This window comes from Arvicola amphibius, chromosome 4 (assembly GCF_903992535.2).
Source record: "Arvicola amphibius chromosome 4, mArvAmp1.2, whole genome shotgun sequence".
Lineage (NCBI taxonomy): Eukaryota > Metazoa > Chordata > Mammalia > Rodentia > Cricetidae > Arvicola > Arvicola amphibius.
Window position 1 is genome coordinate 156,178,027 of NC_052050.1, and position 71,357 is coordinate 156,249,383.

The following is a 71,357-nucleotide window of genomic DNA, read 5'->3' on the forward strand; positions in this document are numbered from 1 at the left end:
CAGTGGCGGCGTGGGCCCCGAGTGTCCGGACGCAGCCCGGCGTCGCGCAGTGCAGAACGGCGGCAGCAGGCCGACCGCGCGCGTCCTAAGCTCGGCCCCGCGAATCGGGGACCCCGACTCTCGGCCCAGCCAGCCAGTCCCCGGGCGCCGCCCGAGAGCCCGGGAGGCAGCCGCCGCAGACAGTCGGAGTGAGGGGCGGCGACCGCCCGCGCAGAGCATCCTTCGGAGCGGCGGAGGGCCCTGCGCCACCGAGCCGCGCGCGCCTCCTAGCCCACCGCTTGGGCCCGGGGGACGCGCGCGCGTGGCCAGGCGGCCGGGCGACGGGTGGCGGGGAGCCGCCCCCGCCCGCGCCCCTCGGCCCTCGCCATCCCCCTCCGTGCCTAGCAGAGAGGTGCGGCCTGAACCGGCGGCGATGGCTAGCGCGCCCCTACCCGGGGCCTCCGCGCCGGCGGGTGGGGACGGCCCGAACCTCAATAACAACAACAACAACAACAACCACAGCGTGCGCAAGTGCGGCTACCTGCGCAAGCAGAAGCACGGCCACAAACGCTTCTTCGTGCTGCGCGGCCCCGGCACGGGCGGCGACGATGCAGCCGCGGCTGGGGGGTCGCCGCCGCTGCCACCGAGGCTGGAGTACTACGAGAGCGAGAAGAAGTGGAGGAGCAAGGCGGGCGCGCCGAAGCGAGTGATCGCGCTCGACTGCTGCCTGAACATCAACAAGCGCGCGGACGCCAAGCACAAGTACCTGATCGCCCTCTACACCAAGGACGAGTACTTTGCCGTGGCGGCGGAGAACGAGCAGGAGCAAGAGGGCTGGTACCGCGCGCTCACCGACTTGGTCAGCGAGGGTCGCTCTGGCGATGGGGGCTCGGGCACCGCGGCCAGCGGCGGGTCCTGCAGCGCCTCTCTCCCGGGCGTCCTGGGCGGCTCGGCGGGTGCCGCTGGATCCGATGACAACTACGGGCTCGTGACACCCGCCACGGCAGTCTACCGCGAGGTGTGGCAGGTGAACCTGAAGCCCAAGGGCCTGGGTCAGAGCAAAAACCTGACGGGTGTATACCGTCTATGTCTGTCTGCGCGCACCATCGGCTTCGTGAAGCTCAATTGCGAACAGCCGTCGGTGACGCTGCAGCTTATGAACATTCGCCGCTGCGGCCACTCAGACAGCTTCTTCTTCATCGAAGTGGGCCGCTCGGCCGTCACCGGCCCCGGCGAGCTGTGGATGCAAGCCGACGACTCGGTGGTGGCGCAGAACATCCACGAGACCATCCTGGAGGCCATGAAGGCGCTCAAGGAGCTCTTTGAGTTCCGGCCTCGCAGCAAGAGTCAGTCGTCCGGGTCGTCGGCCACGCACCCCATCAGTGTGCCGGGCGCGCGCCGCCACCACCACCTGGTCAACCTGCCCCCTAGCCAGACTGGCCTGGTGCGCCGCTCACGCACCGACAGCCTGGCGGCCACCCCGCCAGCAGCTAAGTGCACCTCGTGTCGGGTCCGTACGGCCAGCGAGGGCGACGGTGGCGCGGCAGCCGGGGCCGGGACAGCGGGAGGCAGGCCGATGTCGGTGGCCGGGAGCCCCCTGAGTCCTGGGCCGGTGCGCGCGCCCCTGAGTCGCTCGCACACCCTGAGCGGCGGCTGCGGAGGCCGCCCGAGCAAAGTGACGCTGGCGCCGGCAGGGGGCGCCCTGCAACACAGCCGTTCCATGTCCATGCCCGTGGCGCACTCACCGCCCGCTGCCACCAGCCCCGGCAGCCTATCCTCCAGCAGTGGGCACGGCTCGGGATCCTACCCGCTGCCTCCAGGCCCCCACCCGCACCTGCCTCATCAGCTGCACCACCCCCAAGGCCAGCGTCCGTCCAGCGGCAGTGCCTCTGCCTCCGGCTCCCCCAGTGACCCAGGTTTTATGTCCCTTGATGAGTATGGCTCCAGCCCTGGCGACCTGAGAGCCTTCAGTAGCCACAGGAGCAACACTCCCGAGTCAATCGCGGAGACCCCGCCAGCCAGGGACGGCAGTGGGGGCGAGCTCTATGGGTACATGAGCATGGATAGACCCCTGAGCCACTGTGGCCGCCCTTACCGTAGGGTCTCCGGGGATGGGGCCCAGGACCTGGACAGAGGGCTGAGGAAGAGGACTTATTCCTTGACCACACCTGCCCGACAGCGGCCAGTACCCCAGCCTTCCTCTGCCTCTCTTGATGAGTATACTCTCATGCGGGCCACCTTCTCTGGCAGTTCAGGTCGCCTCTGCCCATCCTTCCCGGTGTCTTCTCCCAAAGTGGCCTATCACCCTTACCCAGAGGACTATGGAGACATTGAGATTGGCTCCCACAAGAGTTCCAGCAGTAACCTGGGGGCAGATGATGGTTACATGCCCATGACCCCTGGGGCTGCCCTCAGGAGTGTTGGCCCCAGTAGCTGCAAGAGTGACGACTACATGCCCATGAGCCCCACCAGCGTGTCTGCCCCCAAGCAGATCCTGCAGCCGAGGTCGGTGGCGGCAGCCGCCTTGCCACCCTCAGGAGCTGCAGTGCCAGCACCCCCTTCAGGGGCCGGCAGGACCTTCCCCGTGAACGGAGGCAGCTACAAAGCCAGCTCCCCAGCTGAGAGCTCTCCGGAGGATAGCGGGTACATGCGAATGTGGTGTGGCTCCAAGCTGTCCATGGAGAACACAGACCCAAAGCTGCTCCCCAACGGGGACTACCTCAACATGTCCCCCAGCGAGGCTGGCAACGCGGGCACGCCACCCGACTTCTTCTCAGCAGCTTTGCGTGGAGGGGGAGAGGGCCTCAAGGGTGTCCCTGGACACTGCTACAGCTCTCTGCCCCGCTCTTACAAAGCCCCCTATTGCAGTGGGGACAGTGACCAGTATGTGCTCATGAGCTCTCCTGTGGGGCGAATCTTGGAAGAGGAGAGGCTGGAGCCCCAGGCCTCCTCTGGAACCTCCCAGTTGGCTGGCACCTTTGGGGCAGCTGGGGGTGGCCATACCCAGCCTCACCACTCAGCAGTGCCTTCCTCCATGAGGCCGAGTGGCGGCAGTGGCCGCCCTGAGGGCTTCCTGGGCCAGCGCTGTCGGGCAGTGCGACCCACGCGCTTGTCGCTGGAGGGACTGCAGACCCTTCCCAGCATGCAAGAGTACCCTTTACCCTCAGAGCCCAAGAGCCCTGGCGAGTATATCAACATTGACTTTGGTGAGGCGGGTACCCGTCTGTCCCCGCCTGCCCCCCCACTGCTGGCATCAGCGGCTTCATCCTCTTCGTTGCTTTCAGCCAGTAGTCCTGCTTCATCCCTGGGTTCAGGTACCCCAGGCACCAGCAGTGACAGCCGGCAGCGCTCCCCGCTCTCTGACTATATGAACTTGGACTTCAGTTCTCCCAAGTCCCCTAAACCTGTCACCCATAGTGGAGACACAGTAGGCTCCATGGATGGCCTTCTCTCCCCAGAGGTCACATCTCCATACCCACCTCTGCCCCCGCGTCCTTCTGCCTCCCCCTCTTCCCTGCAGCAGCCTCTGCCACCTGCCCCAGGAGAGCTCTATCGCCTGCCTCCAGCATCAATTGCCACTTCCCAGGGCCCCACTGCTGGCTCCTCAACGTCCTCAGAGCCTGGGGATAATGGTGACTATACCGAGATGGCCTTTGGTGTGGCTGCTACCCCGCCACAACCTATCGCAGCACCCCCAAAGCCAGAAGGTGCCCGTGTGACCAGCCCCACATCTGGCTTGAAGCGCCTAAGTCTCATGGATCAGGTGTCTGGGGTGGAGGCCTTTCTTCAAGTCAGCCAGCCCCCTGATCCCCACCGGGGTGCCAAGGTCATCCGTGCAGACCCACAGGGGGGACGACGTCGCCACAGCTCAGAGACCTTCTCCTCCACCACCACAGTCACCCCAGTGTCCCCCTCCTTCGCCCACAACTCTAAGCGCCACAATTCGGCCTCTGTGGAAAACGTCTCCCTCAGGAAAAGCAGCGAAGGTAGTTGCATCCTGGGAGGAAGTGATGAGCCACCCACATCCCCAGGACAGGCACAGCCATCGCCGGCTGTGCCATCAGCCCCACAGGCTAGGCCATGGAACCCAGGTCAACCTGGAGCTTTGATTGGCTGTCCTGGAGGCGGCAGTTCTCCCATGCGCAGAGAGACCTCTGTGGGTTTCCAGAACGGCCTCAACTACATCGCCATTGACGTGAGGGATGAGCAGGGGTCCCTGTCGCAATCTCAGCCACAGCATCCACAGCCTGGAGACAAGAGTTCCTGGGGCCGGACCCGTAGCCTTGGGGGACTTCTCGGCACCGTGGGAAGCACTGGCACCAGCGGGGTGTGTGGGGGCCCAGGCCCCGGAGCCTTGCCCTCTGCCAGCACCTACGCAAGCATTGACTTCTTGTCCCACCACTTGAAGGAAGCCACAGTCGTGAAAGGTGAGGTCCTCTGACCTTGAGGCCGGGAAGGGGGTGGGGAGTATTGGGTGGCTTTGGATGTCACGCTTCTCTAGAGGTTCCTTGGCTGCCATGTCGTTGACTCTCTCCAAAGAGCTTGTCATGAGCGTTGGCTTGGCTTATGAGTAGAGTTAATACCTTCCCCATGGGCGGGAGACTTTGACCTTGTTTTAGTTCCAACCATCTCCTGCCTGGGTCCTTGGGGTCCTGTCCTTCCCATCTGCAGACAGGGAAGGTTGTTTAGCTCATCACAGTTGAGCATGCGGACACTGGCTCTGTGTCCTAGGTCACCTCTGCCCAGATAATAGTTTGTTGACCCTCGGGAAGCGATCATGAGTCTTGGTGCCTGCTGGTAGGAGCAGCTCCTGTCGCTTCAAGTTCGTATGTAGACTGACAGGCCTGTCCATCAGAGGCTCCATAGTTCCCATAAGGGAAACGGTAGTAGTGTGGCTTGGCTCACATAGCCTGATGGCAGCTGTTCTCACCTGAGCGTAACTCCTGTCTGTGGGTACCAGGCAAGTCAGCCTCCCAGGATTCCTGGTGCTGAACGTCCAGGACCTGGCAAAATGACATTGTTAATGAGTCCCCAGGTAATGCTGGGGCTGTTGACGTAAATCCCTGAGGAGCTGTGGGAGCTCAGGAGCCACTGGAAGGCCCTCGTGGGCTGGGTGGAACAAGGAGTTGGGGTTGGCATAGGAACAGGATGGGCTGGGCTTCTCAGAGCACCCCAGGCAATAGCACTCAGCCATGTTTCAGGATCAAGATTTGAAGCGCGGTTCTTTTACAGGAACAGTGGGACTGGAGGGCAGCTGGGGCTGTCTCCTCTCCAATTATCAAATATCCACCAGCATGGAGAAGGGCTTGCTGTGCACCTGGCAAAGCCTTCTGTGTCTCAGAAATGACTGGGGTGTAAGAGGAGTCCGGTCTGGAGTGCCGAGTTCTGCTGTTCTTCCGTCTTGTCGATGTTTCTGTATGGGTTTGCTAGCAGGACAGGCTGGGTGCCGCAGTGGAGCCCATGATGGGATGTGGAAGCCATGTGGTTGGTGGTCTGTGTTTCACAGAACCTGTACAATTTTGGTTCTTAAGCTGAGCAGTTGAGTGCTATCCAGTTAGAATGTGTGATCTAGTGTATTTGGGACTGTTAATTCATAGGCTTCAGGCTTCTAGCTTGGGGCAAATACTGTTATTCTAGGGTAATGGATGAAAATCTGATTCTTTTATTATAATTAAAACGGGAGCGGAGAAAGGAGCCTCCAGGAACTACCAAGAGTACTGCAGTACCTCAGCATCTAATTAAGTCAACTAGAAGTTGGCCAAGTGTCTCCTCCATGTTCAATATCTCAAATGAAGGTCATTTTGTCAAAGTTTTACACAGTACACAATTTCTAATACTAGGGAGTTGAGGACAGCTAAGCCACAGGTCATGGAAACACAGCAGGATGTGACCCAGTGGGGAAACTCTGCTAGGCCCTATTCTCCACAGGCCACACATTGATTTCCACGTCCCTGTGGTAGAGGGGTGAGGAAACAGGCAGAGTTGGGGCTGTGTGGGTGGTCTCCTTCTTTGGAAACCCCAGATTGAAGTCATCCACACTTTGAAGTCTGAGGCCCTTGGTACAGTCACTACATCAGAAAGAGGATTCACTGGCAGATTAGAAAGAATGCTGACCCACAGGGCGTAAGTTTGTTTAGACACCTGGTTTATCTAGTCCTGCTTAAGGTTTCCCACCAGGATAAAATTCCTGTCAGCCTGCAGGATTTCACTCGTGTGAAATCCAAATAGTTCTTCCTACAAGCTGACAGGAAGGCATCTTACAGTTGTTCTGAGTTCCGTGGATATTATGCTAAACTCTTCTCTAAAGGGGGTATTTTTAAAGGAAAAACCGATAACTACGATTTATCTATTGTGCCAGAGCCACATGTTCAAAGGGAGGCATACATGCCAAATTAGATTTCTAGCAAATTGACTTGAGCAGAGTGCAGCATCAGAGTGGGGGAGGGAGAAAATGCAGACTTTGCTCACAGAGCTGTAGGGGCCCTTGATGTCCGTGGAGGCACAAAGGACCACTGAGAACCCTAGGATGGACCTCTTTGTGTGCAGCTCACATCCAGGTAGAAATTGGTGGTGTGCCCAGATGAGAAGTTCTCTGTAGAGCCACCTGCTCAGAGAGGGTGGTTTGTCGAAGCCAGGCTGGAAGCATGAGTTTGAGACTGAAATGCAGAATGTCCTCACTACTTAGCAAGCTCTGCCCAGGCTCCTAGCAGTGCCCTGTGCTGCCACCCCAAGCTGCTCATTCGTATTCTCCTGGACCCTCATCCGTTACACAGACACATCATAATTTAGCTCAGCCTAGGTAGTATGTAGTACATAAAGTAATACAGACACAAGGTCCTGGCAGTGTCTCACAGCTGACTGCAGTTGAATTGGGAATGGGGGTGGGTTTCTTAAGCATAACTTAGTAAGTAACTAGTAAGTACCAGGGGTGTGTGTGTGTGTAGTCTGATTCATATGTCGGAATTGCTGTCTTGTTTGGGAACTGGAAATTAACTGGATTAAGTGTGTTTTAAAACTGCTTCTATCAATTTTGCACATTATTGACGACAGGATTGTAGATTGGTATGTGCCCTAAAATGTTGGTTTTCTCTATGATGGGATTTTCATTCTGTTAGTTGCTGATGTTGAAGAGGCTGACGGGAGAGAGGCTGTGGAGGGCATCTGTATTTACTTCTGTTTGATCAGAAGACTGCATGTCCTTATCTTAACCAGTTTGTCAGAGAAGTGAGGTGTTTCCAAAGGAGCCGGTGGTCTTGGTCTAGAAAGTTCTGTCTTTGGGAGTGCTTGGTCCCCGGAGCCAGCACAGCAGCTTTGCAAGCCTCAGAGGGTGCCTTTTAGGCCTGGTGCCTGGGGGATGAGATGGTGCTGTGCTGGGTGGCTCTCACCTCCTAAGGAAGAGGCAGCTGAGGTGCTAAGGAAAACACTCTGGTTTTTGGTGAATGAAAGTCACGTGGCCAGTTCTGCTTCCTTTATTGAAAGAAAAGCCTTTACTGAAGTGTCTCTGAGAAGGAAGGAGGGCGGAGCGAGGAAGCCAGGGTTCTGGTTGCTAATCTCTGGAGAGCCACCTACCTGCTCTACCCTGCTTCTGGCTGTGTGTGTTGTCTGCAGAGCGGTTGATTCCCGTCCTTCCCCTACTGGGCCACAGAGATGAAATTAGAGTGCCCTAAGCCCTTGCTTAGGTACTTTTGGAAATGAGTATGCTTAAATTAAAAATTAATAAATGAAAAGCCAAAGTCGTAGTAGTCTGGGAATGGAGACAATGCCTTCTTAAAGCTTACCTTTCCTGACCCATTGTCTGTTGTGCTTGGTGCTCTAAGAAACCCACCCCCACCACCTTCTTTAAGAATTCCCTAAAGCCAGGTGGTAGCTCAGCCTTAGAGCACTGCAAGAGGAGAGCAGCAAAACAAAACAAGATTTGTTCCAGAAGGGGGAAAAAAAATGAAAGTAACAATGTAGAGATTCAAATTACATAGTAGCAGAACAATTAAGAAAAACAGGCCTGCTGTCTGCGCTGGCTTCAAAGCAGGCTTTGCATTCCCGGCTGTGATGTGCTCAGGTATTAAGAGCTGTTGACAAGATGAGGATGTGTAATTAGAATATACATTTTTAAAATTGACTCTTAATGCTGCCAGCTCTAACTAACAGTCAAACCCTCAAACTTCAGAGGTTTAATTAGCCAGGATTCGGCGGGGTTTCAGTTCTGTTTGTTGACTTAACTTGGGGGTCACTCCTCAAGTTTTGATCTCAGTACTGTGCTGATGGTCTGTAGAGTAGGAACATGCTGGATTCTTTGCTCTTCGACCCCGAAAAAGCAATTTTCATAGCAGCAGCTGGGCATAAAGGTGTTCTATTAGATTCCTACTAACACCTTTTCTCTGGAAGCATATTCTAAGAGCTAGGTAACTTTGCTATCAGATTTGGCAAACGGGCCAACCTTTTATTTTGTTGGGGGGGCATTGGATAGTACAGAACTAAATGTTTTCCGTTCACCTTGGAAACTTAAGGGGAAATGTAACTTTATTCTCGTGTCTACATTGCCAATTAGTGTGGGGGCCACTTTGACTCAGAGTGGAGCTGAGCCCCAGATTCAGCCTCTTTGCCTAGAGAACTGTGGTAGGGGTGGAGTTTGTTTAGTCTCTCTAGACCAGCACAAGAGTGTATGTTTTCATGCAAGATGTTGCCATTTTAGTACACATTTTCTGCCTCTCCATAATGACCTGCTACAAAGGTTTTGCTGCTTATCCGGCTACTGAGGGTTGGGTTGTGTGGCAACAATGCTTTCCAAATCTAAACAGAACACTCTGTTTTCGGTTGTCTGAATGTATCATTCAAGACTGCAAGGGGAAGGAGTGTAGTTGATGACACAGGGAAGGTAGATGCTGGTTTCTGGAGGGAGCTGGTAAGGAAATGCTGAGGTCATGGTGGCCACTGGTCTTTTGAGTGTCTTTTGTGGGTAGTTTCCTAGGCTTATATTGAGGGTGCCCTGAAGTAACACCTGCAGTTGGAATAGACCAGGAAGCAAGCTGCACACCAGGAGCTGCTTGCTGGGTGCAGAATGTGCCAGACACTCTGGGCTTGGCACTTGTCATTGAACTCATTGTGTTGAGTGCTGAAATAGAGCTGGGCTGAAATGTACAGGCTGTGTGTGGGTGATAAAGCAGTTCATTTAATAATTGCGATTTCTTTTTCTGCTAAAGCAGAAAAAAAATACTGAGTTTTACACAGACATAATTATTTGTCCAAATGATCTACATGCTGTTCCAATTTCTTTTGTGTGGTATTTATGCAATGACATTTGCAAAATATTTCTTACTTCTTGTGCATTTGCTGAAATTGGGTCAAACGTTTGGATACTTGATATATCTTAAAGATAAACCTTTACATGAACTCTTAAGTACCAAGTCTTTTAATATTTATTTTAGAAAGTATCAGGTTTTCCAGAAACACATTTAGAACTGATGTTTGTGTTCCCATACTGTTTTTTTTTTCTTTCCAAAACCCATGTTTTTGTTTTGTTTTTTTTTTTTTCCTTTTCTTTCTAATTGAATAGTAATGTATTTTGTAAGGACATTCAAATCTTTAGCCAGTCACCTCAAGAATATTGATCCTCTATTCTTTTCATCTATAGAGAGTTGATACAATTCTCAGTGATTTGTGTGCGTGGTATTTAAGCTTTGTTTTCTTTTTTTTTCCCAAAGCATAGATGTTCATCCTAGATTGCAATTTTCATTCTCACTTCAAAAGCCAAATGTTGACATTGGGGCAACTCCTTTTTTTTTTTTTTTTTTTTTTTTTTGTGGTCACAGTGCAGTGTTTTAATGTTTACTATGACATGAGATTTCTCTACTTTGTCTGTGGACTTAACTCAGGCCATCTTTAGGGACCAAAGTGTGCTGTTAACAGTCCAGAAATGTGGCAAACACAATATGATACTGAATGAATTCTTCTTGGGTGAAATGAAAAAGAAACTTTCTGAGCAATACTGAAAGGCAACTTCACAGGGCACAACTGGGCAAAATTCAAGCCTTTGTAATTTTTTTTTTTTTTTATTTCTGTAAGTATAATGTCATGTGACATTCAGACATCCTGTAATGTATGTAAAATCAGCTTTTATGTGTATGGATGGGTGTTTTGCCTGTAATTATGACTGTGCACTTCCAGAAGAGGGTGTCAGATCTCATGGAGCTGGAGTTCCAGAGGTTGTGAGCTGCTGTGTGGGTGCTGGGAATCCAGCAGAGGACCTCCGGAGGAGCAGCCAGTTCTGCTGACGCTGAGCCGTCTCTCCAGCCCCAGACTCGGGTTTTGTCAGAATTACGGACTCTACTTGGTCAGAGGGTCAGGTGGTCTGTCCAGAGTCATTAGGACAAAAGGAGGGAGTGTTGGACTCAGGCTGTTTATGGTGGGTTATCAGCTTGGAAAGCACATAACCACTCTGCCTCAGAACTTCCCAGATGACCCGCTGTTTCCTGTTTCTGTTGTGTGGCAATGAGCTAATTCCCCTCTCATTTTCCTCCTCACAATTTCAGAGTAAAATGGGAACAGTTAAGGAAGCAGAGAGGAAGAATGGCCATTGTGGGAAAGCCCTCTCTTTTTTTTTTTTTTAATTTTTTTTTAGCCAGTTTCCATCTGTCAGTTTGAAGAACTTTGTTGTGTTAATTTCCACCACCACCACCACCACCCCCCTTTTTCTAAGCCCTCTTTTGTCCATGGATTTGCGAGTTTAACTCCTGGTGGTAACTTCTTGTGGTCCAGCTTCCTGGACCTCGCCTGAGTGAAGAAACATTTCTATTCCTCTAGCAGTTTCTGTGTTTTCCTAAAGAACACAGACACAGTACTTACTATAAAATTAAGCATCCAAGTACATTAAGCCCCTTCAGTTAGTGTGGGAGCAGCAGGGGTCATGGGTCAGGCTCTAGAGTGCACCTGAGGACACAGAGCCCCGGTCGGAACCACTGCCTCAACACCGATTCAAGGTCAGATGTACCACCGGGAGAACATTGGAGGAGGTGGCCCAGAGGTCGGCACGCCCTGGGTGGACATCTAGTGCCCTGCTTCACGCTCCTGGGGTCTGTCTGCTTCTGTGGAATAACGGAGCAGCTGAGCGCATGCAGCAGGTCCCACCAGCCCTCCTGCTGTTACGTCCATGTTAGGGGACAGCTGGGTGCAGATGGAAGGAAGCATTTGAGGTAGAAAAGCAAAGTGCACAGCAGGCAGAAGCAGTGGGGAATGTCACTAAGAAGAAATGTTTCTAGGCTAGTTCATGAACCCTGAAGGCCTTCCCTCTTAGGGACAGAACCAGCCCTGCTTCTGACCAGTGATGCAGGCTGGGTTAATACCCTCAGCCTCTGCATTTGTGTCCTGTGTGTGGAGTATTGTACACCCCTCACAGCCCGTTAGCAGCTTCCAAAGAGATGAGTCATTAACTCAGTTAATGATGAGTAGATTTGGAAACACCAATTTAGAATTAGCCTCAGGACCAGTTAGTAGCTAATCATCTGTTGCTGCGTGGTTATCTTCTCAGGACCAAGTCTCCCATGGGGTCTTAATATTCTTAAGGTCCTTAAAAAAAAGTTGTGGGGAAAATCATTTAGCTGGCTTTTTTCACATGATGGCAGATGGGTTTCCTTCCAATTGGATTGGACCTGAGTTGCCCCCTTTGGAGGTGTTGTGACTGTAGAAGAATTCTTACGCAGACACACCAGGGATTCATTGAGTCCTTGTAGGTAAAACCTGTAGCAGAGCATCGGAAGGCCCTGCGCCCTAGGTGACTGTCTCCTTTATGTTGGCCGCGTCATGGAAGAGGACTCGGTCTCTCTATCAGATGACAGCTCTGGGCCAGGAGCCCTACGTGATGAGCGGCTTGTGCCCAGAGTGGGCTGATGGAAGGAGACTTCCACAGACCGAGGCAGCTTCTCCAGGTTCCGGGGAGGGCCGGGTTCAAAATTTACTATCTTGCCCATCATGGGTCTGTTGGATACTTTCTAGACAGAGTAACTTTTAGGAGAGAAGAATGGACTCTGGCTGCCCTAACAGATCAGTCTTGGCCACCGTCTCTGTAAATCAATCGAAGAGGCAAACAGAGGAGACGAACTCAGTAGAGGAAGAACGGCTGCATACATCTTGTGGCCACGGGTCCCTCTTGGGTCACCGATTTGTGTGTTGGGTTTCAATAGAGGAAGAAGTAGGCCTGGGGTCAGGGGTCTTGTGTAACTAGGCAGTCCCTGTGGAGGTGTGGTCTGGTCTTTCTTATCTCAGTTCTGGTTCTTCAAGATGGTCCAAAGAAGCGCTTCTTGCTTGAAGGGACAGCTGGCTCCTGCAGGATGGGTGCCCTGTGTTCATAGGTGATTGCCCTCGTGGGGGTGGGGGGGCTGCCTTGGGAGTCCCTGCTGTTCCTGGAATCAGAAGGGACTATGTCGAGAACAGCAGCTTATCTCTGTTCCTTCAGCTTCAGCGGGGATGGGATAGATTAGGCAGAACGAAGCCCTGTTTTTAGTTACTTTGTGGGCTCATATGAGAAGGCAACACTTTTTTTGTTTTTTTGTTAAAGTAGCTTCTTTAATTTAATTGTGAAGTCAGCTGTAAAAACTAGGAACCCCACATTCCATCTTCTGGCGAGCTGTGAAGAGCCTCTTGCTATCACAAACATAGAAGACTTTTCCAAGTATGGTGTGTGTAGATTCCCTGAGTGAGTCCCTGTGTCTCTCTGTAATTGAGCACATGCCCGGGAAGAAGCCACCTGTCACTGCTATGACCCTGTTGTCCTAGCCTTCTTGGTTGGCAGAGAGAAGCCATGGGGATCCTCTCTTCTCCTTTCCCCCGAGTGAGGACACCCTGGGCCACTGCCAAACTCAGCCCTGTTCAGGATCTTGGATGCCCCTGGTAGATGGGGAAGTGGGGTGAGAAATCTTGGAAGTAGGCTGAAGTGATGGCACTAGATTTTGAAAGTATACCAACAATGGTCTGGAGCCCACAAGCTTTCCATAGGATTCAGCGCCGTGTGGGTTAGAGAGAACCACCGAGAAGCTGGGTTTTGTGTGGCAAGGTCAGAAATGGAACTGCTTAGGACCGCGGTGCGCAGCGGGCATGGCAAGCTCTAGCGGTCACGCTGGATTCTATTCTGGATGTGGAGATCTGGCTTCCCTTTCCCCTGAGTGTGCAGCTGAGGATGGCCGGTGTGAGCACACAGGAGCTTGAAGTTCTTCTGGACTGTCGGTGTGCAGAACATACAAATCGGATGGTTTTAAAAACTTGCTGGAGATTTGGGACCAGTTCAGCCTCACTTTGCTAAATTGCATTTTAACAGGTTCCTACTGTAGAGGCTGCGTCTTAGAGCGCCATCTGAATCAACAAGCTAGGAATGAGGCGACCCCTCTTTTGAGTTTCACCTCCATGGCTTGTTGTCCTTCTGGAAGCTAAAATATAGCCTGCTGCTTCCCAAGAGAAATCAAGGGGAAAAATGGTTCCGAGATTCATGGAGACTGAATTTTACAAGTGTATCTACATAGAAAGTTCTTCATAGTCAGGTCAAGCTGGTGTCCCTCAGGGCGTGCTCCTGAAAGAGGCCTTCTGCCTCTACCCCTCCTCCAACCTCTCATAGTTCCTCACCCTCTGGCCATGAGATGGGGACCATCTCCCTGCAGACCTTCCTTCTGAAGGGCTATGCCTGGATGCTGCTGGGTTTCCTTTTCTTGAGCTGCCCCTTCTAGCTGGTGCAGAGGACTTGGGAGAAGACAGTTCCTAGGATATCTGCCCTGACCTGGACTGGTCTGCTGGTTGACCAGGGGTCTCTAGCCTCTGCCCCTGGGCTGAGTGACATAAGCAGATGGCATGTCTTTGTTTTGGGTCTAGCCATCCAGGAGGGTTGACTCTGTGTACCTGCAGCCCAGCTTCTCATCCTGTCACCAGGAGTCTTGGCCCCTATCTCTAACCCAGGCATCCTGGACTTTACTTAGTGTGGGTGGTTAGTAGGAGACTCTGCCTGGGCTGAAGGTGTCTTTCTGGAAGTGTGGTTGCTACATAGGACTTGAGGGCTTGGGACATCTTATAAGCACCCTGGCTTTTGGCTACAAGAGCACATGCACCGCCTGAGTCCCTGTGGGATGTGGGATTGGCTGAACCTTGTGCCAGGGGAGGGTCGCTGCTGTGGTAGCTGGGTGCTGAGCCACATAGTGGGTACAGCAGGGTTTGGCTCCATTCTGTCCACTCATGGTTCGAGTACAACAGAGAGGCATGGACACCCTGGTCTTCTGACAGCTCTTAGCTTTCAGTAGCCTGGAGTTCCCTTCAACCTGAGTTCTCCTTCCCCCGCCGGGTTCACCCAGTCAGCTGGGTTGGTTCTCCTTTTGCTGGGTCCTGCCTGCCTGCATAGTTTGCATGCCTCCCCGTGGTCCCTGGGCTGTTGTTGTTTGCATTGCTCCTGGAGGCATCTTAGGAGGTGGGTGGGGCTGTGACAGTCCCCTTTGCCCTACTGCCATGACTCCCCAAACAGGCAGGTGAGCCGGCCTTCCTCAGCAGCTCAGGGCCTCCGGGTCTGAAGAAGCCTTTGTAGTTCAGAACATGGCGTGTGGCTACATGCCGGCGTGACTGAAGTAAGAGTCTGACCACGGAGTTGTGAGTCATGCCAGAAGCATGTGCTCCTTGATGTAGAAAAATCAATATTCATGTATGTTTTGTTTGGAGTCATTACGGTTTCTATCTAGAATCTCCCTTGGTAGTTTCACTGTGACGGGGGGGGCGGGGTGAGGTGGGGGAGAGGACGGCCCTATCTTCAGGAGTGCGGGTGATTGATTGACCTAGCTGAGAAATCAGCTGGTTGATGGTGGCCACGGTCCTGGGTCCAGCCTGGGTCTGACTCTGGCCGTTGTAACCTCACACCTCCCACACGTACATCCCCTTGAACCATGGAAAGCTGTGTGGGTTTCAAGGTGCAGGAATGGCAGCAATGAACGGCTCCTGTGCCCCCTAGGGAGTGGCAGTGTGTGAGATGTGGCTCACAGGGGTGCAAGCTGGGGCAGAGGCCCTGCCGAGAGCTTGCTCTTGGATCCTTTGCTTGTTGCTATGACAGAACACCTGATTAAAAGGCACTCGGTAGGGCTTGCTTTGACTCAGAGCCATCATGGTGGGAAGGCTTGGCTGCAGGAGCCGGGACAGCTGGTCACAGTGCAGCCTCCATCAGGAAACACAAGAAGAACTCTGGTGCTTGGCTCCGTTTTTCCATTTTACTCAGTCCAAGGTGATAGCCCACGGATGGCGGCACCCGTGGTGGGCGAGAGGGTCTTCCCAGTTAACCCAATCTGGAAAGCCCTTCTTAGACATGCCCCAGAGTTGTGCCCCGGGGCCATTGATTACAGATCCCATCGACCCAGGCCATCAGTATGACCCATCATAGCTCCCAGCAGATTGGCTACAGGTGAAGGAAAGCAACGAATCTGCTCTGAATATTTATTCTATTTATCCGTAATCTGACAGGAAAAAGATGGAAGGCTTTATGACTCCAGTCGTAAGCATTTTTATAGTGTACATAAAGCATAGTTTCTGCATCAGTGTGAGCCGTCATACAGAAATGTGCTACATCTGAGAGAAGAATGGAGCTTCTCAGAAGGTGCTTGTGATCTTAGTGCTGGTTCATGTATCAGCCATGGAAGTGGAGCCCTGGAAATCACGTGTTCAGGGGACCCGAGAAAGCACTGGTTATGGGTTGCAGCTGTGGTAGGTGTCAGTTTTTCTGCGAAGCCGAGTATCAAGAAGGCTTGCCTTTGGTGGCCAGATGGGTTCTGTGCTGGGAAGAAGAAGCCAGAGCGGATGGTTGGAAAGAGTGCTGGCTTCACACCTGGTCTTATGACTCGCAGGGTCTGTAAGAGGATAGCGTGGCCTTTAGCGGGCAGTATTGTGTTTCCGAAGCACGCAAGCTTGCAGATAATTTCCAGGGGTATCAGTTAGCCTCAGGTGTAGCCCACAGGTGGAAAATGTGTGGTGCTATTTTGACAGACCTGCCTATGTCTTCTCTTTGGGTTCCTTGTTAAATGTTGGTGGGTGCATGTGCCTTGAAGGGTTGGCTGACTAGGGTCTGTGTCGGATTGGACAGTGGAGGCTCATGGTTGGTTGTGCTATGTAAGTGACAGTGGCTGTGATCCCAGAACACTGTATTTGCAGAAGAGATATGGCCGGCCCCTTCTGTGCACCACCACCATCTGTGAGGTGGAAAGTGTTCTTCCTGGGTATCCGACCCACCACCTTCAGGTTTTGTTTTTCTTTTGGAGGTTGCGTGTTTATCTTTTCTTCTCTGAGAAGTGGTATAAACTATTAGGGTTGGTTTTGGTTCTGATTTTGTTCGTTGGACTTAGCTTGACTAAGGAAAACTGTCCTAAGTGCAGAGGACATAGAGACAGGAGGACTAGAAGCACACATGCAGGTCACATGCAGTCTAACAAGTGAGCTGGTTTCCCAGGCATGTGTCCATCCCCTCGTCTTACTCATTAAGTAGGGTCAGATACTAGTATGGTATTTAATGTCCTTTGAAGGGAGTTCTATAAAAAGCCAATGAAAAAAAATTGTATGATCTCATACATAGAATCTTAAAAAAAAACATCCGGGTTAAATGTCCAGAGAGCTCAACAGAGCTGGTTGTCATGGGACTGGGTAAAGTGTGGAGAGAGGGGGAAAAGGGAACAAACTCAAAAAAGTACATAGGGCAAGTGTTTCTTTGGAAGTCTACAGCGAATACCAATTAAGGGTTATTGCTTTTGTTTTAAAAGCAAGTAACTTTTAACCGCTCTTGCTACCAAAGCACAGCTGGAGAAGGTAACCGCAGGGAACTGGTTAATCCATTCCGGTGACCTTTCTCCTGTGTCAGTGTGCCCCACAGCATCGTGCTGCAGCCCTCAGCAGCGTAAGTGGAGACTGGGCTCAAGTGAACTCTCATGATCCCACTGGGCCCCAAACATCTGTCCTCGAGGCCAGAGGGAGCCTCCTATTGGACAGCACTGGAGAGAAGTTGGTACCCCCCCCTCCTCACCCCAGTACCACTTGAGAGGCCCTCATCATTCTGGCTTCTTCCTCTGGTTTTATCCTGGGATTAGAGTGTCCTGGTTTGAGAGAAAGGGTGCCCTAGGATGCAGAAGATGCTGGACTCCCAGGGCCTGGAGTGTGCGAAGAGCTTACTACTCTAGTGTGGGATCCGCACCTGCACGCAGCTGGGGGTTCCTTTTAGAGAGGAGCTCGCTAGATGCCCACATTAGGAAACAGCCATTGAAACCTTGACTTGTAAATGCCGCCGCCGAGTCTGAGCTGGCAAGTTCCCAAGGGCGAAGCTTTGGGTGTGTAGAGAAAGTTTGAAGTGGGCTGCTTCACAGGCTGGGAGGCCTCTGAGCACACCGTGGCTGGGCCATTAAGAGACTGTCTTCCTTAAAGGATTAAGCTGAGTAGAAGGGTAGTTGGTTCCAGCCTCGAGAAAGCCACATCGTCTCATCTCCCGGCTGGGATTGATTGTGTCATTAGCAAGTTAAAACTCGAAGACAGGGAGTTTAGTTCCAAGCATCCCAAGTGAGAGGGCTCTAATTGTCAGCGGCCGTGTGAGCTCACAGCCAAGAAGGACTCTCTCCAGCAGGTCGTCACAGAGAGCTCCATCATCCATGTTTTCCTTTTAAATGATTTTTTTTCCAATTTAGATGAAAGGTTAAGTAACCGTTTTTCTTAGAATCTCTGGTGACTTTGTTATCACCCCCAACCTGACTTTTTTTTTTTTTAAATACTCTTAGCAAAGTAAGAAGATACTAAATTATCAGGCGTATTTTTCTAGGAATTTTTCTTCCAACTGAGTAGTCTGTTTTCCCAGCTAGTTCTGTGTTTAAAGGAAAAGCCTACACTGGGCATTGAAATGGGATTGAAGGATGTGGGGACTCACCAAAGGGCTCAGTTCTTCCTTAATTTGGTTTGCTACTAGAAATGTAAAATACATAGCCTCTGTTTTTCTTTTGGCATGCAAATAAATATTCATCAAAACAGCACTAGGAATTCAGAGCCCGGAATATGTTACAGAGTCCACACCTGCTCTTCTCTGTGCTGCACAGAACCTTTCTGGGGCTCCATGTGAGGGTCTGTGTGGAGCTTTTGGGGGAGAAGCTTGAGGAGATCTAGAGACAGAGCCTGAGCTTCCCCGGGGCAGAGCAGTCCTGACAAGTGTATGGCTGGACACTGACGTGTGAAAGAGCCTGGCGTCGAACACGCGGAAAACCCAGAGTCTCATGAGAATCCCAGCGGAAGGGAAGGCACAAGTGAGTCCACCTGACTCATGTGCCCCTGAATGTCTGTCTTATTTCTTGCTAAGACTCTAGGCTTGATGCCCAACTGGTGTGGTGGGACTTCATTATTTTGCTGCTTTCCAGTGGACTGTGAAGAGCCTGATCCTTCAGCCGTGTATCTATTTTCTGTGTCTTCTGTCTCTCGCTCCTTCTGTCCTCTCTCCTTCCTCCTCCCCTCTCCTCTTTCCCTGAGGTCTGAGCATAGCTTTGGAGGTAGTGGAGCCACTATAGTCATTGAATTCTTTCTGTCCTGGGAAAAGATGACCTGCAGGTTCATCCTCGGGGACTTAGGAGTCCTGGTCATGGGACTGTATCCCACGTGGGGCATATCAGTGACATATGCTGTCAGTGATGGCTGAACAAAGGAGGAACATGACCGAACTCTGTGGCAGGGCATACAGACGGAAGTTTCTTTACTAATGGCTTTTGTTGTTGCTGCCTATCTGGTTTTCATGGCTCCAGGCCTCAAAACCTTACTGCTTTGAAGACTTCGTCTCTGATCTTAGGGATTTGGGTATAGAATTGCAAAGAAATTTCAAATCCTGTGAGTCCAGTCTCACTATGAGCTACCGCCAGGCACAGGGCAGGGGTGGGTCTGTGGGTCTTTCCTATGTGCAGTGCGGGGTCTTCCACAGTTTTACCACTGTGACTGGACATCTCAGAGTCTCCCTTCTGAGGGCACATGCAGAGCAGAGTGACCATAAATTAATCATCCTAGTGTTGCCTCTAGTGGATTTGACATAGGTAATGAATAAATAAATGTATACTGGCATCTCATCCTTAGGACCTATAAATATTTAAGGTTGGGGATGTCAGATTAGCAGCATTAGAAAACATTTCCCTTCTTCATAGTCTACATGAACCAGCCCAATAAAAGTAATCAGGAAGGCATAGATAGGGCACAGGTGTCCTGGTGCACAGGCATAGGGCACACATCACATCCTGTTTGTATCCAGGTCAGACCCCGGCTCTATTTCCTCTCCTGATGGACTAGAAAGGGTAGGCGCTTTGATGAAGGCAGGGGCCTGATCTTGTGTCTGACCCCCAAGGCCTAGGCCAACCTCCTGTGTGGCCCTCCTCAGGCACACGTTATCCTGGCTGTGGTCAGCCAGAGCTCTGGCCAGCATGTGCAACATAGTTTTTGCCACCCGTTCACATTGGAGAAAGGTGTTTTGGACGTTGGTATAAAGATAGCCAGTTTCAGTCTTAGGGCTTCTTTTCCTAAGGATGGAAAAAAATGGGAGCCACTAAGGCAATTCCTTTCTCCTACTTACCTTCTCGTAGTGCATCCCAGTTTTAGGGCTTCATGGAGTAGGTGTGGCAGGCTTTCTTTTGGGGCCACCAACCAGTCTTCCAAATTAAGACACAGAGACTTCTTATTAGTTATGAATGTTTGGCCTTATCTTAACTCTTATTTCTTTTTTCTTTTTTGTTCTTTATTGTTTTTATTGAGCTATATATTTTCTCTGCTCCCCTCCCTTCCTCTCCCCTCCCTTTCTACCCTCTCCCATGGTCCCAATGCTCCCAATTTACCCAGGAGATCTTGATTTTTCCTACTTCCCATGTAGATTAGATCCATGTATGTCTCTCTTAGGGTCTTCATTGTTGTCTAAGTTCTCTGGGATTGTGATTTGTAGGCTTTTTTTTTTTTGCTTTATGTTTAAGCCACTTATGAGTGAGTACATATGATGCTTGTCTTTCTGGGTCTGGGTTACCTCACTCAATATGAAGTTTTCTAGCTCATCCTTTTGCCCACAAATTTCAAGATGGCATTTTTTCCCACTGTGTAGTACTCCATTGTGTAAATGTACCACATCTTCTTTATCTGTTCTTCCGTTGAGGGGCATTTAGGTTGTTTCCAGGTTCTGACTGTGACAAATAACGCTGCTATAAACACAGTTGAGCACATGTCCTTGTGGTATGATTGGGCTTCCTTTGGGTATATACCTAAAAAGTGGTATTGCTGGGTCTTGAAGGAGGTAGGTTGTTTCCTAATTTTCTGAGAAATTGCCACACTGATATCCAAAGGGGCTGTACCCGTTTGCACTCCCACCAGCAATGCAGGAGTGTTCCCTTTACCCCACATCCTCTCTAGCATGAATAGTCATCATAGTTTTTGATCTTAGCCATTCTTACAGGTATAAGATGGACTTAGAGTTGTTTTGATTTGTGTTTCTCTGGTGACTAATTGTAGCTCTTATTTCTTGCTAGCTCTTCTAACTTAAATTATCCTGTTTCTCCTCATCTACATTTTGCCTCAGGGATTTTCACCTTTCTTTCATTCTGTCTAGCTCACTTTCACTACTTCTCCATGGCTGGTTGGTGGCTGCCTGGCTTTTGGTCCTAGGTGTGTCGCTCAGGTGTGTCGCTCTCTTTCTCCCTCATTCTCTCCTTTTTCCTCCCCTCTCCAAGATTCCTTCTCCTTATTTTCTCTGCATGCTAGCCCGGCCTATCCCTCTCCTGTTTAGCTATTGACAGTTCAGCTTTTTCTTAGACCAGTCAGGTGCCTTAGATAGGCAAGGTGAAACAAATGTAGCAGTCCTTGCATCATTAACAAATGCAGCACAAACACATCTTTAGGTAGTTAAAGTAATTTCTACAACCTGTAGGTCCAGTGAGACTACCAGGGTTTCCTTGGTTCCCTGTTTCTGCAGGCTCCCCACCCCCACCCATCGAATCACTTCTGATGGCTTTCTGCTATATCGTATGAAAGATTCCCCAGGTCTCCTACACTGTCACTGTCAGCGCTGGGACCACCTCAAGTGCATGCCCTAAGGAACCACACTAAAGTTTAAGTCCCATGATCCCAAAGGGGTTCTGAGGTCTCCGTACTAATATTACGGTCATCTGTAGATGTAGGAGTCTTTGACCTCACAGCAGACAAGTTCCATCACCTTGTATCACTCTGGTACGTGTGCACATGTATGAGTGTATGTGTGTGAGAGAGAGAGTGAGGGAGGGAGAGAGAGAGAAAATGTGGGATGCGCCCATCCTGAGCACACAGTTCTCAGAGCTGGTGTGGTGCTATCTGATCTCCCTGTCCCCTATTGTACATGTGCTGGGCACCCATTCATCTTCCCATAAGAATATTGTTTTTGGATGAAGAATAGAACTCGAAAAGAACCTTCCTGAAAGGCCCATGCCTGGCGACCGGCCTTCTTCTTGCTTCTCAGCTTGTTTTGTTCTTAAGTACACAGCAGCAAGTCCCACTTGATACGTGCTCCTTGATGCGTGCTCCCAATGACCTGATGCTTGCAGCTGGATGTCTCGGCCACATGGCATCCCTAAGGAAGTGCAGACCTTACCCCACTGACCCTTGAACACACTCGTGTTGTAGTGAAGAAACGGAAGGGCTCCCAGAGCTCCTTCCAAGATTATGGGTTCAGGTTCATCTCCCTGAGTGTTGTGTAGACCTAAGTTAACTTGGCCGGTGTTCTCCTGAAGGAGAGTCACTGGCTTAGGGTCACCTGAGTGGCAAGATACTGTTGCTTTACTATGAAACTTGGGCCTTGCTTGTTAAGGTTGTCAGGAATCAGATGACACTGTATCCTGAAGTCTCTTGGGATGGAAAAACCATGGTGATCAATGGTCCAGCAGGACCTAGATGGGAGACCTTTCCTTAGGAAGACATACTGATTTCAATGTCTGTTGACTTTGTTTGCATAATGTTTATCTCCTAATTGTTTAAAGAATGCAAAAAAAAAAAAAAAAACAAAACCATGAAGTTGCACAGCCTCCAAGTGTCACATTGTCAGGGGAGGTAGAAGGGCTGGGGTGTTTGCCCCACACCCGACAGGCTCTGTCTGCGCAGATCTGTGCTTTGTTGGAGAGTAGCCACACATTCTTATTTGTGGTAGGATGTCTTTTAGGGGCACGCTGCAAACTTCTCTCTTGCTGAGTTAGCCCTGCGAACTCAAGGAAAGAACACACACGCACGTGCACACACACACTCCCACACTCATGTTCTCTCAGCAAAGAATGAGGCTCACGAGTCAAAGGTCCGAATTCCAGTCAGTGTTAGAGGTGTGCTGGCCTATGATGATGGTGAGAGAAGAGAGGAGAGGTCTGAGCAGTTTAAGGCCCAGTGTGGCCTTGTAGCTGTCATCATGGGGACTGATGTAAAGTCACGTGCCACTTTGAAGAAGGAACTTTGAAGATGAAAGGGCAGGATCATCATAATGTGACATCAGTTTTCCCTGCCGTGCTGTTCAGTGACGAAATGGGCAAGACTGTACACATGCATGCGCACGCACAAAAACAAGGTACACGGGGACTTTACACACTAGGAATGGAGACCTGGTGCTAGAGGCCATGCTGTCCCTCCATGGAAGGGACAGACAGGTGCAGCTGGTCACATGACCACATGCTAGTCCTCCGTCCACTCAGCTCGGCAGGAGGGTTGGTAGTCTTGTTCTTGAGAGAGTCTCTTAAGAGGTGATGAGAGCCAGGTGACAGTAATATGTGGCTGAGGGAACTTTTAAGTTGGGGGGGGGGCGGTTTCGAGACAGAGTCTTACCTGGTAGCTCTGGCTGGCCTGGAGCTCACTAGTAGACCAGACTGACCTTGTACTCACAGGGATCCATCTTCCTCTGTCTCCCAGGTACCGCGATTCCCAAGGCGTGAGATTCCCATTACTAGTATTATGGTCATCTGTAGACTGTTGGAGTGTTTGACCTCACAGCAAACACGTTTCTTCCATACTTTCTTGCCCTGCCTAAATCTATGTGTTTTTAAGAAGAGGGAAGATGACGGGCAGGTTCCTGGGGTGGAAGAGTGGACCCCAGGCAGCCCTTCTTCCTTTGAGGAGTCAGAGGTTGACCACGGTAGTGTAGCCCCTTGGCAGGTGTGTGGTGGTTGTCGTTCATCCACAGGGCCTGGTCCCTCCAGCACAGATGCTTGTCATCAGGACAAGAAACCTGCCCATCCCCATGGAGTGCTCGGCAAAGTGTATGGGGACGACGTTTCTCACCTATGTGCAGATAGATTGGAGTGCACCCTGCTGCCCCATCCCAGGATAGCCGTCTTGAGTTTGCAACTCCCAAGTGCCTCATTTGAAGGGAAAGGCCCAATCCTGAATGTAGGTCCATGGGTTTGCGCGCTCCCTGGGTTTCTGTGGTCCCTGGAGCATGGCTCACCAGTTTTCTCATCTTTATTTCAGAGTGACGTGCTACAGGCTCCATCGCCACCACATTGAACTCCGAATACATGCGAAGGAGATGCTCAGCCTGTCTGCAGCCAACGCTGCTCACTTTCCTTTCAAATGGGAGTAATTCTACGTCGTGAGACTTCTGGGAACTGTATTAGATAAGGAGCCTAGAGGCAAGTCCACCTCTTCTGCCGTCACCGTCACCGTTGTTCTGTTTGCGTTGCGTTTTGTTTGTAAACTAAATGAGTTGATGGAGTCCGCTCCGGGAGACTGGGCGGGATTTCCATTCGCCTCCATAAAGCCGGCCTCGCTGTCAGTTCTTCATTTCCATTCTGGCAAAGCGGATTAATCCCTCAGCGTGCAAGGAGATGCTACGATACCCATGAGAGTGGTTAAATCTGGTATTAACTGGCTTACAGTCAAAACTACCACAGTCCTACCTCAGTTCAAGGTGAAGCCGGATGGTTTGGCAGGGTACAGGGCAGCTCTGCCCCCGTGGGTCACATGCTGACCTCCGTCTCTCCGACAAGCGGATGTGGATTCCAGTCCAGGTACCTGCGATGTTTACTTACGCACAGAGCCCGGTGTGGGACTGACAACTCTCCTTGGGATTAGACTTGAAGATGGATTAATCCTCATGATTCCTAAACGTGACCAGAGCAGCCTCCTTTTGGAAATCATCAGCCGTGTTGGGGGGGTAGGGGTGGGGAAGGATAGCTCTCTCTTTGTACCTTTAACGGACTTCTTGACGCTCTCTCGTGTCAGTACTTCAGATGGCAAAGCCTTTTCTCCTGCCCACGAGCCTCCTGTCTGAACCCTAGCTCACATTCCTTGAACCAAAAACTCAATGTAGGCATGCTCGCAGCTCAGGCTGGTTTGGTGTGGCAATTTTGTTTTTTTGTTTTTGTTTTTTTAAATATATTATCTCTGACCTGATGTCATGTTGTTGGCCAACAAGGCTGCCCTGAAGAGGAGGGGAGGCATTCCAGCCATCGCACTATTGACAGCAGAAGAGGAAAACCCACCTCTGTCCCTGCATACGCTTGTCAACAGTTCTTGACAAAGACTACCCTGGTTCTGTTTTCAGTGTTCTGAAAATGTCAGTGTTGTGGAATTGTCTCCTGTGTCACCTAGAAGGGCTGAGCTTGCCAGCAGACTATCAGTCACCTTGCTGCTCCATCACAGGGCTGGAGGCCCTGCCTCCCCGCCCTCCCCCACCCCACTCCCCAGTTCCTGTCTCCTCCATAGTCCTGTAGAGACTACACTAATTCTTGGAAATGTGAGTTGCTGGTTTATTTTTTATGTCATTTTGTTTTTGTTTGGGAGAAATATATATATATATATATAAAGTATAGATATATATCACTATAGAATAATGCATTGATAAGAAGAGGCTTTTTAGAGGATGACCAAAAAATTCCATGTCTTAAAAATCTATTTAATGGCAGTGCAGCTGTCTTCCTGCTTCTGTGCTGAGCTCGTAGAAGAAGGCTGTATTGCAAGACAAAGTTGAATGTAAATTGACCCGCACCCTGCGCCAGTTCTCAAGGTTTACTTTTCCCTCCCGCAGTTACACATCACAGCGGTGCACAGGTGCACAGCACTAGCGTGGAAGTCCGTTTTGGTGTGTGCCGTGCTTTGTGGAGATGAACGTTTGAGAATCCCCTGAGATGTTAACTAGTGTTGGGACTAGGAGCCTGCGCCGTGTTTGCTTTGTAACTAAATCCCCCAGGGGCAGTAGGACTGAGCCGCTGTCAGTGCTGACTGCAGCACTCTTAGGCAGATGTGACATGCCCTCCGTGTTCGGAGAGGTCACCACAGGACGCAGATGGTACATGTCCCCTGTGCAGCCAAAAGGAGCAGAACAAGACATCAAGAGTACACTAAGTTCCCTCTCCTGTACATTTCAAGAAGAGCAGGCATATGCAATATTTACATCCTTCAATTTAGTTTACAGAATGGAACCAAAATGTGGGAGTGTTATGTTTGCCGCACTTCAAGCTGTATATTGAGTCTTTGTACATTTTGCCTGACACTTAATCTTAAATTTAAACTATTTTTTGCTATATAAACTTTAACAGTTATTGAACAGTGTTTTCTTTGGGTACATGTTGTTTCAGGATATCAAGATGTTAAATATATTTCTCGCTATTGTATTTGGACAAGAGACTCCCCTCCCTGTTGTCTTCCGCTGTACATGCTGTATATAGGGGTCATGGGACACTGCTGAAGACTGGAATAAACTGGAGTAGATTAGTATGCTGTATCTAGTCTGTATTGACCACGAATGCCCTCCTTAATAGCCATATGCAATAAAATAAAATGCATTATTTATGAAATGAACACAGATTGGAGGATGTTTTTCTGCACAGATGACCAGTTTTAACTCAAAGCCAGTCTCATCCTGCGTGTTTGGCATTAGCAAGCGGTGTATGCATGTGGTTTTTGTTTTCTGTGTTCATTTGTTTTCGAGACAGTGTTTCTCTCCTCTAGTCTGTCTATCTGTCCTGGAACTTACTCTGCAGATGATGCTAGCCTCATAGAGATCCACTTGACTTTGCCTCTCAGTTGCTGGGATTGAAGCATATGGCATAACACCACACCCGGGCCCCAAAACTTTTATTTGAAACTGTCAATTTTGTCATGAATCCCAGTTTCTGAAAGAAAGCAAGTTAAGGACGAAAGTGTTTTTCTGTCACAGTGTAAGGGTCCAGTCTTCCAGACAGGAAGGTCCAAGCAGGCAGCTTGAAGCGGCTGGTCACATGACAGTGGCAGCTCAGCTCACTTCCCTTTTTGTTTTAAACTGTATGTGTGTTGTGTGTTTGCCATGGACAGCTTTTAGGACTCAAGTTCTCTCCTTCCACAGAGTAGGTCCCAGGGATAGAACTCAGTTTGCTAGACTTGCCAGTGGGTGCCTTTACCCACTGAGCCATCTGGTAAGCCCAACTTTCTCCTATTGATACAGCCCAGGATACCAGCCAGGGAATGGCACCACCCACAGTGAGCAATTCTTCCTACCATTAACCTAATCGAGATAACCCCCACAGACATTCTCAGAGGCCCATCTCCCAGGTGCTTCTACTAAGAGAGAAAATACTAGGTCCTTGTGGTGGCCTGGGTGCTGTTCTGAGTTTATTTCTAAGTGTGTTAATTCCTTTCTGGCTCACCATGGCATCACAATGCAATGTCTTTCTATTTTATGGGTGAAGAGAAAGAGGGAGAGAGAGTGTGTGTGTGTGTGTGCGTGCGTGCGTGCGTGCGTGCGTGTGTGTGTGTGTGAAATGCTTCACATAAGACAGGGTACTCGGGACAGGAATCATTTGCCACAGAAGTCCACCCCTCAGGCCAGTGTGCTCCCTCCAGACACAGGAAGACACAATGTAACCATCACAGCTCAGGTGCAACTTGGGAGCAGAAAACGCTGAGAAGGTGCTCATTGATTTTCATCAAGGACCGCTTTGCCTCACTGGAAATGACTTCTGTGTACATCCATCCCCTTTGCACTACTTACCTCTCAGAGTTAGTTACTAAAACCTAAACAACCCTTACCTCAGGAAACCTCTCGGCTGAATTCACTCAGAGAATAGACACGAATCAGATTCCGTGGGACATGTACTCTGTCACCAAGAACTTTCCAAACGTTATTCCTTTGCTTTCCTGCACTGAATGCTGCTAACAAAATAGCTCATGACCTGGTTTCTTCTTAAAGTATTTTATCCTTTCTGTTTTGAGCAGTGTTTCTCAGCCTTCCTAATGCTGCAACCCTAATACAATTCCTCATGTTGTGGTAACCCCTCCACTGTAATTTTTATTTTCGCTACTGTTTCATAACTAATTTTATAACTGTATTTGCTGCTGTTAGGAATTGTAAGTATCCGATGTGCCAGATATTTGGTATTTGACCACTAGCCTTCCTCAAGGAAGTTTAGTTTAAATGCTTTAAAACTTCTGCCTTTGCTAATTTTGTTTTGTTTTGTTTGGAGATAGGGTTCTCCTGCCTCAGCCTACCCAGTGCTGGGGAACTGGGCATGTGCACCACATAGCTTTCTGCCTTTGCTTTTGGGGCTCACCTGGCATGAGTCTCAATACTGAGCATGTTGTATCCATTCTGGAAAACTTGGAACTGTGTAGCTCTGGATTTTCCTAATTTGAAAGAGCGTTCTTTTATCTTTGAGCTTCCTTGTTTTCAAATGTTTTGGCCTCCCTGACTGAGGGACCATTTCCCTTATTTCTGTAGGTTTTATCTTAATACATTTGTCCATCCACATCCATGTGTGTTCTCTGGAGCCCCTAAACTTTCCTCTGTATTGACGGTGCCTTGTGTCATTCAGGCCTGCCATGGCTTGCTGTTGCCAGTGCGTTTAGAAATGCCACAGAACGCCCATGCCCATCTTAGCTTTAACTGTCAGCTTGACACAGCTCGGAGTCACCCAAGAAGGGAGTCTTCTATGCAAAGATTGCCCAGATTACATCGGCCTGTGAGCATGTCTGTGGGGGGAATAATAGTATTGATTTTTATCTGCCATCAGCGGGCCTAACCTACTACAGGTGACCTGCTTTCCTGGGGAGGGGTCAGTATAGGAAAGCAAGCTAAGTCTGAGCCTGCAAACTCCATAGTTTCTGCTTTAGGCTCTTTCAGAGATGGACTGTGACCCGGAAGAGTGCTTTGGTCAGAGTGTTTGATGCCAGCAATGAACAGAAACCAGGACAGTGGGATTTCCTACTTCATTACCTGTAGAACCGTTTCCCTTCTTTATATGTCATTATTTGTGTTTTGACTAGTTCAATTCAAGTGCCTTTTATTTTGATAGTACTGGAATGTCTATACAGGACCTTGCACGTGCTGGCTGAGGTTTCCACCATAAGCCACGTCTCCACCCTGATTTTATATTGATTGATGTGTTCGGGTTAAACTGATACAGGCCAACCTCTCCCTTTCCCGTCTCTTCAGACTCAACCTTTGCCTCCTACCCCAGGGCCCAGTGGTCGTAAAGTGGGTCTTTATTTTAATGTCACCAAATTTGAATCTCTTTACAACTCTGTGCTTTGCATAAAAAATCATTTTACAACCGTACGCTGCCCGAGTGTATTGACAGCTTCTGGTTCTGCAGAACTGCTCACTCAGGCCTGTGAGTCAGAATAGACAGGCAAGGCTACCGCAGCGTGCAACTCCCTGATCCCAGAAGCTTAACACAAAACAGCACACCCAGTGGTTGCTGGCCACAGCAAAGGGTCCTGCTTCATAGTGTTCTAGAATCCTGGCTGGGAGGAGACGACCTTTTTAGTTCCGTGATCCCTGCCGTGAATGGGGATTGTAAGTGGCTGTCACACCCTGGGATTTATACTGGAAGGGCCTCCTGTAATATTGGCTGTTTTCATTGGCTGATGTTGAGCCCACAGAGGTAGTTTCAAAAGCGGTAGGAAGAAGCCCTCCTGTGTACCGGGAGGAGGAAGACAAGGCTCTTCGGCAAGCAGATGATTTCAGTGTCCGACAGCACGCAGAAGACACTGCCACCCACTCCCATCTCATACTTGAAAACCTCTAACAAAAAACCAGGGTGAAGAGAGGCTTGACCTGTCCAAATGTTCTGCTGGTGAGCCAGGGGCTTGGAACTTAGAGCAATCACAGCTCTTCCTGGCTGCCATCCTAGATAGAGCGCAGTCTGTGACCCACGGTGGGTTTTCACTCGGCTACTTTGTATCCAGCTGCAGCACTCACACTCAGCCCCTCCCCCCTTTTACTTCGAGACAGGGTCTCCTGGAGCCCCGACTGGCTTCAGACTCATGCCAGGTTTATGAGGTACTGAGATTGGAACCCAGACTTTCTTCATACCTGCTACGAGCCCTCTACCACCTGAGTGAGCTCCATCTCCACACATGCTTACATAAGCATTTATCTCATCTGTTGGCTTTGGGGAAGCATGACCTCACCCAGGAATAAAGCTCTGAGTTGTCCTAAATAAACACCACCGAGTCCTAGTGACCCATTAGTGTCTTACATGCGTGGGAATCACGGTTGACATACAACAGAAGAGGCACAATAATAATGACCCTGGCACAGTTAGCTGCTGGATAGGAGACTCAGGAGATTTGGCTTGTTAAAACCGCATGGTCTTACACTATAGGGCATCTCTCTTTTTCAGCAAGAGGGCCCAAGTTTCATGGTTCTGGTAGGAAATTACTTAGCTTGGTGCTCTGTGCAGGTGCTTGAGGTCAATGGAGCAATTGACTAATGAAAATTCACAAGAATCTGGAAGCTGTGCCTAGCTCTCCCACTGAGGAGACACAAGGAAAAGGAATGTGTCATGGGCTCCTGGCTGCAAATGGTGGCCACCTTTAAAACGTAGACAGGGTGAGACAGGTTGCTTGGTGTGAAGCTGAGAGGCTGTGCCTCCTCCTCCTCTTCCCTGTGCTGCACTGGAGAGGGAGTGGCAGAGCTAGGGTCTTGCATCCTGGGCCACCTGTCAGGGAAAGCAGACCGGGCTTGAATGGATGGGGAGAGCATAGGATGCTTGCTTGGTCTGTTGTGTGTATGAGAGGTCGAGAAAGATTCATTGAGCTGTCCAGGAAGTGCCAAGGCCCCGAGGCAGGGAAGGGACATGCTCAACAAATCAAAGAGGCAAGAAGGGGGTCAAGAACCAAGTTTCTGCTCTACCACACTGTTCTTCACAGCTATCCAATCAGAGCCTCCGTGTTCTGGTGAGCAGCAATTACAGCTGTAATTGATCACCGTTTGCCCTCTGTGTGGCCAGCACTCTCTCCTTTGTACCTCAGTGTGGGGTGCTAGAGGTGGAAGTTCAGCCTTAAGCAGAGGGCAGGAGCCATTTCCTGTGAGGGTTCTCTTTGGAGGTGGTCTGTTTTATGGCTGAGGGCAGGCCACAGATGGACTGGTAGATACTTTGAGTAGAAGGTGTTTTTCAAAGCAAAACACACACGCAGTACCTAAATCCCATATGCAGGTTAAAAGCCAGGTCTCAGTGAATTCCTGGGGACCAACTTTCTCTGCTCTGCTGTTTGATAAGGGGCTTGGTTACCTTGGTGACCCAACACTGCTACAGAGACTGTGGGAGACAGGACCCCAGGGCCTCTTCTCCTTGCACGTCTGAGAACACTGTGTAGGAATGCTGGCCTTGCTGGTCCTCCCAGGGACAGTGTGCTGCGCTTCAGCCCTGGTGTCCCATGAACTGTGCGTGGCTGGGTGGGTCCCTGTTACAGGATGCCATGTGTGTACCTGTCACTGCTGATCTCTTGGAAGGTTCCTGCTGACCCTGGGAGCAGAAGAGCTTGACCATGCCCACATGCTTTCAGTGTTCAAATTACCAGGCTACGTTTTCCGTATCTACTGATGTAAATGTTACCAGTTCCATCATCTGTCACATTTCTGGAACGTTCCATAATGCCCAAAGAGGAGAAACCAGTGATGGCTCCCAATCTCAGTATTGAATGCTGAACACATATTTGCCCAAGTCCAGAGGAAGTGGCCTCCTTTGGTCAGAATAACCAAAGCAAAGGCTGAAGTCAGAACTCAGCTCATCTCCACCACCAACAGCCATGTTTGCTTGGTGCTACAATGCTGAGACCTGCCCCAGAGCTGTGGTACGGGCAGTGGGTAAGCAGCTTCACAAGATGAGGTAGTGGCTGTTGCCACTGCCCAGTCTTCATGAACTTCTTGTGTGTCTAGGAACAAACTTGCTTAACCCTTTTGCTCCTGAGGCAGGAGGAGAGAACTCTTTAGAAGTTTGTGATCATGCCTTCTGTGGAGTTGCAACCATCCCATGGATAAGCAGGGACTGTAGGGTCGCCATGACTCCTGGGTGAAATCCTTGGCTCCCCTCCCCCAAGCACGGATCCTTGGGTCAGTTTCTCCCAAGCCATCCCTCACTGGCTCTCTGTCCCCTGCCCTGCCCTCCCCACCAGGCCTGAGCAGAGTGCTGGACTCGCTGGCATCTCACAGACAGGCGCAGGCTCACTGTCATTGCTTCTCCGACCCACAGAGGGAAGCCACATGGATGCTCTCAGGCTTTCTAGGATCGGCTCAGAGTTGTCCAGTCCATGTCTGCGGCAGCTCCCTGGCCAGCAGCCAGGCTTTTGTTTACTGCTCTCAGACAGACATTCTCCTTCCTCCCGCCTGGGCCATTTTCTGAAGACATTAAGATCTTGGCTCAGTGTCCTCGCCTCCTGCTTCCGGCTGCGCTGCCTGGCACAACCATGTCTGGTCAAGTGGCCGAGCCAGCTCTGAGTTTCTCTGTCCTCCCAGCATAGTGGGTCCACAGCAAGGCCAACTTTGGGTCCTCTGGCCAATGCTTTCTCTCTTTCTATTGCTTTCTTTATTACAGTCGGTACAGTTCCCAAGGCTTTGAAGACGGGGTGGGCAGACGTAGTTACTCCCCGGCAGTCTGAGGTTTGTAGAATATCTTCGGTGTGAGTCAAGTGTGCCTCCAAACTTGTCTGAGTAACAACAGCTGCCTGGGTTTGCCTCCCTCTGCTATCTAAATCCCAGCCTTCCTCTGGAATTGAACTTGTCTCCTGGCATCCCTGGCAGACCAGTGGAAGGCAGGAGGCAGCTGGCAGGAACTCAAAGCCACTAACTGCTGTCTGCTCTATCCTGTTGACCACAATTGTCCCCCATCTGTCCCTAAGGCACCAAACTGCAAACGCTACCTCCTTGCGTAGCACTCTCCAAGGACAGCATCAGGATGCAAAGCCACCAGGCTCAGGATGGTGAGCCATTCCTCCTGCTTTACCCTCCCCTGCTCCCACATCCCATTGCTCCATAGAAAGTTACCCGGAGGCACCCAGGCGTGGTTGACAACCCGCTCAAGTCTGAGTCAGTAGCCACACCTGAGGCAGCGAGTCCTCAGGAAGGCAGCCTTCAGCCAGCTCCCTCGCTGCACTTCCACTTAGGGCTGTTTGTCTGGTGACTCAGGACGCGGGGCCAGATGGTTAGCTTCACGACTGTTTAGGGAGAGCTCCCACCCAATAGGGGCCTCACGCTGCCACTTCCATTCCGGAGCTCCAGCCTTTTGTTAAGTGTCTTAACCAGCTCTCTCGGAGAAGGAAAGAAAATGAGTTGTTTTCCTTTGTGTTCAAGAACGGGTAGATAAGTGAGGCTTTTAGTTGCACTGGGGTGCATACTACAAGTTACCTTACCGTGGGATGCATGAGAAGAGTCTCTCTGCTCTCTGTCTCTGTCTGTCTCTGTCTCTCTCTCTCCCCCCCCCCCCCGTGTGTATGTGTGTTCCTCTGTGTGTGTGCATGTAGAGGTCATGCTAACCATCTTATTTTTTGAGACAGGATCTTTTAGAAAAGTAGGGGATCACAATTCAGTTAGGCTGGTTAGCAATTCAGTCCCAAGGATCTGTCTGTCCGTCTCTACTTTCCTCATGGTGGGGTGACCGACATTACAACTGTACCTGACTTTTATGTGGGTGCTGGGGGTTCATACTTTCATGACTTCACTTAGTGAGCCATCTCCCTAAGCCCCTCTGTGTCATTTTCTAGACCATAAGAATGCCCTGTTATTATTCACAAAATCCCATCTTGTATATGGAGGAAGCTAAGAGCTAGCTATATGAAACTCAAAACTAGTGGCCCATGAGGGACAGAGCATGGTGCTTTTAATAGTGGGAATGTTGATGCTACAGGGACTGAAGGACAGACAGCCAGGCTGGTGTGTCTTGGGGCAGAAAGTTGTATCACTTGATTCCCAGGCTCTGTTTATCAGCAGGCAGAAGAATGAGGTCCCTCAGCCCATTTGTCTGTCAAGGATGAAGTCCTTAAAAATTAGACTGCAGCACCTTGCACATAATCTGCCTTGTTTTTCTATGCTCTCTTTTCTCCCCCCAGTGCTAGGGTTTAGCCCAGGGCCTCTCAGAAGCTATGCAAGTGCTCCACCACTATGTCATCTGGACGGAGCCTTGATGCATTGACCGGGCTGGTCTTGAACTCGTCATCCTCCTGCCTCAGCCTCCAGAATAGCTGGGATTTCTTTTTACCACTCGCAGAAGCCTGATTGACAAAGAGTGGGGCAAGATCAAACAAGGTTCCTTTGTGTGGCAAATGAATTTTACCTCTCTTTGACATAAGCCATCTCCCAAGGAATGAAACTGCATTTCTGGCAGACGTCATCCGTGATCACCGTTACATTAGGTAGAGGTCTTCTGTAGAAGTCATTGATTTTATGGTAAGTGACAAGCTTCCAATAATCCTGTAAAGGAAACCCTGAAAACCCTTCACAGACTCAACAAGTGACATGCTCTGTGACAAGTGACAGAGTCACACAGCAGCCGAGAGCATGAGGGAGTCTTAGCATGAGCTGGAAGTGAAGGTTCCCTAAACCCCAAATCTAGGGGTCTCCCCACCCCATCGCTTCACACTGTTCCTTGGTTTGATACCCTCCTTCAGCTCCGAGCTGCAGAGAACAGTTCTGCTTCCTCTTCTCCTGGTCCTGCCATGACTCCACCCACAGCAGTGCCGCTGCTGTCTCTAAGTAGCCCCTCAGGGAAGCTCTGATGTGCACACCCCTTCCAGCAGCCTCGCAACCTCCTGAGGCCAACAGGATATGGAGAAGGTGAGATGAACTAACGACAGCTTTGGTGTACCCATAAATCCATCTCCCTTCTTCCGTGTGCCCCACGCTGGGGTCCTGCTCCCCTCCTCACTGCCTTCAGCATCAGTGGCCAACAGGCCAGATGTGACAGTTGACTGTGACCTGAGGACTGTCTTAATTCATCCCAGCTTGTCCCCTGATCGTGTCTCTGACCGGCACTGCTGTCTTCATGACTACCAATAGCCACCTGTCGTGATCTCCATCCTTGGTCTGTCTGCTTGACTGTTTGCCCTGTCCTAGGGATGACGCCTGCCTGCAGGGCTGTGTTCCGTGGCCTCCTGTTTATGGGCCAGCATGCTACAGAACTGGACCGACTTTCTCCATCCCCGACGAGCCCTCTTGAGACTCCTCAGCAAGGTGAAGATTCTCCTGTTCCCAGAGTGACTCCCTCATGCACCCTCGGTCCGTCCCTCCGTCCCTCTGTAGAAGTCTCCTTCTGGTCTCACCTTCCCAGTTACTTAAAGGAATCAGCTCCCACATCTCTCACTAGGATTACTGCAGGTAATGCCAAGATGGCTCTCTCTGAAGAAAACCTCATAACTCATTAAGAGTGGAAATTCCAGCCACTGCCTCTGTTTCAGAGACTCTTCCTGTTTTCTTTCTGTTGAACATCTGTCACTTGCTAACGTCCTGGATGTTTGCCTGGCTAGCTTTCGTGTCTCTTTCCTATCAGAATTTGACCCGAGTGATTGGGTAAACTTGGTTCGCTTCTGTCTGTTCACACAGAAGGCACTTGTTGAATAATCGCTAGCTTCATGTTGCAAAATAGTGGGCAATTCTTTTCCATCAGTGTCCTGGTGGAGAGTCTTGGGGTTGGGGGGTGGTCCCACACTTTCTGCAGTACAGAATCCTGGGAAGGCACCCCAGACACATGATCCAGTTTTCCTTCCAACCTTTAGCTGTTCTGTAGGTGGGGATTTGCTCTTCCGTAGAGCCAGTCCCTCTGTTAGAGGATTCAGTTAACTCAGTTCATGACTTTTTTTTTGGATGACTTAATCCTGCTCAGTCCTTAATTTTGCATCCAAGCAGGCAGGCAGTCAGGCGGGCAGCTCACTTGTTGAGGGAGGCGCTGCTCTGGACATCCTGTTGTTCTTTGGGGCCCCAGTAATGGGGCGGGATTTGCTGGGGCCCAGGGAAGGGTTTCATGGCCTGCCTGGGAGGTCTTCTGCATTCTGGCTATAGTGCATTCTTCATAGCTTGATTGCTGCCAGCAGTCAGTTTGTCTGGGGAGGGGGGGGGGGTGTGGGAGATGATATGCACGTGTGTGTGTGTGTGCACGTGTGTGTGTGTGTGTGTGTGTGTGTGTGTGTGTTACAGGAAGGGCCAGTCAGAGGATGAAGCTCAGGCTGCGTGTAGACGCGTGGGATCTCTCAAATCCTCCATACATTGCAAGCTGCACTCTGGGCTTCCCTATGAAGACCATCATGTGTTCTCACTAATGGAGGAGTCTGAAAAGGCCATAGGACAGCACACAGGTCAGGGACATGCTGCAGACACATTCTCCAGGGCAGGCTTGTATGTGGTAAGCAAGAGGCCCCCTTTCCCTCACACTCCTGTCCTCTTGTGCAGGGTTTAGGTTGTAATTAACCCTTTCGCGGACGTACAGGTAAATGCGGGAGGAAAACAGCCCTTTCAGTTTACTTCCAGTAAATGTAGGATTTAATTCTGTTGAACATGGGTCGCTCCTAATGTCATATCTGTTTGCCTGGCTAGCTTTGTTGGCTCTTTTCTATCAGAATTTGACCTGACTGGTTGGCTAAGCTGTGTTTCCATTCTTGTTTTTGTGCACATAGTAGGTACTTGTTTTAGGCACGCAGTGGGTGCTCACTGAATATTTTGCCAGCCTCACGCGATGAAGAAGCTGGGCATTTCATTGCCAACAGGTGCAACGATCTGCAGTCTTTGGGCTGGAGACTTCAGTGTGAGTTTGAATCCTTCGCCCACTGCTCTCCAGACATGTTTCTACAGGTCGCAGCTCTGTTGTTTACATTTTAGAAGAATCTACTCTCAGGCGTGCACATCAGCTTGCTCTTGCTACAGATCGCTAGCCAGATTCTATAGTAGTGCAGCAGTGTATTTTATACTTTGAACTCGGGTTTGGTTGCTTTTTTTTTTTTTTTTAACTAGCTCTTATTCTGTAGCTCAGGCTAACCTGGAACTTACCATATAGCTTCAACTCATGGTGATCCTCCTGTCTTAGTCTCCCAAGAGCTGGGGTTTTAGGTATAAACTGTTACTGGCTTGCCCTCCGTTTTATAGAGAATGGGATCCCTGTTGTCCTAAATAAATGGCTATTTAAGATATCTGAAGGGGACCATGACATGGTCCAAATCATGACCCCAACACCTGAGGCCATCACTATGGCTTGCTACTACTTCCTTAGGTCACAGATGCACTTACTGTGTAAGCCTCAAAGGAAGGGTCTCTGTGGGAGGTGGGTTTCCACCCTCATCCCCACAGCAAGCCTCCCATTACCAAAATATAAGCTGAGTTTCAGTCTGATGGTTGCTCAGAGACACAGAGACTGCACACACATCCGTTGGCCAGATCTTTTGTGCTCTTCAAGAACGAAGCCACCATGACGACCTCAGAAATCAGGAAACAAAACAAGCCCACCCACGTATCCCCACACCGTGAGTCCTATACCCACCTCTCCCAAGCACAGCTGAAGAAAATGAGAAGAACAAAACGAGAAAGAACTAGACTTCACAGTGAGGAAAGTGGGACTGGAGCCATTCCTTGTGGGGGGAGGGGATCATGCCCCCGCCCCACACACACACCCGCGCACGTGCGCTCAACTCTCTGTATCCTGCACCCCTAGGAGAGAGGCCACAGTTAAGCCTAAAACAGTTCACGGGGTAAGGTGTCTAGGCTAATGGGGCTTTCAGAGTGAGCTGCACACATGCGCGCTTGAAAGCCACAGAAAACTAGTGTTTGTGCAGAATCCAGGCAGCCTGCAGGCAGTCCTGAAGAAAACACTTTAATTAATATGTAAAACAGCAGTGGGAAGAAAAGCCAGGTTAATTTCCAAACCACATCAGTAAGGGCACATTCGGGTTAGGAAACCTTGGAGACTCGCAGGCAGGCCCTCTTGTTTGAAGCCACAGAGGTGCTTTTGTGTAAGAGCGGTCCCCAAAGGCCCTTTCATCTGCCCCCCACAGTGCATTCCTTTCTCCAGCTTAAAGACAGCCCCTTGACCGCCGGCTGTTGTCTTTCATTTGCAATGTGCCCTTTGTTTTGTTAGGGACTCGTGAGCCAGGGAAATTTCTCATCTCACTTCTTGCTGCTTGCCCCATCTCTGGACCAGTCATCTTTGGCCTTGGTGCCCAGGGGCTCCTTTTGGCTCCCCCCAAAACTCTTCTGCCCACATCTAGGCTGAGCCTTCAGCTTACCTATTGGGCTAAGAGCATGGCATGAGCTGAGGGCATGAAATATATATAGTGCCAAAGGCCAACATCTTTCAGAAATCCTGGAGTGTTCAAGTTTGGATGGAGGACCCAGAGGGACAAGGCTTTCTTCCCCTGGTCAGATGACCTCTGCGTTGTGCTGGAAGCGAACACTGTGAAAGCATGCCTGCTGCTTATTGTGTGTGTGAGTTTCCTGACTTTTCGGGGCAGCATGTTTGAGATCCTGCAATTCAGAATAGCCTGTGCCCACCTAACCCCTTAATTACCAGTAAATCCCCAACCTATCAGCTCACCGGCCCCTAAGAGACCCTAAGATGGGCAGGAAACTGCTCTGGCTCACTCACTCCTTGGGGAATCAAACTTCCTAGGGAGTTTCTGTGACGGAGCGCTCGCCTGGCATGCTCATGGCCTTGTGTTTCTATGGTGGAGCGCTAGCCCGTTCAAGGCCTTGTGTTTGATCCCCAGCACAGCAAACAATCTGATAAATACGCAAAGTTCTTCATGCTTCTTCAGAGGTTCCTACCCAGGGCTGTCTATCCCTTAGTTCCGTTTTCTCTGGCTTCTTGTTTGCCACTGGTTCTGGCCCACAGAGTCGCCAGCTCCCAGTCACTAGCTGTTGTCTATCCTGTTAACCAGCATTGTCCCATCTACCCCTAAGGCACCAGTTACATTAGAAACTCAAACACCGGCATGAGGATCACATCTCGCTGAGCTGTGCATCTCCTGCTGACTCCAGTATGCCGGCCAGATCCTCTCCATCCATTTCCCTGAGCTCCGAGGCTCCGCATGAGAAAGTGAAGCGCATGTTTCAGGACCATCCATCAAATCCTTGCCTCCTTGTGGCTGGAGACATGGGACTTGGGTACCAGCATTCCTGCTGAGAAGGTATATCATGAGTCGCTCTCACTGTCTGCCCTTGTTGATGGTCTCTGAGCTTCACTTTTGCTCGGGTCTCCAGGATGATGTGAGATCAAGATTCACTTCCTCTGGTTGTCTTCATCCTATAGTACAGACTGCATGGAAGGTGGAAGGGAAGCTGTCTGGGAGAACAAAGGAGACTACCAGAAGGGGAGGGGAGGGGGAATAGCAGGGTAGGGGGTGGGGGGGGCGGTATACGCTCAAAGAGCATCCATCATAGGCTCACACAAAAGGGTGTTATGTAATTAAGTCCAATAAAATACAAAAGTTGACAAAGCAGAACATTTCTTCCCCCTTAGCTGATGATTGCAAATTCAGCGTTCGCCCCCCCCCCGCCCCCCCGGACCCCTCAGAGCTCCACTGGAGAACATTCCTGCTGAAACTTCTCCAGGGGCCTCAGGGTGAGCGCGTCTGTGGGTGGCGAGAGTCCTCCACCCCGGCATCCCCTGTTGCTTCATCAGGAGCCTGTGAGCACAGCAGCCTGGAGGGTGCTGGTAATCACACTCTCGGTCACTCCATTTGTTCTGTGCTGAGGGAGACTAAAATTTCTGTGGGAAGCTCCACAAAGCCAGCGAGTTTCACAGGCCAGAAAGCCAAGGCTTCTCCTGGGACCACACGGCCGATACAGGAAGTCAGCCGGGAATGGGGGTGTCCAGCTTGCCTGCATCTCCACATCTCTCTCACGAGATGCAATCCTTGTTCCCTCTGACCTAGTCTGGATTGCTACACCACGAACCTCTGTAAGCATGACGTCGTCGATGTTTTTCTAAGTCGGATTACTGATAAATGTTCTCCCTCCAGAACGCAGTGAGATTTTTGGCAGCTAGAAAAGACTCATTCCCTAGCTGTTACCATGGGTGATTTTCCCAAACTACTGCTCTGGGCCTGGGGCCATCACCCTGTTCACAGGCTCTGTTAACTAGGAGGAAGCCTAGGGTAATCCTGCCTGATGATCCTCTGATTAGGGCACTAAACTCATGCTGGGATTGAGTAAGGGAGATGGGACCATCTTTTCCATTTTCCTCAGGGGCAGCTGGCGATCAGCTGAGCTTCAGAAGCAGGGCCCCATTGTTCCCATCTGCGCTAACCTGCTTTCTGAATCCAGGATAGACCACTGGCGGGCCCTGCTGCTTTGGCAAGCCTGTGACTTAGTCTGAACGTTGAAACCCCGTGCTTTAAGCCTCAGGGAGTGAGTTCCTGTGGTCTGAGAAGAAAGCTGTCCATACCGCTTCCTGTCTTAGCACACATATTCAGGGTGTGATTGCCACGTTGGGGCATAAGCTTAGCACAATCACGGTTTTGCTGGCCTTGAGTGATCTCCCCTTTCGTTACCAGCTTGCCACCTGTGTCTTGCCCACAACCGAGTGAATCAGCTCAATGAACCAAGGAACCAATGCTCTGACTTGGGCAATTCAGTCAATCCAGACTTGAGAATGAAAGCCATGACAAATGACAAATGCAGATCTCCTTTCTGCTTGGAGCAGCTAGATCTTCAACCCTGGGGGCAAAGTTCGGATGTGTGAACAGTGCCAGGCGCGTCTGGATGAAGCCTAAGCTGTTTCAGCGGCACAGCCTGTCCTGTCCAGTCTGGTTCGATTTAACGCCCTTTTCTCTCTCTCTCGATTATCGGGTGAGCCTTACGTGGGAGGAGCCTAGAGAAAGGCCTGGGTGAGGACTAAAGGAATATTTGGGGACAGAGGGTACCCCATGAATTGTCCCTCTTAATGGGCAAAGTGAGACCCACATACTCTCTCTCCTTAGAGTCCTGCAGTGATGGGGCGGAGGACATGGCTGTGCTCACTGGGAGCACCATAGATCGTCAGCAGATGGCTGTTTTCCAAGGTCAAGTTCATGTGCATTTGGCTTTTGTCTGCATGTATGTCTGTGTGAAGGTGTTAGGTCCCTTGAAGTTGAAGTTACAGGCAGTGATGAGCTACCATGTGGGTGCTGAGAATTGGACCTGGGTCCTCTGGAAGAGCAGCCAGTGCTCTTAACTACTGAGCCACCTCTCCCGGCTCCCCTGCCCTCCAGGGTCTTTATTCTGGAATTCACTGTGTAAACCTCAAACTCACAGAGATCCACTGCCTCTGCTTCCCCAGTGCTGGGATTAAAGGTATGCACCACCACTATGCCCAGATTCTATTTCTTTTTGTATTAAGGTGGATTAATTTTTTTTTTCTGACAAACGTGACTTCTCTTTTTGTAACACCCACAAAATGTCTTGGGAGCATTCAGACTCGGATGGAGGAATGAGGATTGCCGCCCAGCCTTCTGTAGTTTAGAATTCTGTAATTTAGAATTACCAGTGTGTGGCTCCTTTATTAAAGCAGCTGCCTTGCAGGAAGGTCGAGTTCAGTCTAGCACCCCCACGTAAAAGCTGGGCATGGTAGCAAGTGTCTATGGTCCTCGTACAAGGCAAATGCAGACAGGTGGACCCCTGGAACACACGGCCCAACTTGTCAAATTGGTGGGCACCGGGTTCACCGAAGCTCTGTCTCGAAAATAAGGTGCACGAGTTGGCAAGATGGCTCAGGGCGGTGAGGCTTGCTGCTAGGCATGACGGCCTGAGTTCAAGCTGTAGGACCCATGTAGTGGAAGGAGAGAATCAGCTCCCACAAGCTGTCATCCTGGCTACCATACACGTCTCCCTCCCCCACGTAAAACAAGCAAATAGATGAAATAAGATTAATCTTAAAGGTAAGATGGGAGGTGATTGAGGAAGACACCTAACATCGATGTCAGGCCTCCCCCACACACGCACACACACGTGTACACACGTGCATATTTACACACCGCAGTACACACAAGATTTCAACAAATAAAAAGCAAAATGAAATAAAGACAGAATCACAGTGCTGTCGTCCGTTTTGCCCAGTCCAATAAGAAAGAAGTACAAGAGCCGGAGTGGCGACGATGGGTCGCCCAAAGACCCACAGCCGCGTGGCCTCCAGGGCCCTGCGTTCCTAGTTCACAGTCCTAAGAGAGGAGCTGAGACGTGTACACTTTCTGGTGGATTCCAGAGGATTCCACCCATTAACTGCCTTGGCTTCGTCCAATCACACAGCATCCGTGACCTACTCTGACAGGAATTCGGGATATGCAAAGGGGCAATTTTTCTTTTCCACTATCTTATCAGCCAGACAATTGGTCCATGCGGCATCTGCTTGATTTGCGGGATTCAGCTATTCTCGGATCTGAAGGGGGAAAAAAAAACTTTCTGTGGCGGAAAAAAATCAATGCACTTGTCTCTGCCACAGATCTACCATGTTGCAGGAGTAGATGCCAGAGTGACGCCTAGGTTGATCTCCATTTGCCGGAGAGACCTGCAGTTAGTGAAACCATCCAGCTTATCTAGACAACTGTTTTTATAGCAAACTTGGTGATTTCAGAAGCAGGGGAAGGAAAGCCACTGTGTCCCCTCAGAAAGACTTCCTGGTGTTTTTGGATCCGAGGTTCTGTTTGTAGTTTCAACAGTAAAACCTTTGAATTTGGCTCTGTTTGGAGCTCTGCAAATTAGTGTGAGTTCATTTCTCCCCCCCACCCCCGGTTTTATCTGCGATTCTGTTTCATCTGGATCCCCATGCCCATGTGTGCTTGTGAACAGGACTGCTTCTGTCAGAGCCTCCCAAGAACAGGAAAAGCTGGGCTGGCCAGCCCCCCTGGACCCTTGCATCTGCACCGCCCTGGAGCAAAAGAGTTGCAGCAGCTCCAGCCGTGGGGTCCGGAAAGAACTCTTGGGACAATCAGCTGAGGGATGGCCCGTGCATGGCACACACCACACATGTCTGACTCCCATGTCCTGCCCTCACACACCCGCTGAAAAGACCAGAACAGGCAGCCTATTTTGCATGCTCCTGTCTCTGTTGGAACAGTGAAGAACGGCCTGAGAGTCTAAGCAGTGAGAACTTTGCCCCACTTTACCTTTGAGGCAGATTACAGGACTGGAATTTGGGAATTTTGTCCTGTCAGAGCTGGAGGCAATCTGAAGGGTTTCTGGTTCCCCAGCTGTAGCCTCTACCCATACAGGTAGTTGAGACGTGTAAATTATAAAAGTCAGCGTTTTAATAGTATAAACGTCAGCGTGAACCGTGGTTGTATAATTATAAAAGTCCCACGTAAGTCTAAATATTTTAATACGGCAGCAGACAGCAGCTCCCTTCATCTGGATGCAGGCTTATTACAGGGTCAGCAGCGCCCTCCCTCAACACGGTCATTACAGAGAGCGAGCCTGTCATTGTAGGCAGCCTCTCTTACCCTCCACACTCCTGGCTTTTTCTGGACTAAAACACACTGTAGGGCCATTACTTGTTTTTCTGCTCACCAGACAGAAGTGAACTGATGTGGGAAAGGGGGAGTGACCCTTGGACTGTTTCATGAGCCGCCTCGTTCCAGGCCCATATTATACATAAACAGGGCTGGAAGTATTCCTTGGTTTTCAGTTACTGGGATAGAATTCAGAGGCAAAAGCCAACTGGGGCGGGAGGGGAGGTTGATTTCAGCTCCAACTCTTAGAGTCCATCATGGTGAGGAAGTCAAGGCGGGGGGAGGGGGGGGCTTGAAGCAGCTGATCGCACCATATCATCAGAAAGCAGAGAGATGAGCCCAGGCTGCCTGCCACTCAGCTCTCACTGCCCAGGGAATGGCCCCGCCCACGGTTAAGATGGGTCTTCTCACATCGGTGAATACAGGAAAGAGAATCTTCCACAGGCATGCTTGGCGACCCATCCACAGATGATTCTAGATTTTTGCCAAGCCAGGTAACACTCACCCTCACACCCATCCGTACAGCCAGCAAGCTAAACCCCTGCAGTTCAGTGGGGAGCCTGCCACAGCCTATGATCTACACAGGCCATGAAGTTGGCATGACTCTCTGCTTTACTTGGCCTCAGTGAGCTAAACAGGCAGCTGAAGCACACACACAGTCAGAGGGCAGACACGGACAGAGTGAACCAGGTAGTGACGGAGGTTGCCAGACTCATTTTCCTATGTAGTGAGGCTCTTACGTAAGTCTTTTCTTTTGAGGGGGGAGGGAGGGCCTTTTCAAAAATGGAGACTGAGTGGGAACTCAGTGCCTTGCACATTCGAGGTAGGTATTCTGCAGTGTGTTACACAGCCTAGTCCCATTCTCATTTGCTTTCCAATGACAATTGAAATTCAACAAGAATGTCTTCGCATGCGCGTGCTCTCTCTCTCTTCCCCTTCCCTTCCTCCTTTTCTTCATTATCGGTGTTTTGTGCAGCTACGCCTAAGCCCGTTTACACACAGTGTTTCATCTTCCTTAGCTGCGTCTCAAGATGTCACCTCAGTGACTCTTAGAGTGAACAGAACAATCTCTCTGAACCCTGAGGCAGGTGAACGACCTTTTGAAACACACACACACACACACACACACACACTGTGGTGCAATGCAGTCAGGTACACCAGATGATTGACAGCTGAATAAAAAGTAGTTTTCTCAATTGAGGTCCACCTGCCAGATCGAGGCTGGCAGCTGGGAAATCCTTGCACGTTCTCCTAAGTGTCTGTCATCGATACTATCGAGGCCGTGCGTATGGGTCGGTCATCACTGCCGTGATATTTAAAAAGCCTTGTTCTCTTATTTTATTTTATTTTTTTCTTCCTGGAATAGAGAACCAAGAGAACAGAGTTTTACAGACTGAAAACGAGAAGCAAACAGAACAGTGCCTCATTCTTCAGAGTAAACAGAGCAAAGGCCAGCGGTGGCAGATGCAGCCAAGAGCTGGCTCTGTACAGACAAAGAGGAGATTATGAAAACAAAACTCTCTCTCCGCTGAAATCGGTGTCTTTAATTACTGACCCAGGAGCTTCGTTTAATGCTTCCCGTTCGCACAAACGTTTGGAGCAAATGATGCTGAGAACCAGAAATCAAGATTGTTCCACAGACGGGTGGGGAAGAGCTGGGGGCGACCCAGATTTGTCCCCCCTTCTCCCGGCAGGCTTGGACTGCTCCTCCTTCAGAGTCCTGCAGAGACCCCTCCTCACTGCCCCGCCCCCACGCCAATTCTTGGTCACCTCTTCTGGGGTTTTAAAGGTCTACACGGTCATCTACACTGCTGCACAGGACACCAACTTCAGCGCCTTCTCGTCCATTGACACTGGGGATGGGAAGTGGGCTCTGCCCAGGGCTCAAGTTTGGGAGATCAAATAGCAAAAGCCAACATGCCTCCACGGCCCCTGCTCTGCTTTGACATCAGTAGTTCCGGACACACCACGGCCCAGAAAGCTCCCCCTCGGGCAGGGTGCTCTGTCTGTCTCCTTTCCTCCCACAGCCTGAGCGTGATGTGTGAATGACTAGATTGTGAATGACGGATGAACAGAGGTGGAAATGGGCCCAAGTGGTTGCGCTTCGGTTTTAAAAGAGATAGCCGCACTCTGTCCACTGGCCAACTAGAGGAAGGAGAACAAGGTCACCCGTGAGGTGGCCCAGAGAGACACCTGAAGCCCCGCGCTAACGCTGTTAGTCGTCCCCTGGGCTTGCCGATGCCTGACAACCTAGGTGAGGTCGCTCTGTGCCTAACAAGCTGCAGGCACTAAAGATGGAACAGGGTCACCAAGGCAGCTGCTTGCCTCCCATGGAATCACTGGTCCTTCAGAAGTCTCTTTTTTAAACAGAATCCACCACAGACTTGAAGGATGCTGAGTTTAATATAGACGGGGCCAAGTTCCTTTAACTCCACAATGAATTCTTGCTTTGGACTCCATCAGAAGTTATTGTAAATGTAGCATGAATGACTAAGAAACTTCTAAGAAAGGGTAATATCCTCAGGTCAGGGTTAATTGAGAGCTGTTCGGCGTCCGTCAGATATTGTGTTGAAAGGACTAGCTGCCATTTCCAAGAAGACTGAAATTGAACGTTATCTTTGGCCATGGAGGTTGACATGGTGACTGGCTCTCTGCTTCAGGGGTCATAGCGTGAGGTTAGGATCATGGTACAGATAATGATTATTAATGTGTGTGTGGCGCATGTATGTGGCACGGTTTGTGAGTGTGCACATGCACCCCACAATTCTTTCTATCTCAATAAAATATTTGTCTAACAAAAGTAAACTTGACATGTTAAGGCTGTTGATTCCAGGGATTTCTCCCTGGGAAAACAGACAGTTAGGATCCGTTCAGGTCCGTAGTACTGGTTGATGCCTTCTACACTCTAAAGCCTGACTCCTTAAACCGTGTGTCATGAACCTGCATGGGATCTAAATGTAAACACTGGGGTTGCAAAATTTTGACAGTGCGAAAAGCTTTGGAAACACAGCACCCAAAAGTGAGCTGAAAACCAACCCTATGGTGAGTCTGAGGTGACTCTCCCAGTTCCGTCCTGTGTCGCTGTCACTATAGCCCTGGCTCTGAGCGCACCGCATGGGTACCTCCTGTGGTGTTGCTGTCATACCACACAGTGCCAACAGACGCTCCCCAAAAGCCTCAGGTCGATCCATGCCATGGATCTGAGTGCTTCGACTGTGCTTTCTGTCCTCAGAGAAACAAACACTTGAATTATGAGAAACAAAAAGGTTTTTTTTATATTTTCCTACTGTCATGTAAGCATCAGGTCCCTGTACCTTTGAATTGGATGGTATTCGAATGTTTGATTTTAAAAAAATTGCTGCTTGTGACGTTGGCCTGAGTCTCATGAAAAAAATTGTTTAGCAAATTTGGACTTGAAATTAGGACAGAATTTCTAATAATTTCTAAGTGATCTCAACACACCTTTCCCTTCCTTTTCACTATGCATTTATACAAATGGTGTCCTTGGCACTGTCATTTATAAAAGCAGAATATCCATCCACTCATAAAAACGTTTGTTCAAGATGCTTTCCATGACTGCATTTGGTGACCATACCTTTAATCCCAGCACTCGGGAGACAGAGGCAGGTAGCCTTATCTCTATGAGTTTGAGGCCAGCCTGGTCTAAATAGCAAGTTCCAGGCCAGTCAGGGCTATATAATGAGACTTTGTCAAATATTTTAGCCAAGTTTTAATTCTTTGCGTAAAAACAAACCAGCATATCCATCTCATTAATATGCAAATGTGTGCTCACTTGTAATACACGGTAAAAATATATTTACCAAAGACTTGTCTTAAAGTTATGATTTATTATCCATAAGTGTTTGATTTGTGCACCTGTTTTAGACAGCGATGTACCCAAGGTCACACTGAAGGTCATTAGGTGAAAAGTGGTCGTTGCTGGAGCGTCATACATCCCGCCTGTGACGGCAACGCTTCCTGTCTGTTCATGTACCGTGTGTAACTGTGTGTGTAGGTCATGAGAAGGGAAAACACAAACGTGGGAGAGAAGTTACTGGCAGGAAGAGGGGGCCAGCAGAAGGGGCGGGGGGGGGGGAATATGATCAACAAAAACAAATGAGTACGTGAGAAAACGCCGCAAGGAAAACTGCCTTTGTGTGGCGGTTTAGAGAGCCCAGTTTCTAAAACAGAGCAAGAGCCGCGTTCAGAAACTGGTATTGTTGTCCTTTCTGTAACCCAGGCCACATGCAGCCACAGTTTGGGGACAAGGAGACTGCTTTGTTCCATCCATCCGGAGAGTTTTACGGCTGTCCCCTCCCACTAAGCTTCTCTCTCTGCTGGCCGGGAGCCCTTTTCCATTAAATCTGCCAGAGTCTTCCTCTGTTCCCTGGACCTGCAGTGGCCCAGAGGAATTCCAAGAATTCCTTTAAAGAAAGAACACGAGATTTCCTGGTAGGACTCAGCAGAGGCCCACAGGCCCTGCTCAGTCAACCCGGAGCTGCCTGTCCGCTGACCTCACACGGCATTCTTGTGGCTTACCTGGGAGTTAGAACCCAGTCTTAGCTTTGCAGGGGGTGTCTTAAGTGACATTATGACTTCTTAGGAAAATGTTTGGTCTTCAAAGTAAAGTTAATTTTCTTTGTGTGTAAAAACACACCAACGGATGGGCCATTAAAGTCTCCAAGTATTAGCCGATGGCCACCCTGCCTCCTTTTCCTTTCAGGAGTCAGTTTGTCCTGCTGTCCTGTTAATTAGGTTGTAGGACAAGCTGAGGGCAGAGTGCTTTTCTGGGTCCATCTCTCAGGTGGCCTCACCCAAGAGGTCTCCAGGAAAGGAGGTGGGCTCCTACTTGGCCAGCTTTGGTGTCTACCTGCCCACAACCACATCCATAGGGAGAGAAGTCCTCTCTCTCGAACTCTGCCCTGGCCCTGGCTAGCTGCAGGTGATGGGAAGTGTTGGGAAGCCTGGAGTCCCCTACAGGACAAAGGCACCTCTGACATCTGTGTGTGCCTGGAATGTGTGGATTGTGAGTTGCAGGCCTCATATTCCCCTCTGCCTTCTCGTCCTGAGGGCCTCCTCTGCTAGGCCTTGCAGCAGAGGTGAAGCAACTCACTGTGGCCCAGGAAGTAAGAGGATGGTGGATCTGACCCTATCCTGCGGCACTGTCCTCTGACCTCAGTTTTGCTATGCTACTTGCTTTGACCCACTTCTGTTATAGCAGCATTAAGGATTCTTGCTGGGTCCCTCACTCCCATCTGCCGCTCCCCTTAGGTGTCTGGGGGAGGGGGTCATCTCTCAGTCATTTATAACCTGATTGTTGGGTAGGAATCCCTACTAAGACTCACATATCGCGCCCCTCCCCCACTCACTCACTCACTCACTCACTCATTCCTCTGTGCGGCTTCTCGTTCAGGACATTCAAGGCAATAAAGCAAAACTCACTTGCAAAGATGCGGGTTGGACGTCCCTTGCTCTGAAAGGTGCCGCCGCAACTGCAGGACTACTTGCAGAAACTGCGCCATGGATGGGGCCGTGTCTTCTCCACTTTCTCCCGCTGAACTGAAGTGTCCCCAGTGCCATATCTGGGGGACAGGGTCCTCAGGGTTAGAGTCTAGCCTGGATTCTAATTCATTATGACGGAGACCTTTACTGAAAGAGGGAGAATGTGCGTGGGTAGAGGTAGAGAGGGAAGACCAAAGGCAAGGAGGAGGTGGAGACAGGTTTGCCGTGAGGCTCAGGAGGACACCAGACTCCCCAGCTTAGACCTCCAGGGCTCCTTGATCTGTAAGCTAATGGACCCAATCTGTAGCACTTCCGGTGGCTTCCGAACTTGATTCCAACAGTGCAATAAACCCTGCAATAAACAGCATATAGCCCAAGCGCTTCCATCAGCTTTTAAAAGCAAGACGCTTTGAACATGAGTTAACCCTGCCCCACCTTAATGGGACCTGTAGACCTGGGGCTGGGGCCTGAACCTACCCAGGATGGGCGCATCAGCAATGAGACCCCCAGGGACTCCAGGCTTTGCTGTCATGGTGTGTTCCTTTCTTCCTGGGCGGCTCCATGAAATACCAACTGGCTAGATCCCAGCCCTGCATGTCCCCACTGTGAATTGTTATTGTGTCTCAAATGTCAGCAACGTCACCACAACTGTGAGTTCTCCAAGTCAAGGGGCTCGGTGTTAAGGAGTGTGGCTCTCAAGTTCCCCTGTCTCCCAACGCCCAGACTGTGCTGAATGGAGAAGGTGATCTCGCAGCAAGCCACGGTCTTAGATCGGAAGCACGCATGCTGCTGTTACTTCTGGCAGCGGAGGAGTGTGATCTGAACAAAGCCAACCTGGTGTTGTGTGCAGTCCTTTTATGAATAGATCACTGTTCACACTGCACAGCCAAGTGTGGCTTCAGCTCCAGCTTGGCTCCTTGTCACGTGGGTCAGGGGTGGTGGCGGCAGATTGGTGTGCGCGTGTGTATGTGTGTGTGGGGGTGGATTTGAGGGTCTCTGTGAGCATGGGATGGTTCAGCTCCTTCCTGCCTTCATCCCTGGGTAGGTAACTAAGGGTCTTTCTATTTCGCAGGCCTTGCTGGGGACTTTGAGAAGTAGATTCTGTGACGCTCTACTGTAGGGATGGATTTACATTTTAATCTTTGGGAGTGAGTTTCCCTGAGCTGATATTTTTTTTTATTTGATCTGATATGCATTGCTTTTTCCTGAGGCTGGCCTGGCCTTTTTATGGGGTGGGGTGGGGGTGGGGGACGGGGTTTCTTTGTGTAGCCCCGGTTGTCCTGGAACTAGTTCTGCAGATCAGGCTGGTCTCAAACTCTCAGAGAACCACCTGACTCTGCCTCTTAACTGCTGGGATTAAGTGTGTGCACCACCACCTGGCAAAGGCCGACTTTATTATATATACATGGATTACCATACTAAATTATTAGGGAAACCATGGTAGATATTTAGTGTTTCTAAGTAAACAGAACTTTCCCCAACATAGCCTAAAGTAAAAAGTTTACCTAAGTTTGTCATATCAGGTTTGCAATACTAGGTACTCTCGAAGCTGAAGTATAAAAGAGTCAAAAGTTTAAGACCCCAAGCTGTAGAGTTGACTCAATGGTTAAGAGCATTTGGCTTCTCTTCCAGAGGACTCAGGTTCAATTCTCAGCGCCCATATGGAGGCTGGGCCTCCATAACTCCAATCCCAGGAGATCTCACACCTTCTTATGCCTTCTGGAGGCTCCAGGCACACACATGGTGTACATACAGATAGGCAGGCAAAAAATTCATACACATAAAATAAAAATAAATAAATCTTAAACGAAGTGAGTTTAAAGGCCTGCGTGGGTTACAGGGTGGGTAATTGAGAGGTCAGCCTGGGTAACTTAGTGAGACCCTGTCTCAAAAGAAAGAAGGGCTGGAGCATAGTCAGGGGTAGGGCCCTTGCCTAGCACACAGATCAAAATTCTACCCTTTTCTGCAAATCTCCAGGACAGAAATTGCTCTAATCACACCCGCTGACCACTGCCCTTGTATATCTATGGGGTTCTTGCTGAAGGGGGTGGACTAAATAGTGAATCTGGAGGCTGTGTGTTACATCTCTCCTGTATGACTTCCTTTCTAGAAGTGTTTCAACGTAAGAATTTGAAGCCCCCCCCCTCCACCCCCACTTTAAAAACATGCCTGGCTTTACCATGCCTGCATACCCTTCACTGACACAATTATGCTTTCTCGATAGTTCATGTGAGAAGCTGAGGTCACCTCATACCTCCATGGAAATGGGAGGCCAAGGCAGAGAGAGAGAGAAGGAGAGAGAGAAGGAGAGAGAGAGCGCTGGGTGGATCGGACTCCTCATGGGAGGGGTTTAAATGCTGCAAGAGAGATGGTGCATCACTTGGGTGGTAACCTTTACCTCCTAATCCTCTTTTCCCACCTCGCTCAATCAGGACCCGCATGATTTAAGAACAGAAAGGATTTGTATCCTTGTGGACATCTGACAGGTTTTTTACAGGAGACAGACTTCCAGTTTGAGGGGACACATGGACTTGTCCAAGGTCACACACAAGCAAATGGTCACACTGAAGCTGTGGGCTTGGCTGTGTCTGCTGAGCCAAATGCTAGCAGTCCCTTGTCAATGAGTCGTGTTGCTGTGTGGAAGGCCTTTGCTGTCCTTACCATTTGACCCCTAAGGGCCTAGGAGAGACCTGGAACCCAGAGTTCACTTGTGTGTCCTTAAAGCTCCATGGGACAAAAGTCTCTTTGTCTTCACGGTCACTTTAAAATGAGTCTAATATTCACTCAAGTTTACCGATGTCCTCAGCCCTTGAATCACTGCCTCTGCGGTCAGAATGAAACGTATCTTTCTTTTGCTACTGTGGCGGATGAGTGTAAAGCTGTATGGGAAAAGAAAATGGCACCTACCGGAAAACAGGGGTGGCAGGATCCCCAAGAACCTTCTACCTAGGCTGCAGGACTTCACATCATCAGAGGAGGAGCCCTGGTGAAACGATAGGAGCAAAGGGCGTGCCAGTGAAATCCTTACTCAATAGCCCTTAGTGAGACTCAATGCCGCTGCGTCCCCTAAGATGGTCAAAGACCCAAAGAGGTCAATGAAAGGTTTCAGAGCTGGTTCAACTACCCTGCCTCCGGAGAAGGTACAGAGGTCCCCACAACCATGGTGGATGCTGTCATCTGCACACTCAGCCCCTGTGGATCCAGACAGTGGTAGACTAAAGGTAGCTAGAAAAGTTGGATAATGAAAAATAACCACACAATAAAAGCCAAATCAAAAGCCCGCAGTGCTACCGCTTGCACAGCATGGGAACGTCATTGGGCTTTCAACCCAGAGATGATCCGAGGGAGGAGAGGCTGTGGGAACTCATGCAGTGCGACACGCGGCCTTGAGGTCCTGGTATCCTAGAGCCACATCCAGCCATAAGCAGGCATTTGGTGGTGACGGAGTCAGGCCATGAGGGTGAAGTATATTGTGCTCAGAGCCCCAAGAGTGAATCCGAACAGGTTCCAGAAACGGCAGTCCTGCTTATTCTTTTAGCATCTTTCTTGCACTGCTTAAGAATCTGAGGAATCTTCTGTGTGGATATGGTGAGCTGCTTCCTGTCCACTCTGCCTTGCGCATTTATAAAAACGACGCATTTATGGTTTTAAAATTCGGATTTCTCCGACACAAACACGGCTCTGTGACAGCCTGAGTGTGTTCTAAGGACAAAGCCGCTACTTTTCAGTTATACATAGGCGAGCCTTTGTTTTATTTGTTTTTCCAAGCTGACGGAAATTGTTTCCCAGATGATGTGGGAGCTGTGGACTGATGAATGGAGCAGACTCCGGGAGTCGTGCCCTGGTTCACAGGATGCAAAGACCCCAAAGCTGTAGGGTGGGTGAGACTCACCCGTCCATCAAGGTATCATCAAACTGTGCGTGAGCTGACCCTCCTGTCTACCTTGCAGCTGCCTCAGCTATGCCGCCAGCAAGCATCCCATCTCATTCTCTGCCCGGGCCTGCTAATCTCTCCCAAAGTGTTAGCTGATAATTTAAAGCCTCTTCACTCCCAGGAGGATTGAATTTCAAAATGGGCCTCCAAGATAGAAAATACCTCCGTGAAAGGAACTGGAGGAGGGGAGGTTGTTATAGTTTAACCTGATCACACACAAGTTTCAGGCCATTTCATTCCCATCCAGTTAGAGCCCAAGGAAGCCCGCCCCCATGGACATTACATCTCCACCCTTCCCCGAGAGCTCTCAGTACCATTTCTTCCCTGGAACATAGTCCGTCACAGCAATTCCAGCCTAAATCTGGTTTATCCGTCTGTGTCTTGGTTGCAAATGGTGTTGATTTCATCTAGACCGCACCTTGGAGACTGACGCTGCTCGCTGCCTTGGTAGCCTGAGTGTGGGAGCTACAGCCACGGGCTCCATGATTGCACATGCGGGTAGACCGTGCTCTTGAAAGCAGAAGGTTGTATCTTATGCTTTGAGCTTAAAATACTATGACAACATCTGGTACCTGTTTGCTCAGGTATCTGAAGGTGACTCAGGGAGAAGCCACCAACCTACCAGGCTTTACTCACAGTGGTTTTATCTTTGCTGGAATCCGTGTCGATCACACCTACACAACGCAGCACTAACTATGTGCGTGTGTGCCACGTCAGTCTTTTCAGTCTACTCCAAATGTCACAAGGGTTATCATAACATTGGTTTGTGTGTTCAAAGGCAAATGTTTCTGGGATTGTTTCTCCAGCCATCTGACACTACACATTGCATACGCACCTAGGAATGGAGATGGAGAAGCTCCGGGCAGAGGGGTTTTCTTCTCTATCTCCCTCATCATCATCACCACCACCATCATCATCATCACCACCACCATCATCATCATCATCATCACCACCATCATCATCATCACCATCATCATCACCATCATCATCACCATCAACATCACCATCATCATCACCATCATCATCACCATCACAACCATCATCACCATCATCAACAACATCACCATCATCATCACCACCACCACCACCACCATCATCATCACAACCATCATCATCATCATCACCATCATCATCACCATCACCATCATTGTCACCAACATCATCACCATCATCATCACCATCATCATCATCACCATCATCATCATAATCATCACTATCATCATCATCACCATCATCATCACCATCACAACCATCATCATCATCACCACCACCACCATCATCATCATCACAACCATCATCATCATCATCACCACCATCATCATCATCATCACCACCACCACCACCATCATCATCATCACCACCACCATCATCATCATCACCACCACCACCATCATCATCATCACCACCACCACCATCATCATCATCACCACCATCACCACCACCATCATCATCATTATCATCACCATCACAACCATCATCACCATCACCACCACCATCATCATCATCACCATCATCATCACAACCATCATCACCATCATCATCATCATCTTCATCATCACCAACATCATCATCACAACCATCATCATCACCATCATCATCACCATCATCATCATCACCACAACCATCATTATGATCACCACCACCATCATAATCAATTTGTAATGCTGGGGATAGAACTGGCCTGATATTTTCTTTTATTAATTATTGATGGACTGATTTTGACTCAGGGTATTGATGTAGAGCTCAGACTGACCTCTAACTCTTCATCTTCTGCTTGTGTCTCCCCAGTGGTGGATTGTAGGCACACAAAACCAATCCCACTGTCATTTAATCTGAATAATACATTGTGCTGTGGGTTAAGAAACGCTTTTCCCAGAAACAATAAGGAGGCTCCTGTTTGTGCCATGGTTTTACAGCTGGTAGAAGGAAGGTAGAGGACCCTGTTCCAGTTTAGGGGTGACCCCCCAAGTGTCCTGCACATTTAGTCACTTGTCCACCACTTTTGCAAGCCTTGTGGGAAACCATTCAAGACAACTCACCGATTTCTGGGCAACTGTCTTCTAAGTCAACTTGGAGAGAAATGTTCATTTCCCAGTGGATACAAGACCTTCAATTTAAAAACGGTTTAATGGGCAGTTAAAAACACACAAAAACAAATAGCATAGTATAAAGAGACACATCATCACCCACCGCTGGCAATAACAAGCTCTCTGTCAGTCCCATTTTAGACATTATCTCCCACCAGGGTTAGAATGGATAAGTGAAGTGTCTGGGTGAACAAGGCCAATTTTGTTGATGTGTGTGTGTGTGTGTGTGTGTGTGAGAGAGAGAGAGAGAGAGAGAGAGAGAGAGAGAGAGAGAGAGAGAGAGAGAGAGAGAGAGAGAGGGGTACATGAGAGACAGAGAAAATGAGCGAAAAAGAGAGAGGGGTACATGAGAGACAGAAAACGAGAGAGAGAGAATGTGTGAGAGTCTTGTAAGAGGGCTTGCTTTTCTAACATGTAGGACTACATGTAGCTCTTTCAAACAGTACCATCTGCAGTGTGTCCCCCAGACATCCCACCCTTTGTCTTGCTTTTAAACCGAATGACCTAATGTGTGTATTGGCAAGATATCAGATGTCCATATGTAAACAGAACAATATAATCAGTTCTCTGGAAGTCACTATCTCCAGATGGCTGTCACGGTGGGATGAATAGTATGTGTTCAAGAGTGGCTGGTGGTCACAGCTCCACAGTGAACCTGGGTCTGGTCACTCTGGGGTCACCTGAGGCAAGTCATTGAGTCACTTCTTTCAGGCTACATTTCCCCTTTCTTTCCCCCTTCTTGTTTTTGTTTTGAGACTGTATCTCAGGATGCTCTTGGACTTCAGATCTCCCTGCCTCTGTATCTCATGTGGTGGGGTCCTGAAGCCCAGCTTATTCACTGATTATTAAGCACACATTGAGCAAGTGACCCTACCAGATGATGTGGAGGACACAAGGCCAGTGTATCCTTTACTCTGTCTGTGAAGGATGGCACAGGACTATGCAATGGTTGGTTTTAAATGTCAACGTGCCACAGTTTACAATTACCTGAGCAGGAAGCCTCAATTTAGGAATTGTCTTGATTGCTTTCATTAATGTGGGAAACCCTTGTCATTGCCATGTTTCCATTGCTGTGATAAAGCCCCACAACTAAGGCAGTTTATAGCAAGAAGGATTTAATTGAACTTACCGTTCCAGAGGGATGAGAGTTTATCACCATCGAGGAAGGGGAACGCAGCAGCAAGAACATCTGGGAGCTGAGAGCTCACATCTGAAAGCACAGACAAGAAACAAGGAGTGAACTGGAAATGGTGTGTGGCCTTTAAGACCTCAAAGTTCATCCCCAGTGATGGACTTTTTTGTTTATTTGTTTTTGTTTTTGTTTTTGTTTTTTGAGACAGGGTTTCTCTGTAGTTTTGCAGCCTGTCCTGGAACTCTAACTCTTGTAGACCAGGCTGACCTCGAACTCAGAGATCCGCCTGCCTCTGCCTCCCACCACTGCCTGGCCAGTGATAGACTTCTTATAGCAAGGCCACACCTTCTAAGCTTAGAATCATTCATGGCGTCTTGAGGAACAGCTAGTGTCCTTTACCACTGAGCCATTCTCCACCCCTTTGAAAAACACCCTTAAGACCTCCAATGACAGGTTTATTTTGTTTCAAGGCCCTGGCAGGTATCTGAGGCAATGCATTTGATCCTCCCCCCCCCCCCCCCCGCCTTTTAAACTTATCACTCAGAAAAAAATTTGGTAGAAAGTTTCCAATCTCAGCCATTCTGTTACTGAAGACTGAGGATACAAGGTGTAACATCCATCCTTGCAATGCTGTACTGGGAGTAATGGAGAAATCATGGCCTGGTGTCTTTGGGGTAAGCTCTTGGCCAGACACCTGAAAATAGAACCTGCAGAATTCAGCCTCTTTGAGATGTAGAGCAACTGAGGCCATCAAGAAAACCCAAGGTCTCTAATGAGCCGGTGCTGACAGCAAGCTCCCAGCAGATACATGGAGGGCAGTTCCCTCAAACTGCTGGAAGCCAAACTCCCGCTAGGTCCCAGGCACACAGCCAACCTCTTCCGGCTATGTTTCCTCATCTGTGAAATGGGGTGTGTGGCCTGCCGCGCTTCCCGGTGCGCGAGGCTCTGGCATGAATGCCTGGCACGCCGCCAGCAGTGTGCATTTGCTGTTATTTTTATACAAGTGAATTTGATAACAAGCTAATTACTGAGAGTCAGCTTCCTGTGAAATCTTACTTGTCAAGCTCTGCCCCTGATTCCGTTTATTCATTTACTCGGGATAAAATACACATTCTAACTAGCTGTTTCTCCTTCAGGTGTTCATGAATATTCATTGAGAGTCTGCGACCTAGGGACAGGGGCTGGTGCTGGGTGGCTCATGTGCCACCTGCAGAGTAGTCACCCTGCCTGCTTCTGCAGGAGTATGTGTGGTGTATGATGTGTGTGTGTGTGTGTGTGTATGTGTTTGTATGCGTGTGTACACGTGTGCGCGTGTGGTGTCTGGTGTGTGTACGTGTGTACGTACATGTGTATATGTACATGCGTGTAATGTATGGCGTGTGTGCATGTGTGTGCGTGGTGCATGGCGTGTGTATGTGCATGTGTGGTGTATGGTATGTGTATGCATGTGCGCATGTGTGTGTGCCGTGTATGGTGTGTGTGGTGTATGGTGTGTGTGTATGTGCATGTATGTGTGGTGTACAATGTGTGTGTGCATGTGTGTGTTGTATGGTGTGTGTATGTGCATGTATGTGTGGTGTACGGTATATGTGCACATGTGTGTGTTGTATGGTATGTGTTATATGGTGTATGTCTATATGCATATGTGTGTATGATCTGTGTGTATGTATGTGTGATGTACAGTGTGTGTATATATGCATGTGTGTGTGGTATATGGTGTATGTGCATGTGTGTGGTGTATGCTGTGTGTGTTTTGTGTGCTGTATAGTGTGTGGTTTGTGTGTGGTCTGTTGTGTGATCTTGAATGTCATTCTCACCAACGAAGAAGGGAATGGTAGCTGTAAGGGGACACCTGAGCCTCTACTGACTGCACTGGGTTCAGCAACCGATACTCACACACTGGCCTCTCTCTCTGAGAAGCAGGGAAGGGAGAGGCTCAGCTCTGTCCATGGCTGATCCATGGGGAGAAGGCTACAGCCCACGAGCTTCGTGTCTGTGGTTTGCACTTACGCCACTCCAAACTCTCTTCCTGTGGCCCATGGGACATTCTGATGTGAGTGTTGTCTTTAGACTAAATTCCCTGTTTTCTGTCATTGCTGCAGCCTGATTTTCTTATAAATGTACTGTTTCCATGATCATCCCAAGAGAGCTGCTGGCTCCTTTCCAGGTTCTTCTGAGAGTCTCTGCGGCAGCTGCGGGACACGGCCGCCCCGTTCCTCCTGTGACAAGAAGTGCGTGTCTTTGCATCAGGTTGCATCAGATGATGTCAAAAGGCTGGAAGAAAACAAAGTGCTTTCTCAAGGGAGTGGGACCTTGGGGACCACAGAAGAGATCCAGGGAGGCCCAGCTTGGGTTTCCAGCGGGGACCGTGTCCCTCAGCTTTACCAGTCTTCCCATTGTCAGGCCTGCCACGTTTTTGGTGACTGTTTATTTTCCGGTCTAACAGTGCTGTGGATGTGTCCAAGCAAGCAGAGGCCTTGCCTAGGAAGCACAGTTTCCTGTCTTCCATTCCCAGCACTTAGAAAATTGGGCACTGGGATCCACTCTAATCTCAGCACACGGGAGGTGGAAGCTGGAGGATCCAAAGGTCATCCTCTGATACATAGCGAGTTCAAGACTAGCCTGGGCTTCATAACAATTTGTCCCCAAACAAACAACAACAACAAAAAACATGCAAGAAGGCAAAAAAATCCCAAACCCGGACCAGATGTGAGAGAGATGGGCAGAACTGGCTGTGAGCCTGTTTGGAGAGGCTGGTGCAGCGTGGCACACTTTGGAAGGCTAGAGAACCTTGCCTAGCCCAAGGTGAGTCCGGTTAAGTCCTTGGGAGGAGTTCAGGACAACATCTGCACTGTGGTCTGTGCCATCACAGTTGTAGCATGAGGGCAAACAAGATGAAACCAGCCCACATCCAGCTCCTATCCATAATTCTCCAGTGCAGGGAAAGCAAGGTGTTGTGAGCTCTGAGGGGTGTGCTACCCACTCCATCTCCCAGACCCCTCTACCTTGGCGCCATCCTCTGGAGCTGTTCTGTGCAGCTTTGTCTGTGTTCTCCCACAATAACCTGGCACTTTTTGCCACCCGTTCCCAACTACAGGCCATAAGGAAACTGGACGGCCATGGAAAATGCTAATGTGCAGTCAGGACAGTCTCACCTTACCTGTCCAAGCTCTGAGTGTGTCTGGCCTGGGTCCCCTCACTCCCCCGGGGAGTGGGGGGGGGGGAGAAGGTGGTGACAGAGCTGGAGGTGGGGGAGAGGAGGGCTCAGGCTTTGCACCGGGGTCTTCTATCTGAGTCTTCCAGTCCATGGATGGTTAGCAAGCAGATGCCAGACCAGACAGCACCCAGGTCTGTGAGACTGTGCGACGGGTAAAGGCCCTTGTAGCGCAAGCCTGGCAACTTAAGGATGATCTCTGGGTGGACTGGAACCTACAAATTGACCTTCGACCTTTGACCTGTGTCATGGCATGAGTACCCCACCTCTCTCTCTCTCTCTCTCTCTCTCTCTCTCTCTCTCTCTCACACACACACACACACACACACACACACACACACACACACACACCCCCTCAAAAGCTGTCACACACACCCAGAAAGACATCCTGTGCTATCATTAGAGCCCCTGTAATCTGCCCTACGCCATCCTCTCAGAGCAGAGAGAAATCACTTCTCCAAAGGGGACTGGCCCTGTCCTGCTCTGCCTACAGCCACCAGCTGCCCACCCCTGGCACCTGCTCTTTTGCCTCTGCCCACAACTCTTGCTTTTTCTCTGCATTTTACAGCCCCCGGGTTTGCCCTGTTCCTCCCTCTCTGGCTGTTTGCGGGTGTTTTTCTCTTACTTAAACCCCTGCCCCCTCCCTTTGACCAGGCAAAGCCCTGGGGGCCTTCAGAGCTAACTTCCTCGGGAACCTTTCTGTCTCTCATCTGAGGCCCAGGATTTGATGATATCACTGGGTCACCATGCTGTGTATTTCTTCCTCGATTGTTAAGGAACAGGCCAAATACTTTGGAAATGTTCTGATGTAATGCCATGCTTTTCAATTCCTGGAACATGGTCACCTCCTCTTAGCCACAACAGCCACCTCCTGGGGTGAAGGGTAACCCACAAGGATACAGGGAAAAAAAAGAAAAACAAAACGAAACCCAGTTCGTTCCCCCAGCAAACACCAGGCCCCTGGCATGCTGACTGGGACTTGAGAAGCACAGAAGCATCCAGGCCCCAAAGGTAGGCTTTGTCGATGAAGAATATGGAGATCTTCCAAGCAGGGAGTCTCTCCTTTAGACAGACCCACAGCCAGGCAAGATGATCCAATGATCACGGAGGTCTGTGTTAGCAGGACGTAGTGACAGGGCTCGAAAAAGGAGGTGGATCATGAGGGCCCCCTGGAACTGGAGCCAGAGCTCAAAGCAGTGAGCTGAAAGTTTGCTGTCAACTCCAGAGAGGCTCCTTGTGTCTGTGTGAACAGGAGAGACCGTGGGTGAGGGGAGAGTCCTTTGCAGAAGTCCACGGGTGGAGAGGCTCTGTTTGCTCATGCTTTCTATGAAAGACTTTGAACATGCGTGAGCGTGAAGGTTGCCTCTGTTCCCAATCCAACTATTGATCCCAGCACACACAGCAGACAGCGCCCAGCACAGGGCATCGTGCTGTTCCCACAGGTTGCAGGGGGGAATGTGGAAAACAACCCAGGGACATCTTGGAGACAAAGATGGCCTGTACTCGAACTTAGTGGAAGTCAGGGGCAATATTAGGGAACCCAGGGGCCAGAGAGCAGGGGTAGTGGGTGGTGATTCCTGGGAAAGACAGGGCATAGTCAAAGGAAGCAGTTGTTTACCAGCTGCCAGCTTCAGTGCGAAAAGGGCATCGTATCAGGTAGGCATACGGTGGCTGTGACTATCACAATAGGCTGGAGTCAGACAGAGACTTGGCATGCTTGTAGTTATTGTTAGCCATGGCCAGGACACTCAGGTATTGGTTTGCCTCTCACACCTATAACAAAGTAGCTGTGTTAGTCAAGTCCTGTGGTTTCAGTAGCTCACTGTAGCGATGCATTTTACTATTGGAAAAGTTCAGTGATGTCAGAGAAGCCAAACTGAGAGGATGGGGGCCCCCACCACCCCAACAGTGGCTCTACTGCTGTGGCCCAAGGTGAGGCTGGATACCTCAGAGCAGACAAAAGAGGGAGACAAATTAGGGGGAAACGTTTATTTTTTTCAGACTAGCCCACTTCTGCTAGCTAGGGCCTATCTCTCAATTCCCAATAAAACCATTGTATTATGAATCCATCATGGAGTACTTGAGTTCAGTTGCCTCTCATGAGTCAACCCACAAGCTGGGGACAGACTCTGATGTAGGAAGTCCTTCTGTATGGGTGTGTTGCTTTTATTGGTTAATGAATAAATCTGCTTTGGCCTATGGCAGGCAGAATATAGCCAGGCTGGGAAATATATATAGATAGATAGATAGATAGATAGATAGATAGAGAGAGAGAGAGAGAGAGAGAGAGAGGGAGGGAGAGAGAGAGAGAAATAGGCAGAGTCAAGGAGATGCCATGTAGCTGCCAAAGAAGGATATGCCAGAATCTTACCTATAGGCCACAGCCCCATGGCGATACACAGATGAATAGAAATGGATTAATTTAAGATGTAAGAGCTAGCTGGGAATATGTCTAAGCTATTGGCCAAGCAGTGTTGTAATTAATATAGTTTCTGTGTGATGATTCAGGTCTGGGCGGCTGGGAAACTAATGAGCAGCCTCTGTTTACAGACTCCAACACCTGGGCCTCTTTAGGGGTCATGTCACATTCAAACCACAATAGTGACAACTCTTCCACCAACTCATCTTGGTGGCTGCTACAGCACTATGCATATCACAGAAGATGAACAATATTCCTGGCTATAATAAACCTTTATACTGGTTTATATAAATAAACCTTTAACTGGAACAGGAAGCTTATTTTTGAGGGGTGTGTACTTGTGTCAATAATAGTGAATGATGCCCAGAAGGAAAAGAAAGTGCGTAATAGAATAACTAAGATTGCTCACTGCAGCATACAATACATGGAGTGGGATTAGGTTTCCTTCCTTAACAACATGCAGAGTCTCACACTGACTTTGACACACAAAGACATGCACGGGAAGGAAGGAAAATGGCACTGAAAAATGTAGCTGGGATCCGAGAAGGAGCTAGAAGACAAATAGGAAAGGAGAATCAGCATTAATATTAACTGGAGTGGACTGTAAGTAAAGAATAAAGAACTGGACTACTCTACGCTAAGTTTAAAGGGACAGTTTGACCTGCCATGACACCGAGGAGGTATGTTTAGGAATGAGATGGCAAAGCCTCAGAACACCTCACGGAAAACCATTGGGCAGAGAGTAAGAACTTGGCAGAGTACAATTTGAATAGGATATTTTAATAACATCTCTGCTCTTTTAAATGCAGATTTATATTTATTTATATTTATATTTTTATAAGTGTGTACGGGCACGAGCATACACGTCACTTGTGCGGTGGTCTCAGGACTTCTAGAAGTCACTCTCTCTCCCATCTGAGTTTTGGGGACTGAACTCAGATCGGCAGGGTTAGCAGCAAGCACTGCTACCCACTGAGCCATCTCTCTGGCCTGGCTCTGTTCTTGGTATATATTAAAGATGTATTTTTAAAGAGAATTGAATAGTGTAATTGTCACTTTTTGTTTACTCAGAATTTGCTAAACACAAAACCAAGCAACAGAACAAACAAAAGTCCCTCTGTTAAAATGCCCATGATTTAGTTACATTGTTGCAGTCTCAGGAATAGCACAGCAAGATAAAGACCAAGGCCATGCTTCTTGAAGGCACAGCAGCCATGTAACTAGAGAATGCAGCCAGCCCCCTGGAAATTAAAAACACTCAGTGGAGAAATTGAAAATAAGGGTCTCAGAATTCAGGGACGGAACAGGGTGGGTGTGTTGGGGAACCTTCGTGAGTTTCAGCTGAGAGCTTGGTTACAGCTCAACTCTCCCTCCCTTGTAAAGCAGGGAACCTTCAGGGGCAACAGCCTAAGAGAAAGCAATCAATAAAGGCGCTGGGAGACAGCTCAGTGTGTAAGGGCTTGCTCTGCAAGCTGGGGGACCTGAGTTCAGATCCCAAGCATCCACATAAAAGCTGAGATAATGTGCATACCTGTAACCCTGGAACTGGAGAGACAGAGACATCTGAGTCCTGGGGGCCCACTGATCAGTCAGTCAGTCTAGCTTCAAGGTGCCCCAGGCTGAGCCAGAGACCTGTCTGAAAAGGTGAACAGAGAGATAGAGAAGGCACCTTTACCCTCATGAGCAAGGAGGAGGGTCCTGGTACATACATGTGCACACAAGGGGAAGGATGGAGGGAAGGAGATAAGAGAGAGAGAGAGAGAGAGAGAGAGAGAGAGAGAGAGAGAGAGAGAGAGAGAGAGAGAGAGAGAGAGCGCGCATCTGCTTAAAATCCCTGCTTTCTGTGCTTCCTCTGGCTGCCCTAGGCCCAGGACTCTTCCACAGATGCTCTGAGTCTCCCTGCTGGTTTTAGACACTCCAGGGACCACACAGGTGCGACAGCTTTCACTTCCCAGTCTGACTGGACTTCAGTCTGGCTTTGCCATCGCTGATTCTCTCTAAGTTTCCCACCATCCACGGTTTTGAATCTGTTGGTCACTGACCTGGCAGGATTTTTTTCCTTATTCCTTAGTTTGGTTTGTTTTGCTTTTAAACGTGGAGCTTTCTTCTGGTTGCCACAGAGAAGGAGGCTGCCCTTCGCAGCCAGCCCGTGCCCACCGAAGTTTTATTTTGCTGGCACCTCTTGGCTTGTGCTGTTTTCTCTTCTACTCCTTCCTCTCCTCCCCCTCCTGATTGTAGCTCCTTCCCTTTATGGGTGCAATTTCCTCGGCTATCTCCCTGGCTTAAATGGGGTGTTTGATTATTGTTTGCTTCCTCCTGGGCCAGCCCTTTCGCTTGCTCCTTGCTGCCACTATCAGCTTGGCGTGTTCCTCTGCCTGGGATTGGCCCTTGGTTCTGTTTTTATGAATGGAGGCTGGGCTGCTTCGCGCAGGGCCGGTGCTGGTTTCTTCTGCCCATGTACACATCTGTTTCCTGTGCGGCCTCTTCCTTGAACGGCAACTGCTGCTGCTCAGCAGTGGGCGAGGAGGCAGGAAGGCCAGAGCCACCTCCCCACGCTTGCCTGGGCCAGCTGCCAAGCTAGGGAGGTTTTCCCAGGAGCTGATAACTGCATTACGGAGACTTCCTGGCTCTCTTGGTTCAGGGCGGCCTCCTCGCCTCAGTAAAGGTTCAACAGCAGCCCAGGCCAAGAGAGCTTTTTGCTTTGTGCAATGCAGAGGCAATCGGGACAGCTCCTCACCCCCACCCGGCAGCCACTGCGTCTGAGGAACCCATTCTTGGAAACGGAAAGGAAAACAGTGGGTTTTTTTTTTTTTTTTTTTTTTGTCATCTCTAAATCTCTAAAACCCTGGTGCTTACCAAAGGGCTGTTTGTGTGCAGGCTTCTCAAGCTTTGTGTATGGTTTGGAACTGAGATGTCCCTCAGGCTCAGATGCCAGCCCCCTAGGCTTTGTGTAGGTGAGTGAGTCTTCGGGCCTCTTTGGCGGCCTCATAGCTTGATGGCATTATTGGTATGTCCTGGAAAGGAGGTGGGTTCTTCTTGGAGGTAATGGCCCCCAGAGACCTGCATCTTTTTTTATCGCTGAGCCCTCTTGTATCATGATTAATAAAACCCAGAGTCAGATATTGGGGTTCAACCTGAAGGTCAGAAAAGCAAAACAGCCAGCCACTGGCTCTTACCTCTACCTCAGTACAAAATGGCAATCCTGCCTCCAGGAATTCTCAGAACAAGACTGTGTGATAGCTGTTTCCTCCCATCTTATATTCCTCTCTACGGCTGGGATTAAAGGTTGTGCACCACCACCACCTCGTTTCTATGGCAAACTAGTGTGGGCAGAAAAATAGCTCCTCTGGGTTACTACTGGTGACTAGCCCTGAGAACAGTTGCCCTAAGATTGGAAGAGCAGGCCAGAACTTCCCACTATCAGGGGCCAATAGCTATGCTTGTGAAGAGTTGGTCATCAAAACCTGGCAGGACTAGATGGTCTCAAAGAAGAAAAACCTGGCACACCTGTTGGAAAAAATGAACGACATTGAAGAGAAGTCTCTTAAAAATGTTGCTGTAGGACCCACAGAAAAAGAGGCCATTTGGACAGGGCTCTGCCTCAGCCTCTGAGGATAAAGAACAGCTGGTTCCATCGCTTCTCATATACATACATGCCTTTCTGAGAACTGGAATCTTACCATGGGATGGCACAGCTTCCATCATCCTAATCCGTACAGAAGTAACTCTTCTATAGTCTCCCTTTCATACGTGTAAAGCTTCAGGACTTAAATATGGTGGCTACACACAGAACACCAAGCTTGACATCCCATTATTCTTCAGGGCTCCATCCAGCACCCTAGTATGTGGAGATATCGCATAGCTAACAGGGGTGTGTGTCTAAATTCCCAGATGCACAGATACCTTTGTGCTCACAGGAGTGTGGTCTGAAGCCAGCCCTTCTGTGTTGCGGTTCTGGTGTGGGCAGATTTGTCAGTTCCCAGTGGTGTCCTCTTCTGCAGTGCCAACAGTGCACACCACGCCCACATCACCCACCCTTGATCCTCTCTGCCTTCACCCCATCATTTATTTTCCCTTCTCTCCTCTTTACCCTCGCTGGCACCACCATGCCTGAGGTCCAGCTTTTATGCCAGCTTTTTTTTTATTCTCATATAGAGGTTCTCTGGAGTCAAGACAGCCAAATACCCACCCCAGAAGCTCTTGATAACGAGTTGTCTCCCCTGGAGTCTCTGATACTCCCAGCACATTTGGAGAAGCACCCCACTTCCTGGCTGGAAGGTTGTAGAGGTCTGTCTGAGAAATGAACTCAGGCTTAAAGGTAGTTTAAGGGCAACACTAGGGGTCTGCTGGGTGTGGAAAGAGAGCTGAGGAGCTGATCAGTGGAATTGGAAGCGTGGACCGAGTTCACTCTTTTCTGACTTACTCTGGTTGGACAGAGGGCGATTTCCCCCACCAAAGAGAAGTAAGCAAGGGTGAGCAGCATAATCTTCCAGGAAGGTTTGCTGTGGGTTCCACAGTGGGGAATGTGGGTTGTATTCCCAGCTACGGCTTGATAGTGCTCTGGGGGGGTCTCCCAGCCTGACTCCTCAGTTGAGAAGTGAGACTCTGGCCTGGGTAACTACACAGCTTTCTTGTGGTGAACACAGTTCTGTCAGTGGAATCCCTTGTAAACTCAGGGATTCACTGGATTCGATCAGCTGAAGACACTCTGGAGTTTTCGTGATGGTGGAGGATCCTGCAGCTCCTTCCTGCTCTCCACAAGCTTTGGGAACATGGCAGCCACCTGCCTCGCCCTGTCCTCTGGCCGCGCATCTTATTCTCTTTTATCTTTAGATATTTTTATTGTCCTCAATTCAAATCCAAAATGCTACCCCCATCACTAGTCTTACATGTGGTTTATTAAGCATCGGCTATCAAGCTGTTATTATTGCAAGCTCAGATGTCATTATGGAGAGCCGTATATTCATCCCCCACGGGCATCGTTGCCCCCAACATCTTACCTCTCACTCCAAGTGTACAGAGTTGAATTTGTGACCTTTCTTTGTAACCGATCCCTTGTGATAAAAATACTGCTTCCCTTCCCCCCAAAGTCACCTCTAATCCATCTGCCCTGGGTAACAGGGCAAAACCCAAATCTAATCACATTTTTTTGACCGATTACAACTCTCTGGTTTCCTCATTGCACTCAGAGTTATTCTGGAAACCCTCTACAGCCTTTCAAGCACACCTTCTAGGCTCCTCAAGTATCTGTTCTCTGGCACACGAGCCCTTCGGCCACGCGGAAGGCAGACTGGTTTCTTTTGGCATGTATGGCTGTCAGTCTGGATACACATATGGATAGGTGTGCTCTATCACAATTAGGATTCTAAACAATTCCTCCGTCCCAGTCCCCCTCAGGTCACTGCTCTGATTGGACCCCCTCTGCACTACCCTGGACTTGGCAACCGTCACTAGGGAGAGTCACTGCCAATTTGTCTTCTCAATAGTGTGGTCCTAAGATACAGGGCTCTAAGGACCGGCTGGCTTTATTTTACTCACCGGAGTGCCTTTAAGAGTCATTGAAGCTGTGGCTGTGAGTGTACTCCCTTTCATGGCTGAGTTGTAGTCAATGACCATGAGGCCTAGAGCGTCTTCATTCATTCACCTGTGGAGAGACACTTTGGTTGTTCAAGTGTGGGGCAATTATGTCTAGAGTTGCCACACACGCTCCAAAGTAGGTTCTCCTCTGGAGACCTAGTTCTGTTTCTCTAGGGCAAACACCCAGGTGTGGTGTGACACGGTCTCACAAAGCATTCTGTCCTATGACTCATGCTGCAGCTCCATTTTGGGGGTGGTTATTTTACTTATTTATTTACCCACTTACTGTCTTCTCAAGTTGGAATTCAACCCTAGGGACTTGGGCATGTTAGGCAAACTCTGAACCTCTGAACTAGACCCCTTGGCCCTGGTTTGATTCCTGGGGCAAAGACGGTCAGTCTAGAGGTCTGTGACTTTGTACCTGCCTCATGAAAGCAGTGGAGGCTCAGGAGAAATGTGTGTGTGTGTGTGTGTGTGTGTGTGTGTGTGTGTGTGTGTATGGGGGAGGTATCCTATCCACAGCATGGACACCTGTCTTTCCCTAGAAGGCCCCCATGTGTGCAGAGGGCCACACACATTCCCTGCATTCTTCTCTGTCCCCTATTTAATGTCACTGCATCTGAAGGGTGTCCCTAAGCAACTGCAGCCATACCCTTCCCTCTTCCTGTTACCACTGGTTTCCCACTGGTCAGGCACCTGCCTCAGTTTCCCTTCGAGGATATTTGTTCCCCAGAGTGTGCCAGATATTTCAGCTGGTGTAGAGCAACCCAACCTGCAGTGGTGTGGCCAGCTTGGGGCAGGCTCTCATAGATTAATTATTTACCTAGCAAATAAGTGATTGAATAAAGGAGTACTCAGAAACTCTAAGACTCTATATTCCTGGACTTGGTCTCAGGAGGGCTGGTGTTTATTTTGATTTCTGCTGTATTCAAGTTACTTTTTTATGCCTCTTCCAAAATAGAGCATAGGGTATCTTACAAAATGTCCACACAATAAGATAAAAATAGGCACTGAAACCAGAGTAAGGAGAAAAGCAAGGTGGCTTCATTCTTATAGACAGGAATCATGTATTTTAAAAAGTACCTCTCTGGTAAAATCCAAGATAGAATATAGGAAATGCAAGGCACCTCAGGATGATGCTTCTCCAGACATCAAAGTGTATTCTCCTGGCTAGATCAAGGGTTTCACCCTTAAAGCCATGACTCTTCCCAAGGGCACTTTCAAGGTTAGGCACGTGGAAAGACCTTTCTCTGCGGAAAACAAACAAACCTCTCTGGTGGGTTACCTTTTTCTAAATCTTTGGCTCAGTCCACAGCTTATCTGCCAGGAAACACTTGAACTGATAAGAAAAAGTAAGAGCTAGTCCCAACCTTTTCCAAGCAGCCGCTGAGATACCTCATGGGCAGCTGTGACCCTGGGATGAGGCTTGCAAAATGACTGACCTTTTTCAGCATGAAGTGAAACAGTCCAGTTTTGCAAGGGAAGGCTTTATCATGTTCTGATTTTTTGAGTCCCTAGATAATCAAGCATCCCCGTGCACCTAGTGACCCCCCTCCACCTCTCTAAGCCTAAACAGAGAACTGTTTCCTAGGCAACGTACCCACAGAAGCTGTGTGCCCCTGTGTGCAAACTCCTCAAACTGCAACAAGTGACTTGCAAGGCTGCATGTATTCGGGGGTCTCTGGTCCCCTCAAGTCCAGGCACCATCACAGATGTCAGTCACGGCATGGGCACTTGAATGCATTAGTCCAGATTTGTTCCTGTCTTCGTGGCCCAGCAAGTGTAGATTTGGGTTTTAAAGCCTGTATTTGTCTCCAAAGCAGTTGTGGTGAAGAGATTCGTGGAAATCCGGTTCAAACAACTCACTCAGGCAATGGCGGATTTAGAGAACAGAAGCTTCAGGCTGTGGAGCTTCCGTCTCTTCTCTCTGTCCCCTATAAAGGTCATCGAGAGCAGACTCCTACTTAGCACACTGAGTGCCCATCTGGGCCAGCCCACCGTATTTGGGCTTCTCTGACCTCAGGCCCCCACACCTGTCCCCTTCCTCCTTATTTGCCTGCATTCTGGCCCTGCTGAGCCAGGCGCAGTGCCTGTGGATTTTCAGGCTCTCATAGCTTCCCCCCAGTCCCCCCCCCCCACCCCTATGGTTGCCTAACTTTTCCTTTAACCCAGACCCAAAGGAGCCAGAGCCAGAGGCTTCTGCGCCTCAGGCACCAGGCTGCTGCTGGGTCAGCTGTTGGGATGAAGTGAATTCATGCAGCCCGTGGTAAACATCACCTTTTCCCTAGCTGACCTGCTCCTGTTGAAAACACACCCACCCTTGCTGCTCGGATTACAAGTTTAGACTTGACCTCAAGCCAAGTTGCTTGTTTTCTGCTTCTGGCTGGGTTTTGCATAGAAGGCCACTGGGCCGGCCTCTTGGACAGGGTGTTTATATGCATTCTCTGAGCTGCACACAGTGGGGTTCTTTGATTTTGATTAAGCCATGTTTAACGTGGCAGAAGCATCTGGAAGACCATTTCTCACGTGTCTCATTCTGAAAGATGCGTTGGTTGCCTATCCGACCTCACTTTCATTCATGTAGGATGAGATCTGACGTCAATTTGTTCAAATCCCTTGTTTGATCTTGGGGTGCCATATGCCCTGTGGAGGTTCAACACTTGAGGCAATCACAGGATGTCCTGGAGGACAGGTGGGCAGTCTCAGACCTTGGAATTGTAACTCGGAGATTAGTGACATCACCAGTGGGTTGGGAAATGTTGACATGCAACAAAAACCTCAAAACTCAAACAGTTCTGGGTGGGGCATACTCCTTCTACAGCCAGGCTCCACTTATCTCCTTGTTTGCCTGGCTCCGTGAACTTTAAACGAATAAATCTTCCCTTTGTGAAGTAGAGCTCTCAAACTGCGCCACGAGATGTACTCAGGTCATTTCCGTGACGCTATGAGCCCCGTGGGGATTTGTCTGCAGCCGTGGCCTCTGATCCCGCTAGACGTGTTGAGCTCGCCCTGGCCAGGGCACCTTTTTTGCTTAAACTTCATATCAGGTGTAAGACTCTCCCTGGGAAGGTGTGACACTTGTGTGTAGGGTTGTTATGGCCGGTGATGTGTCCAGAGAGCTGGGTAGTGATGCCCCGGGGGTCTGCGTATATGGCATTCTCCTTCCCTTTGCTGGAGTAAGGCCCAGCATCCTCACACACTCTTCTTCCAGCTCCATTCCTATCCCTGAATTGAGCACCTTGCTATCTGCCTGCCTCCACATGCACAGACATTCTCGAGGGGGCAGACACATGCAGGCAAAGTCCTGAGCTTCCTAAACTCTGTCCACTTATCTCTTCTGTTCATATAAACTCCCCCCTCTTCCCTACCAGGGTGCACTGCCCGTCTCTCCAGTCTTTTTGGCTACACTTGTTAGGGACAGGCCGACCAACACCTTCCTGACACCTCCCAGTGTTAAGGTTTTATCTCCTTCCTTTCTTTCTCTGCATTTCCTTTCCACAGCTAGCAGCGTGGTCCCAGCATTCAATCCCACCCCACCACCACCATCATAGTGATGTCCCGTGGCTTGTCCTCTTTCAGTAGGGTTATCGAGTTTGTTATTTGTGTTTGAAACTGGGTTGGACCTTGTGGAAGAGGGAAAAAAAAAAGCAGGTCAGCGAGGTGATGGCTAATTGAGTATAAGCGTTTGCTGCATAAGCTGAAAGTCCCGAGTTTAACGTCTGAAACTCCCGTGAGAAGAGGTGGTGGTGTGTGTCCGCGATCCCAGTTCTCCTACGGAGGGGTAGGAGGTGGAGAAAGGAGAATTGCACAGGTCACAGCCTGCTTAACCTGGAATACACAGTGTGGCAGAAGCCAGAGAAGTCCTGCTTCAAAAACAAGAAGTAGGAAGAGAATGTCTCCCCAACACTACCCTCTGATCTGCACAAGTGTGTCCTGGCAAGTGTTCACTAGCAGTGCGTGTCCACACACACAAGTGTACTGACAAACGAGTGTGCTTGTGCACACAGAACAAATTAAAAGGAAACAAAACATTTTAAAAAGAAAGAAGAAAAAGCCTGTTATTGAGAAAAAGGCTCTTCCTTGCTTTCTCTGAGATCCAGTCTCACACATCATATGTCCCTGGGTGGTTCTAGAGTTCAGTATGGAACTAATGATGCCCTAGGCTTCCAATCCTCCTGTGAGCTGAGATTACAGACAGGAACCACCATCCCTGGTTCACGCAGTATTGGAGATAGAACCCAGGGTATTTGGCACACACTCTATCTGTTAAGTTTATTTGTAAGCCACATGGTTCTACTCTTTGCCCAGTGGTGTCGGATTTAGTTGACCCGTTGCACTGGAGAGGATGAGGTGATCTCAGGGAGCAGAAATGCCTTGCTGGGAGGGGGGATCAGAAGCTTACTGTAAGGTCAACAAGGATCTCAGGGGCTTAGCCACATAGAGTTACTGAAGGCAGAGGCACCGGGTACGGCCAGCCTTGGAGTCTGAGACGGTAGGAGCAGCAGATGAGATGCTAAAACTGGCATTTATAAAAGTTTCAGGGCTGGGCAGGTGGCATGGAGCAATATAGTTCTGGAGTCTTCTCCTCTCTCCACCCCTGACATTTGAATCTAGCCCCCACTAACATTGCACTAAACAAGCCCTGCTCTACCAAAGAGCTACCTCTCTGGCCTCCAGCCCTGGGAGCCAGAATGGCTGCACTAAGTCAGATCAGGGATAGTGACGTTCAAACAAGGGTAGCAGCAATACAGATGGGAAGACACAAGCTGCAGCCGTACTGAGACATGTGACCGTCCCCAGAAGGTGACATCAGGATGATCCAGACTTTTATTTACTGGCTTTGGATTCAAGGTTGTTCATCCCTCTGGTTT

At 49.6% G+C, this 71,357-nt stretch overlaps 1 protein-coding gene across 1 annotated transcript; it reads left to right on the forward strand.

Annotated features, from left to right (window-relative positions):
- The first annotated feature begins 292 nt into the window (after positions 1–292).
- Irs2 (insulin receptor substrate 2) lies at positions 293–25,767 on the forward strand. Its single transcript, XM_038328495.1, has 2 exons — positions 293–4,406; positions 23,437–25,767. The coding sequence occupies exons 1-2, from the start codon at positions 413–415 to the stop codon at positions 23,439–23,441; spliced, it is 3,999 nt and encodes a 1,332-aa protein (XP_038184423.1). The 5' UTR covers positions 293–412; the 3' UTR covers positions 23,442–25,767.
- Positions 25,768–71,357: the final 45,590 nt, after the last annotated feature.

Bases quoted from the DNA above. Each gene is read 5' to 3' on its own strand.
- Irs2 (XM_038328495.1), top strand. From the start codon at position 413: ATGGCTAGCGCGCCCCTACCCGGGGCCTCCGCGCCGGCGGGTGGGGAC.